Below are 72,089 nucleotides of genomic sequence, written 5' to 3'. Positions count from 1 at the left end.
TAAATTTAGCAACACCAACAGAGGAGGAAAATACAAGAACTGAAATGTACTTTTATCCACACTCAGAGATTTTCGCTAGAGACCATTTAGGAAGGGAAGGTAGAAGGAGGCAAATAGACAGCGTTGAGTACCGGGAAGGGAGGAGAGAAGGTGCATAAACCAGTGGCATCCAGGGAGCAGAGTTTGTTTACAGACTGGACCCAGGGACACCTGTGGCCAGAATGGGGCATCTGTCTAGTGAGTTAACATAGCATGCCTTTATGCTTGGCGTGCGTCTGCTACTCCCAGCCCCACGTCATTCCACCACCATTACCACCACTACTCCTGAAGCCCTCAGTGAGCAAAATAGCCTAGCTGCTCTTGAAGGGCCATTTATGAAGCTGGAAATCTGGAAAGATCATCTTCAAGGCTGTTATCCTTCAAGAAAAAAGGGGAAGAAGCAAGGACATGATTGCACATCAACATTTCTGTTCTTTTTTTCTTTTCCAGTTGAAATATTAAATCCTAGAAATTATCAAGTGAAATAGTCTTCCTTTACAGATTAAAAAAAAAAAAAACCCACAAAAAACTAGATTCAGAGAGCTGTCTTTTTCACATACAGAATTCGGATCCCCAAACTGTTTAGTCCAATGCTGTTCTTATAAAGACAGATAGAATGTCAGCTGCAGATAGGATGTCTGCCACCCATTAATGTTTAAAGATTTAACCATTTCTGTTCACAAATTGAATAGTCAAATGCGGTCTTCTTTTACAGTTCAATCTCATTTTTATCCGATTTCTCTTCAATTACTTTGTTTCCTTCTTTAAAATTATGTCTGTTTTGCCATAGATTTTTGCAACCAAGGGTGCATTTCTCATTTTATGCTATGCATGACATCCTTATCTGAGACAGAGGTCCCCAGTTTTGCACTTTAGCTTGCAAACTTGCCTTTAATAAGTAAGTACAATAGAAGTGAACTTGGTGAAATAATACTGGACCATTTTCTTATTTATTTGTCTAAATGCAACGAGAGGACTATATTTTTCACACTTACCTCCAATATGGTAAATTAAATTAAAATTAATTAAAATTTTAATAAAATAGTAATAAATCTAGCCCTTCTGAAGCCAGTACAATTGCTTCAACGTCATGTAATAACCTTAGACAGTCCTCATTAAGTCCATATTTTGGAATTAACTAACAACCAGAATAATATTTATTGAGTTTTGTTACATTCCGGGTTCTTTTCTGAATATTTCACATGAATATCCCATTCAATTCTCACAAAGACTCTAAGTATCAAAATTAAGAGCACATTTACAAGTAAGGAAACCAAGGCACAGAGAGGTTAGGATACTTGCTCCAAATCACACAGGTGGAGGCAGATTGGAGCCTGGGGAATTTCCCTCCACTATGCTCATTCCCTACAAAAGTACAGCAGGTGTTTCTTAAATACTTCTGTTGCTTTCTCTCCTGTGATGATTTTACGAGTAAGTAACATCGAACGTAATTTACATTTGTATTTCTTAAACATAATGCAGACTAAGCAATTTAATATGTTCTATTTTCTCCTTAATTTCTTATTTGTGATATATCTAAGCTTCAAAAGAAGAAAACAAAAACGACTTTTCTCTTGACCTCATCTTATCTTCTCTATCTTCTTTTGACGTATACACTCCATATTAATTGGTTCTTAATTAATCTTTGTGCTTCGGGATTTGAAATAACGTTAGAGCATTGGTTGCCAGTTTCTACTCTTGCTCATTTTTTTTAAACAATGCTGATTGAAAATTAATTCAATGTAGAAGAAAATGACCATGTACCATGTAGCAAAGTGGCCTGTAGGCGCTCTAATTTAAAAGTTCTGTCAATTAGGGCTGTGATTTCAACTAAAGTTTGTATGTAGACACTAAAAAGGCATCGTCCTAGGGCCTAAAGGCATAATCCTTGTTCAGAAGAATCCCTTTTGTCAATCAATGAAGATATTATTCTTTATTTGGAAAGAGGACAAAAAATATTTGTTACTAACTTTGACTCTCTAGCAATATGAGATTACTGAATATAATTATATCCTGCATGAGGTCTTTAAAGTAACATTTGAGACCTAAGAAAATAAATGACTAACTTTCTGAATGTTCCTGTAAAGCCAGCCCCCAGCTACAGAGATCTCAACAACATTTGATTAAGATTTAGATCTTACTTCTTCTTTTCTTACGCCAGTAGGAGTCATTTCATTTTTTGTCTATTCAGAGTGAACAATATCTAGAAAACCAGATTCAGATGGTCCAGAACAATCAGGTGATTGTTATTTTTCTTGTTTGTGGATTTGATTTTGTGCTTTGGTTTTTTTTTTAATTTATATTTATTCATTGTCTCTCTGTACTTGACCTTCTCTTCTATAAATCCAAATATGTTACATGATAGATGAGACTGTTACAATGCAATTGCTTGAACAATGTCAATAAGAATGGAAAAATACAGTCTTCACTTACTTAATGTGAACCACAAACACACAAAAGCTTTTTACAGTTTTTTCTGAGTTTCTAAAATGAATCTTCATGCTGTTCCATTTAACAGAAAGTGGATTGTTAATATCTGAAAGCCAGTCTTATCTTTGTTGAAAAAGTCAAATCGGAACATGCAGAAACTAGATGAATTTTGAAATGTGAAATTGTATTTCTTTTTAAACTACATTCATCATATGTATGTCATTAATGGAGTATTAACCAATCAGTACATGTGGCTATTCCTGGTGCTGAGTAAGGATAAATAAGTAATTTAAAAAGTTACGAGAAAACTTGCATTTATTAACGTTAATCACATATGTCCCCATTGTCAGAGATGCTAGCTGTCCATTCAATAGCCAAGACCTTTTTCTCCTCCGTAACTGAACTATGGACATTGTACATCTTCTTAGAGCCAGATGTAAACAAATGACCAACTCCTGATCCACAACTTAGGTAACTGGTTTTTCTGCAGGTGCTATGAAACTGCTGAAAATTCCCCTTTAAAAAAAGGAGCTGACTTAGTTCATGTTTTTTGTTTAATGTTTGTTTACTTTTGTTGTTTTTTCCCCCGCTTTTTGCTGCAGGTGTCTTCAATGCAGATGGGATAGCCGGATCTCCAGTGGCCACCTTGACCTATGAGGTGGTCTTGAGATCTGAAACGTCATATATGACAATGTAGGAAGCTAGAAAGAGCCTGGGAAGATAGCAAGAGCTATGATGATTTCATAGAAGGTGTTCACTCTGATTTATTTTTTTTTTAAAGAGAGATAAACACATCCTTCTAGTTTTAGTTTTTGGGTTTTTTTTAATTTTCTTGGAGTCTTTTTCTTTTTTTGGTATGCGGTAACACTTAATTCAAATGATATATTTCCCATTGTATGTAATTATGTCATTTTAAAATAAAATGGATATAGTATCTTATATGACTGAAGAAGCAATAGATATGGTGACATTGACACGTTTAATGTTTGTATCTTTCCTTATAGTTTATTAAATGGTGGCCCTGAAAATATTTGAGTATATATTTATGGGGCATAAGGGTTGAAGCTAGATTAGGTTCTCTTCTTTTCATCCCACCTGGCATATTGGACTGTTCAGAGCTGGCCTAGTAGACATGCCCTCTTTACTCTGTGTAGCTCAGATGTGAGCACATTTCTGAAGGCTGAAAATGATTGCCAAAATGTTGACTAAATTTTGAGGGTTCTTTATCTCTTGTATACATACTTAAATTGCAAATTCCCTACCTCTCATTTCTTTTTTTTTTTAATTTTGAATTCCATTTATTATTATTTTTTTATTTTTTTAAATTTTTTATTAAGTTATGTTAGTCACCATAGAGTACATCATTAGTTTTTGATGTAGTGTTCCATGATTAATCGTTTGTGTATAACACCCAGTGCTCCATGCAATACGTGCCCTCCTTAATACTACAAAGCTGTGATCACCAAGATAGCATGGTACTGGCACAAAAACAGACACATAGACTAATGGAACAGAATAGAGACTTCAGAAATGGACCCTCGGCTCTATGGTCAACTAATCTTTGACAAAGCAGGAAGAAACATCCAGTGGAGAAAAAAGACAGTCTCTTCAATAAATGGTGCTGGGAAAATTGGACAGCTATATGCAAAAGAATGAAACTTGACCATTCTCTCACACCATACACAAAGATAAACTCCAAATGGATGAAAGAACCTCAATGTGAGACAGGAATCTGTCAAAATCATAGAGGAGAACATAGGCTGCAACCTCTACCTTTCATTTCTTCCCTTCTTTGTTGTTTTCCCCCCAGAGGAGTCTTCCCCCCCGCCTTTTCCCATGTAGCTTATATCTATTGACGGAGACATTTGCCTCTTTGGGTCACAAAATAGTGATATTCTCAATCTCCCCATTGGAGGATTGCTGTTTCTATGCTCTCCTTAGTCCTCTCACAGCAAACTCAGAATATTCTTTAATGAGCTTCTAACCTATGTAGTCTGGAGTTGCCCGGACCTTGGGTTAAAACGGGGACACTGACCCAATGGTGCAGAAAGAGATCGAGCAAGCCTGGGAATTATTGGTGAAATTTGTAATATTTCTCTAGTCATGATGTGAGAGAAAGAGCAAGAGCTTTCAAGTCATAACTGATCTGAATTCCAATTCAGCATACATGTATGTAAATTATTTAATTTCTCCAAAGCTCGATCTTTTATATATAGAAATAAACACATTATTAGTGGCTTCCAGGGATAAGGAAGGGGGTCTGGGTGAGAGGGAAATGGAGAAGGAAAAAAAGTCTATGAGGGAGTCCTTGTGGTGATGGAAATGTTCTCTATCTTGATTGTATCAATGTCAACACTCTGACTGGAAGATTGTTCTGTTTTATTCTAAGATGTTACCTCTGGGGGAACTGGGTAAAGGGTACATGGGACCTGTATGTGTTACATCTCACACTGCATGGGAATCTACAATTACCTCAAAATTTTAAAGTTGAATTAAAAAATTATATGTGTCAATAATAGCCCCATTATTTTTCTTCAAAGTGTCTAAATCCAAGTGCAATGATTTTTATTTGTTGCCTAAGTAAGAGCTAAATAATGTGATATATTACTTCTAGAATATACTACATCACACTATGAGAGTTTGGAATGGTTTTCAGGGAAAGAAGAAAGAGATGGAGGAAGAAAAAAAAATCAAACCTCAGACCATCACTGCTTTATTATTTTATCTTTGTTAATTTTATAATGAACCATTTAAAAACATCTTCCTGGGCTGTTTCTTTTTAGGTGTAATTTTGTATTTAATTCATAATCCAAGGGTATTTTAAGAAGCATACTAATGCATTCTATTTCATGCTAATGATTAAGAATGGAAATAAATGGCAGTATAAATCTTTTCTACCAGATTTAATAGAATACAACGGCTATTAATATATGGAATTAAGTTTTAATCATGGCAGAATTGACTAAGTCTCACACTTTTCTTTCCGTACTAAAATATAATTGAAACAGTAGAAAAATGGCATTACATTCATTGAATTATGTTCAGTAAGATCAACTGCATTTCAGGACCGAAATACATTATCTATGGAACATACTGGGTTTTGCACATTGCGACAGTCATTGGTAAGCTTTCCAGGGTGCGGTAGGCATTGTTATTCTGGTTTTTATTTTTTTGGTACTTACTACAAAAAGCTAAGTACTTAATAAGTGAGGTCTTGTTTTCGTTAATTTTAATGCAACGTTAATCTACGATTCCCAAAGCGAATAAGTGATCGTGTTTCCATATTCTCTCCGTGGGGTTAGTTGTGAAATTGCTGTAAATTCTCAGGAACTCCACACAAAGATGTTCCAGAGCCAGCAACACCACATAGGGCTAGTTGCACCAATTATCATAAAATATATTGCTCAGGGGGGCACTGTGTTTGTTTTAAGTTTTTCTTTAAATTCCAGTTAGTTAATGTACAGTGCAATATTAGTTTCAGGTGTCCAGTGTAGTGATTGAACACTCTGATACCACACCCATGCTCATCACACGCGCCCCCCTTAATCTGCTCAGGGGGACACTGTCTTAAGACGGCAGGAATACTTGGAAAATCCTATAAATGTCCCTCTTTTGGCTCAGAGAGTTTTGTGAAATGGCTCAAAGTAGCCCATCGAATAGGACTACATGGTCTACCGATCAGGGCTGAGGTTAGGAAAATCATGTAATTTACATCTATTTCCTGCAAAAGAGTCAGTGATAGACTCTGATCATCTGAAGTTAGTAAATGTTCACACATTTAAAAAAAGGGGTGACGGTGGTGAAAGAAAGGGATAATTCTTCCTCTAGCCTCAAGTTCGTCCAGCTGGATTAAGAATTAAATTTACATGAGACAGATAAACGGGAGGAAAAGAGCTTTTACTCTGTGCACATGGAGGCCCAATAATAAAATTGAGACCTAAAGAAATGACCAACGTGGGCAGTTTTGATCTTTCTTAGGCAAAGAGAAAATAAATTTGCGAGGAATGGACAGGATAAAGAAAACAGACGTTCGGGAGCTTTAATTCTTAAGGAATTCTAAGTGGAATTTGGACCAAGTTAATAGATTAGAAAAAAAGTAACAACATTTGTTTCTATAGCTTTCTTGGCTTTAAAGTCCCTGTCTCTGGTGATAAGAATGTCCTTTTACTTCTTAGTATAGTGAGGATATTTTTCGTATGGGAGACTTGTTTCCTGCTTTCAGGAGGACAGAGGAGAATCTGAGTGTCCTTGTTCCTGCTGTTTCTTAAGTAACTCTTTTTAAAATAATTCATATGCCAAAGTGGCACATTTTGTGATAGCCTGACCTTGGCCCCTACAGTAGAAAATATGAAAATAAGAAGAAGAAATAATAAGAAGAAAATAAGAAGAATTAAGAATAAATGTAAAGAAAAGGACAAAGTTAGTCTATCACGATCAATAACAATTGATCTGTATTTTAGCCTATTTAAATGAATAAACATAGTCCTAGGACTTCTGATTTACTTAATTATACTAGAGTTATACATAGCAGTGTTTAAAAAATATTAATTTGTTTTTATGATATGCTTATCCAACCTTTTTAAATAGCTCCTTGGGCTTTTTGCTGAATAAATGGATATTTACTATCTTCTTTATTAGTTTGTGCAAAGTGGCATGTAAATTTATGCCCAGTGTTTAGACTTACCACAGCAATATTAACGATCAACAAATTCATGGATAAATCTATATGCAAATGTTACATATATAAGCCATACACTTAATCTTGTATTCTATTTTTCAGTCATCAAAAAAATTCAGAGAAACCAAAATTAGTCCCTTTACAGAAAGATTTTAGAGATCTTGTTCTAATGAAACATCTCCAGAGGACATCATGTACTTGCGCCTCATAAACTCATTCTGTGTCCTTCTTAGGTGTACTTCTTTTTTTAAGATTTATTTATTTGTTTATTTGAGAGAGAGGGAGAGAGCAGCACATACACTGGAACAAGGGGATGGGCAGAGGGAGGGGCAGAGGAAGGGGCAGAAGAACAAGAGGACTAAACAGACTCCCCACAGAGTGCAGAGCCAGACCCAGGGCTCCATCCCAGGACCTGACATCGTGACTTGAGCCAAAGTCAGATGCTTAACCGACTGAGCCACGCAGGCTCCCCTTAGGCATATTTTTTAAATATCTTATGAAAAGATTCCAAAATCAAGTATGCCTGGATTGCTAAAAGAGACATCAGAATAGGGTCCAGATGATACTGAGGAAGTAAGGCCTATGCAAATCTGTTTCAGTTCTTAGAACACCAGTGAACTTTCCCTTTTGTCAATTGCAACTTGTCAATTGCAACTCTACCTTCCGGAACACATCTTTTGACTTTGGCCTGAAATAGAAAAAACGTAACACCTGTTAGCTAAATGGTCAATAGTGTATGAGGTAGTCGTTTTAAACTCTGCCCACACCCATCAAAATTATCTCAAAATAAGTTATGTAACACTGTGGTTCTTTGTCTTTATAAGCCTGCCCTCCCTGCTGGAAATTTGGAGCACACTTCCAATTTCTGTCAACTCTGTGCTTCCTGGATTGCGATTCCCTAAGACCCCAAATAAACGCTTCAGGTTGCCTCACGGTCTCTCCTTGATCTACACTCTAAAATGAGGGACCCTATCACAGAGATTATTGAGTTTCAAAAAATAGAATGGGATTTATGCTCATTTTCTTATTTTCTCTAACTAAAGAGTTTAGTTGCTAGGGATTTGAGCATTGAGTGGTAGCAAATACCTGTGAAGAGTAATATTAGTTCCCAATATTTGGGAATTGCCATATTCCAGCAATATAAATTAGCAAATTAAATCAATCCTTATGTAATTTTAGAAAGAAAAAAGATCGTCTAAGCATGTAAATGCTTGGATGACAAATTATGAAAAATCATTATTTGCACCTACATCAATCATTTTTTGGGGCATGTGACCAAGATTACAAATTCATAAGGTTACTGTTTCATTCCCAAGCCTGTTTCCAGCCCCGTTTTATCCATTTCTATTAATGCCATGCTGCTCTCACGCTCCCAGGCGTGGAGATGAATGTTTAAATGTCTCTAGCTTCGCCCTCCACCTTCCCTGTAACATGCTTTATCCCCCTGGCTTAACACTTCTGATTCTTGGGATGTGTATCCAGCACTCACCGGCCTGTCCCTACTCAAGTTCTCATTACCTCGCACTTGAATGGTGATGACCTCCTCTGTCCGTCTCCTCACCTCTGCGCCTCTCTTTTTTTCTCTCCATCCATGTCATACACAGTGTAAGATTAATTTTCTTGAAATATATATGTAACCATGATCTTCTCCTGCTCAAAAACCTTCTATAACTTCCCACGGCACTGGAAGGTGTTTACGTTGTTCATCTTGCCATTCAAGGCCCTATGTAATCTGAAGTTTCTCCCACTTCCTCCATTCTCTCCTGTTGGTACACCAGTGAAATAGAGCCACCTATACTCTCCACGGGACCCTTGTGTGTGTATCTTAAGCCTTTACTCGTAGAATGTTCTCCACAGAGAATGCTATCTCCTGTAGATGTGGGAATTATTTCCTGTTTCCTACAGATGTAGATAATTTCTCCCTTCTCTGGCACTCTACCTACATCCCCCAATAGCTGAAAACTTTGTTATTTGTGTATCTGCTTTCTTTGTGTCGAGACACTGATAGACTGATTGTGATTGTGTGCTCTCTGAAAGTAAGTACCATGCCATATTCATCATTGTGGGATCCACAGTGTCTAACAAATGACATGGCAGAAATAAATGATTATTTGGGGTTTTTTAAAGTATTTCTTTTTATTTATTTGAGAGAGAGAGAGAGCATAAGTAGGCGGAGCGGCAAAGGGAGAGGGAGAGGAACAAGCAGACTCCCTGCTGAGCACAGAGCCCAACATGGGGCTTGATCCCAGGACCCTGAGCCAAAGTCAGACGCTTAACTGACTGAGCCACCCAGGCGCCCTTGAATGATCATTTGTTGAATGGATTGATGCATTCTCTTTTAGAAAGAAAAATTTAAAAATTTGGGAATAAAACGATACCTTAGGCTGCCATTATGATTCACTTCTATCTCTTACATCCTATTGGTAAGATAAATGCAAAAGGATGTAATAAGAGAGTTTTAAAACCATCTTCCCTAAATCCGGTGTCATTCATTGTAGTGTCGTGCAGATTAGTAGCTTCCAGTCCTTTTGTAAAGAAAGTTCTGAAAGTGCTTGGTGCTACTTTTTAAAGTGTCTTGCAATCTAAGTGCAACAAAACATAAATTTTGTCAATTAAATGGGGGTGAAGTAATAATAATGAAAGCAATAAACTTTAAAGGATTCTTTTAGTTGCCATTTTAGAAGGTGACGCATGATTTCATTTCTCCGCCCTGTGTGAAAAGAAGGCTTCTTAAAAAATTTCTTTCTCCAAACTGTGGTAAAGGACTTATAAAAGACCTTGAGATAAAGTCATATGGGGCAATCCTCTACTTTGTGAGGACTATATAGAAACCCACCGAGAAACATATTTTCAAAATTGGGAAGGCTGAATGTAAATCTGAACTTGACTTTGTCTCCTTTATGGTACAAGCAAGTGTTTAAACATCTTTTAAAGGTGAAAGTTTCCTTTTGCTATTTAAATACTCTGCACCTCAATTACTTCCACTGAACATTTATAGTCTACGTGAATTATTTCTCTCATCAGTGCTAGTACTAAGAATGCCCTGTTTTAATATAAACCAATCCACGGTTGCACAAACCTACATAACAGTTGAATTACAAAAGAATTCACCACAGTGTGCCTTCAAATAATTAGTTTTCTGAGTGCATTTAAAGTATCTTTCAGTTTATAACTTCCCAGAAACGCATCTGTTATGCACAGTTAGGGACGCCTGTACTTAGGTGTGAGGTTATGTGGAATCTATGGAAGATGAATGGATGAAAATACTTTAAAATCGCTCTACAATTCCAGCAGGTATAGTAAAAGCTGTGGGAGTTAGGATCTATTGAAAGGAAGAAGGAGAGGCAAGGGAACTAATATTTATTGACATGTTAGTCATCACTTTATCAGGGAATCAGTCGACTTCCTTGATTAAAACCGTAGGCACCCTATCCAGATGCCTTAAAAACAAATTCAGACAGCTCGACTTTATATGATTGTAATATTGGGGTAAAGACTTTGACACAATTGTTGATTTTTATCACAATCTTCCATTCTACTGATGTGCTTCTCTTTGCAAATGAACTCACATAGTGAGAACAATTACCTAGGCTTGCTTTCTCTCCCTACTGGAAGACCTTGGAACACCCGTTTGAATTGTCATATGTAAACCTAAATGGTCAACGCACCAAATATCGACAGCATATCTTTTATTCCACCCCCTTCACATCAGAAATTATACTACTGTATCTGTGTGTGGCATTGATTTCTGAAGAAGCAGCCAAGTGGAGGTGTGATCAGTTATACAGACAGGCCCGAAACTTCCCTGGAGGCCCTTACAATTTCTCAATGTCATAGACGCTAATCTTTATGGATCTTTAGTCTAAAATTAGAAAACACAGAATATCATGATTACCTACAATATGAAATATTTACAAGGATAAGTAAAACTCCATCCTCTTTATATATATATATATATATATATATATATATACACACATATATATATGCTTTGTAGTAAAGTGAAAGATCAGCCCCCTTCCTACAGTGACTTGCTTTAAAAAATTAACAAATATGGAAAAAATTGAAATTTTCCACCTAAGCTTTTTGAAGTTACACCTCGCCATATTGAAGCTAGTATTCTTATAAACATAGTTTGTTTTCATTTGAGTTTTTACAGCGCAAACAAGCTCTGAATAGCTCTCAGTATTGTAAGTTTTTAAAATGTCATGTGTTTCTCAAGGGTCCCAAGGCCTAACCATGGGTCCCCACACTCTTGCCAGATATGACATCACTGCCCCCCAGTGGAAAAGGATACCCACCCAGCTAGTTCCCCCAAAGGCTAGGTCTGTCCCACTCTGCCAGGTCCTCAGTCTTGTGGGTTTTACTTCCCTGCCAGCCCACAAATTATTCAAACAAGGCAGTCACATCCACCTGCAGGAAGCAGAGGTCAACTCGCCCACTTGTTACTACAAAACCTACATCCCACAGCCCCTTCTGGTTCACTCTACTCCTGAGTGCAACCCCCATGTGGCTTTTCATGGCATGTAGAGTTCTCCTTCCCTAGACTGTGAATAGATGTGACTAATAAACTGTTAATCGCATCTTTCCAGAGCTGGATGTTGCATGTTTGGTCATCCTTATAATATTTAGGCGAGGAGATTCCTCCTTCACCAAGGGGTGCATAGAAAGTGATCAAAATATTCTTTTATTAAAATTCCAGAGTTAGCTTGACAGATTTAGCTTTATATGTCAAGGGAAGGAGTTTACATTTTACACGCCTGCCAAATGGATGTTCCCGGATGTGGAAGGCAGGGATGATGGGAGGCGGAATGGAACGCTCTGCCGCACGTCCATGTGACCAGGCTGGGTAGAACACAGAAATGACAGGTCAAGGGCAAAGAAAGGCCAAGGAGCACAGTCACATCTCTGACGTGGTTCTGCCACCAATTCAGTCATGGTGGGATAAGCTTTTCTCCTTCCATAGAAAATTATACTGAGAGCCTAATGAACATTCGAAACACTTTAGAATTTCTCCTTTCAGTCTAGGGTAAACTGAAGAAAATTAAACTGAATGTTTATGGAATCTTTTAAGATGGATCACTTATTATTTTAATTCAGGAAATCCCGACAAGGATTCAAGGGCACTTTATTTTAAAGATGGGTAGCCGGATGAGGATGGGTAGGAGTTATGATCGTGTGCTTTATCAAACAATATCCCACTGTAGACATTTGGAGCCTAATCCCACTGGGAGGCTCGGAGAGAGGATATAGAACGTGCCCCTTGGAGCTATCTCAATCAAGGAAGAGGGAACTGCGGCGATTATTCATGAATCCTGAGAGTCATTGTGAGGACGGCACTGATTTTCTACTCCTTCTATTCTCCCCACACAAAGACAACTCTATTTCAAATAGCCCACAGAGCTTCTTAATTCCTACTCTCTCCTGCTGACCCAGCTTTATTTTCTTTATATTTCTTCTCATCACCACAAACAGTATGTATTTTTTTTAATTGTGTGAGTCATCTACAAGGAAGAAAGATCCAGAAGACCAGAGACTGTCTGCTCGCTTGTATATGACCAGTGAACAACTTAGCACATCACCGACTCACAGGAGAGAATGGATATCTGAACAAATCAATCTTACTTCCTTGTCCCCAGATATTTGCATGGCTACTTCTTTCTACCCTCAGGCCTTGGTTGAATACCACTCGGAAGACCTCCCTGACGAGAGACAAGTTTCCCCTTCCAAGTCATCAGAGTGGAAATACTATATCTGTGTGCTTGGGGTGGGAGAGGGTAGGGACAAGTTATAGCTAATTGTTAAGAGGGCTAAGGAGTCAGGCTGCCTGAGCTGAACCATTGTTCTGTCACTTAGTAGCTGGGGGACCTTAGGCGAGGCAGCCTCTCTCTGTCTGCATCTGAAATACAGTCAGAATAATAGTGTCCATCTTATAGGGCCAATGTAAGATTTAAACAATGTAATAATATATATAAAGCAGTCATAATAAATTTTCAATCTATGTTCCCTATTATTATCAAAATATTTATATCCTTTCTATCACTTACCATAATTTGTAACTCGCTTTCTGAATTCTTTTGCCTATGCTTTTTGTTGTTGTTGTTTATACATGGTCTGTTTCTTGCTCTAGACCATAAATTGCGTGAGAGTAGGAATCGTGTTTGTTTTATATTCCTAGTGCCTAGCACACACAATAGATGCTCAGTGAATATCTCTTAAATAAATGAATGGGCCAGTCCATCACTCGTCAGTGTTTTATATAGGCCAGTAGCTTTCAAACTGCTTTCCATAAAGCTCTTGGAAGTGCAAGTAGATTACACTCTCTGCTCTCCATGTAGCAAAGCAAAGGGAAATAAGCTAAAGAAGCAAAGTTTCTGGCTGTGTGGCAGCCATGGGTGTTCCAGGGAGAACATGTTGTCCTCAGTGTCGTTAGCTGGCACACTCCAGTTGCCACACTTTCAGACCTCGCTGCCCTGTCATCTTCAAGAACACACTCACCCAGACTCCTCTCAGCCAATGCTGAGCACAGTGCAGATACTAGAGTAAGTCCATTTCTGCTCTAATGGGAAATCTTTGCTCTGAGACACCCTGTCTTCCTCACGGAGACTTTCTCAGGGCTGCAATGCAGTCTGAGTCTCCTCCTACCCAGCCCTCCACCCTTCCCTCTCTATTTTCTCATGACTGAGACTGCATTGAGGTCTATAACTCTCCCAACTATTCTTGTTTCCTCTCTCCTTCTTCCTTCTTGAGTCTCTGAACTCAAGGTAGACAGTGTGGTAGAGATCAAGGGTCCTTCCATGTTACTTTCTGTGGGCGAATGTGTATTGTTCTATGAATAAAAATATGCATCTATTCCAAAATAATTACAATTAATAGAGTTTTCTTGGGGTACCTGGGTGGCCCAGTTGGTCAAGCATCTGCCTTCAGCTCAGGTCATGATCTCAGGGTCATGAGATGGAGCCCCGCATCGGGCTCCGTGCTCAGGGGGCAGTCTGCTTGAGAATCCTCTCTCTCCCTCTCCCTCTGCCCCTCCTCCAGCTCATGCTCTCCCTCTCTCTCTCTCTCTGTCTCTCTCTCTCAAATAAATAAATATAATCTTTTAAAAATAGAATTTTTTGATTATTCTAATAATATGTGGTCTCAGCCTGGTTTTTCATGTTGCTATTATCTCTCCATCTCTGCGTTGTCATAAGAAATTAGCAGAGAAGAATTAGAGTAGCAGAGAAAAAGTATGGTTGCTTGAAAATTCACTTTTAAACAGAAAATTGTATGTTACCCTAACATTTTCTGTGTTTAAAACATCTAGCTGTCTAAATCAACTGTGACAATGAAAAGTAAAACCTCAAACGTCTCAAAAAAGCAGCGAACACTTAAAGAAAAGATGGCTTTTCCAAAGTATACGGTCTTCCATTTGAAGGTGTGATAGCAAGAGGATAAAAGTCCTCTCAACATTATACTTTTAACCATCATCACCAAATCCAGACCCCCTAGTAGATCTCAGAGGAACACCAAAGTTATGAAATAACTTTAGGAATCTTGTTAATGATATGTGGGGTAGTCCCAAAAGAGCTCCTACATCCTTCCTAAATAAATAAAAAAAACTGACCTAGGCAAGAGAGCAAAGGCAAATTTCTGTTTGACTGCACAGCCATTTTACCTTGGGATGAATACACAGCTGCGTGAGGGTAAGTCTTCCAACACAAGCTGTGACATTTCACGTTGGGGAAAGAGAACAGGTTCCTGCTGAGTGGCACAAAAACGTCAGGGTGAACGTGGGGCCGAAGCAGGGCCCCCATGATCCGAAAACATTAAAAAAGCACTGAAAGGAGCAGTGGGGTGGTAGCTCAGCAGACACTGCTCCGACGTCCCACGTTTGTGCAACTACCTGACTGGGGGGTTGACATGAGTCCTTCTCGTTCATCACAATCAGCATCATCCTCATAAAAATGTTCCTATAGTCACCCCTTACACGTATGTGTCATGGCACATTCCAGACTGTGTGGGTCTTTCCTACATAAGTCTGTTTTCCCCACCTGAATGCAACTTCCTTGTGTCTAATCCCCACATGCGTACTCCAGTAGAGTGATCAATTACAGTTTTTTTCAAAATAAATTAACTCATGATCTATCAGCTATTACTCAACACATGTTTAGTGCTGTGGCTTTAAGAGACAGGATAAATGGGGCACCTGGGTCGTTCAGTCGTTTACGTGTCTGCTTTCAGCTCAGGTCATGATTCCAAGGTCCTGAGATGGAGCCCCACGTGGGGAATCCCTGTGGGAAACCCTGAGGGGAATCCCTTCAAGGGGAAGCCTGCTTCTCCTTCTGCCTCTGCTGCTCCCCTTCTTGTGCTTTCACTCTCTCTCTCTCTCTCATTCAAATAAATAAGGTCTTTAAAAAAAGTCTGTTAAGCATGATAAATGGTCACTCTGATTTATCAAGCATGGGTTTTCATATATCCCTGATGCACATAGGGAAAGGAACCCCTTGTTGCCTTTAGGGCAAGAATATTTTATTCTCTGTGCTATCTTGATCTGGCATTATGTTTTCTAAAACCCAAACTGTTATAGTTCTTTTTTTTTAACCCCCCACCTTAGGTTTTTGTCCTCTTTTCTAGCCTCTCACCTTCTCTGTGTCTTTTAAAGGCTCTTGTTCTACTGTCCCTTAGGTATTAATGTTCCTTGGGTCCTTCCGTGTCCCATCTTCTGTCTGTCCTCCATTACTCTCCTGGATGATCTCATCATTCCCAAGACTATTTACCACCCACTACCTGTTGAAGCCCATGCTTTCCTCCAGATCAGATTTTTCTTACGAGCTTCATATATGCTTATTAACAGGCCAGTTAGAGGGGCGCCTGGGTGGCTCAGTTGGTGAAGCCACTGCTTCAGCTCAGGTCATGATCCCAGAGACCTGGGATCGAGCCCCACATCGGGCTCCCTGCTCAGCAGGGAGTCTGCTTCTCTCTCTGACCCTCTCCCCTCTAATGCTCTCTTCTCTCTCTCTTATTCTCTCTCCTTCAAATACATAAATAAAATCTTTTTTGAAAAAAGGGGGGGTGGTTGGAAATCTCTGCTTCATCTTTTGAGCCCCTCAAACTCAGCAGATGAAAAACAGGGTATATCATTCTTCCTGCTCTTCCAAATGTTTCCTGTTTTTAGAGATATGACCAATACTCTCTCCAGTGTATTCAAGCTGGACGCCCTTCTGTTACTACTGAGTCCTTCCTCCCACTCACTCACTTATTTATGATCAAGCAGCAGGTTCAGTCCTTACCTCCTGATCTTTCTTAAGCCTTTCCATTTCTCTTCATTCCCCCTGCTGCCCTCCTAGTTCAGCTGCCACCGCCATGTGGTACACTGTCTTCCTCTCCTTCTAGTTGGCTAATCAATGTAAGGGCTATGCTCAGCAAGTTCTAAGCAAATAGGCTGAAGATTTATAGATTTAGGTTGATTTTCATACATATTTGTAAAACTGCCTACTGAGGCTTATGAATAATTGACAAACCCTTGGGAAAATACATCTATAAATTCAGATCTCCCCACATTTGAAAACTATATTTCTTTTGCTTTTCACAAGTACTGCAAAGCTGAATATTTTGATGGGTACCACACCATAGTTGGCTGCCAAAACTTTCTAAATATATTTACTGGGAAGGAGGAGATATCTATCGATAGATAGATAGATTGTGGTCAAATTATAATTACTAAGGCTTATTCCTAAGAAAAGGGAGGAAGATGGAATGAGGAGGCTGGTTTTTCCTGAGCATAATGACTCAAAAGCGATAAACCACATATCACATTTCTTCTACTACATTTCCATCCTTAAAACCTAAAAGCTCTCTGTTCTGCAGTTGGTCCCTGGTTGTTTCTATTAGAATCAAGCTTCTGTTTGATGGATGTTTTCATGGCTTGCATAAAATTAGTCTACATTAACAACGGATTTTCCACATCTAGTTTAAAATCAATAATGAAGTATAGTATATATGAGTACCACATAGCACTTTGCTTTTTTCCCCACAGGTCACAAATTAGCAGTGACAATATAACGAGGTCTAGATTCAAATTTCTTTCAGGAAAAGTTCTGGGAAAATCTTCAGAATAGCCTGGATTTTATAGTTCTGATTTTGAGGCCACCTTGGGTAGTTCTAGGGACAACAAAATTGTTGAGAATATCTAAAGCAATTCCTAAGGGGAAAAAAAATCAACTGAAATTCACCTTCTTTTATAAATATATGGTAGGCAGCACTTTTCAGAGACAAAAGTGCTGTGAAAAAATTGAACATTCCTCAACGAACATTGGAATCAGTTACCAGATGTGGGTGCCACAGTCTCCCTTCAGAAGCTTCTCAGTGTCCAAGGACACATGTCCCGAAGGGCCCAGCCCAACTTCACTGGCCAAAGTGATGCCATTCAAAACACAGATCCTAATCCTATGAGGACGGACATGTCCTGTCAAAGAAGCTACTGAGTACACTTGGTTTATGCTTTCCTCATTTGTCTCCACTTCTGAATTGGGATGTTAAATTCTAAAACTTAATTTGATAAACCTGAAATGCCCCATTGTAAATCTGGCTTATTTCTAGGGTGAGGCTTACAACTCACTTTGCCTTTTTCTCTCATTCCAGTTTTAGTCTCTATACTTGCCCTGTTGTCATAAACCTGTTCCCTAAAACCCATCTCGTATAAAACATCTATAATACTTGGAAGTCAACTTTAATCTCTAAAGACACTAAGCATCACTCCAAAAAGGATGGGATTTCCTGGATTATAACATGCCATTAGGCCAAGCTAGAAAACAAAGAGATGATTTCTCATGCTGTTTCCTACCATGAATTCGATATTCCTAGGTCCTGATTACTAAATTTCCCTATAATCATTTACTTTGTCACATTCCTCCTCATCACCCCATCCCACCTGCTACTCTAGACAGTTTGCTTCCCCAACACAAAGAACAAGTTATGTTTTTCTATGTATCTGACCCAGCGGGGCATATAAGATTTTGCAGCTTTTCTCAAATTGCAATTATTGAAAATGAAATGTCATAGCAATGCATCCCCACAAAACTAGAGGAGAGACTGAAGATTAAAGATTAAAATTTGAAATTCTGAAATTGCTCTTTGGGATATCTCAACCAGCTAAAAGAATCTTTTGATGGAAAAATTTTTTGGACAAATATGTATGCTATATAAAAATGAAGGGAAATGAAGAAAAGCTTTATTTTGGAGCATCTAATTTTGGCTAAGCATTAAAAATAATCATAAATCAAGGCAAGCTATTTGATAAGATCTGTGTTATAAAATGATTGTCAAACAAAGTTTTCTGACTGCAGACAAAAAGTAAGTATATGTGTTAAAATATTTGTTTTGCAATATTATACACTTTATTTTTTTTTTAAAGATTTTATTTATTTATTCAACAGAGATAGAGACAGCCAGCGAGAGAGGGAACACAAGCAGGGGGAGTGGGAGAGGAAGAAGCAGGCTCATAGCAGAGGAGCCTGATGTGGGGCTCGATCCCATAACGCCGGGATCACGCCCTGAGCCGAAGGCAGACGCTTAACCGCTGTGCCACCCAGGCGCCCCAACAATATTATACACTTTAATACAAGAACTTAGAATTGATACTGTCCTCTACTTAACAGAATTTTCTCAGACCTTACTAGGCATCTTGATAATTGAAATCTTTTCTCAGTTAAATTTATTGAGGTCTTTACAACTCAACAACAAAGCACAAAGAAGCCAATCTTAAAAAATAAATGGGCAAAGGGCTTAAATCACCATTTCTCCGAAGAGGATATATAAATAGTCAAAAAGCATGTGAAAAGATGCTCAGCATCACTCATCGTCAGGGAAATGCAACTCAAAACCACGATGAGATACCATCCATACACATTAGGATGGTTACTATCAAAATAACAAATATTGTATGATATAACTAAAGTCACCAGAATCATAGAGACAAAGAGTGGAAGGGTGGTGGGCAGGGGGCAGAGAGGGTGGGAGGCCGTAATGGGAGTCATTGTTTAATGGGTACAGAGCTTCACTTCGGAGTGATGAGAGGGTTCTAGAGATGAGCAGAGGTGATGCTTGCACAATATTGGGAATGTACTTAATGCCACTGGGCCCTCCTCAAAAACGGCTAAAATGATACATTTTATATTATGTATATTTCAGCACACTTTAATATTTTTTTAATCTTTAAATTTTGAAGGCTGCAGAGGACAATTATTTTCAAATTTATTAATCATGACACACTAACATTTCTAGACCCAATACAATGTGCCAAGCACTGAGGGCCTTTACACATACTAGCTGATTTATTTCTAACGGCCATCTGGGGCCAGACACTGGTTTATCCACAGTTGGTAGACCATGAAACAGACATGTAGAGGTTAAGAATTTGTCCAAGACTACACCTCTCCTGGGTAGTGAGCCTGGGATTCAAATGTGAGCAGTCAGGGTTAGCAGTGGACACTCGGCCATGTTACCTTTTCCAATGGGAGTCTATAAGATCATTACCCATCATCACACATGTATTGTCCATTTCATTATTTCACTTCTACTTTTTTTTATAATAATATTTTTATTATATTATGTTATTCACCATACAGTACATCCCTGGTTTCTGATGTAAATTTCGATGATTCATTAGTTGCGTATAACACCCAGTGCACCATGCAATACGTGCCCTCCTTACTACCCATCACTTCTACTTTTATTCACCGATCTGTAGTCTTAATGAACAACAAAAAAGAATCTAAGAAAAAAATTGTAGTTTCTTTGACAATGTGACCTATCATATGATGAAGGGGACAGAGTGGTCCCTGTTAAGCCAAACCCTGCTTCCAATAAGCTGACGATCCTAAACAGGTCATGAAATGACAAGACTTCCATTATATATGCAAGGATAGAGCTTTTAGCCATGGAAAGGATTTCCACAATGAAAATATGATTTAGATTTACGTCATGTAAATTATGCATTAGAAGCATCATGTAATAATGTTATTATTATTAATGTGACGAATTATCACTACAGACTCTTCCGCTTGATACATACTCTGAGGTACGGCTTCATCTATTGTCTCTAACTTTATCCTCAGTGCAACCTTGTACAAATGAAGACAAGGGTATTAAGCAATTTGCTTAATGGCAGATCTGGGAATAAGATCCAGATTCTCTGGGGTGTGTTCAATAATTACTTGTTTATAAACTGACCTCTTGGGATTCTCCTAGAGAAAATGCTATGAATCTTAGGCCAGCTCATAGACTCCCTTATGTCAATTTAAGTTAAAACAAAGTTACCCATTTAAAACATTTTTTGATTATGTGATAATTTTATTCATAAAATATCCCCAATTATTGCAACCAAATTAACTACAAAATTCCATCTTGACTCAGCCCTGCGAAGCTCAAATTCTTAATGTGTTACAGTCATTTGTGACACAAACATGCTACCATAAAATATATTATATATAAGGATCAATCTTATTAAAATATAAAAGCAGAGGTGAAATATGAATTAAGCAGAAAAGTAGAAAAAATACTTATTTTTTAAAATAAGAGTCAGATGTAACGATGACTGATAAGAATGAAATAGATATATGATTAAAAAAATTCTCAATACTAATTATGGAATCTGAGAAATGAAAACAAGAGAAATTCCATATTAGGTAAGGTAGAAGGAAGACCATTTATAAAAGCCATGGAAACACCTAAAACCCAGAAAGGATAACTTTTACATATGTAATGACATGGATATTGGAAAGCCAATAAAATCAATGTGTGTATGAATTTTATAAATGATTTTAGAAATTAATATCTAAGCCAGAATCTCAGCAGAAGTAGAATATTGGAGCAGAACTGTAACTATCACAGGTTTTATGTGTACAAATCTGCATAGTTTCAAATCCTATAACGTTTTAATAATTTGAAACAAGAAAAAGCCCTATATACAAATTGATTAGCCCCAAATCATGCAGTTAGATTGAACCTAGGATGCAGGCAGAGATTCACCCTAACATTTTCAGGGCCTGGCAAAGAAGACAAAGAGGCCCACATACCTTATACCACGAATCACAACCCCCTAGTCCTTGTCTTCCCCCTTTTCTTCCCTCTCTGGGCTACTTCCTGCTCCATAAGGGGCGACACATTCCATACACCCCCACAAAAATGCACACACTTACACATGCATTTGTGGACACCTCAGCCTGCAAGTCCAAGGTCTGCCCGAGCACCCTTCTCCAAACCACCATCTCTTGCCCACCCCTCCGACCTAGAAGTGAGCCATTCTGGGTGCAGCTGGAAGGGTGGGGCTGGCGAAGAGGCCAAGGCAGCTCTTGAAAGCTAAAGACTGCTTAGGTAGGGAATTGAGGACCCTGTGTACCCAGATGCAGGTGCAGAAGCTGAGGCTTTGCTTGGGTGGGACTCCTCTTGTACCCAGGGACCCCTCCTTTCTATGGTGAGAAGCATGGCTAGAATAAGCTAAGCAGGTCCTCGAAGCATGTTCACTTAGTTAGGGGCCTTCCTTTCTCAAGTCAGAGTGGTACTTTTCAATAAACCCCTTACATTTATATAGTGTTCATGCTAAACAAAGCAACCTCACAATCCCATTTGATCCTCCCAGCGCCCACCCCGCCCCCATGATGTAGAAAAGGCAGGTGTCATTGAGAAAACAAAGAAGCAGAGAGAGGGATCCAATGTCCCAAAGTTCAAAAGAAGTGGAGCTCAAGTCCCACAACTCCCTCCATTCTGTTCCCACCCCTTCTTGTCAAGAACCACTCCTTAAGCCATTCTTTACTGAGTGGGAGCCACCATGCTGGACTGTAACCAGAATGCAGAGAACCGAGCCTGAGACCTCATCCAAGATACTTGGCTTCAGGGTTTTGGAAATAGCCAGGGTGAGTAAAGTTAAGATTCTGCATACCCTAGCACAGATTACTCATTAACTGCCTCATTCTTCTTGGACTACCATAACAAAATACCACAGACTGGGTGGCTTAAATAACAGAAATGCATATTCTCACAGTTCTAGAGCCTCAAAGTCCCAGATCAAGGTGCCTGCAGATTTGGTTTCTGATGAGAGTTCTCTTGTTGACTTGAAGACAGCTGCTCTCTTGCTGTCCACATGTGGCCTTTCCTCAGTGCATGCATTGAGAACGCTGGCTCCCTGGGGGTCTCTTCTTATAAAGACACTAATCCTCTGGGGTCATAGCCCCACCCTGATGACCTTATCTAACTTGTCACCTCCTGATAGGCTTTATCTCCAAATACTGCATGATATACTTAGAGTAGTCAAATTCTTGGATGGGGGGTTAGGGCTTCAACCTATTAATTTTGGGAACACAAACATCTCATCCACAGCATTAATCCAGATATAAAATATGTTTCTATGAAAAAAGTAATACCCAGTAAGTTGGTCCTTACCTTAGTTTGCAGAGTCTCATTAGAGTTGATGGAATTCCACAAATGTTTGATTGCCTTATGTGGGACAGAACACTTGAAGAGCCTTACATTCTAAATTAATCTACATATAATTGCAAAAGTGTGCTAAGTGTGGTGATAGAAACACACAGCATGCTGTGGAAATCTGTCCCCCTGTTGCAAAATCTAGCTCCAGTCCCCATCACCTCTGTCCACCAGCCAAGCATGGGGCTCTTCCCCCTTGTGCGTCCACCCTAACAAGGGGCTAGAGGAGGCTCACTTGACCAGGCCTTTTCCTCAGTGGTAAACATACTTGAAATGATGCTCTCTACACCATTTTATACCCAGTCACATGTAATATTTATTTACTTATTATAGTCAGCAGATATCTATTGTGCCACTTATTTGCCAGGTGCAAATGGAGAGGGAACCAAGGTGGGGCCTGCCTTCATGAAGCTCAGAGTCTATTGATTATATTGAAAGTATTTTCCTATACCGTGGAAAGCCAACCATGATAAGTTTTATGCCTGCATTGTCAGACTATATGAAATTTTTTCCTAAGGTTGGCTGATTTTTATAATAATGGAGTAGCTATGGTAAATGACATGGTCCACATTTTTTACTCTTTCCTTGTGATAGAATCTAGGATCTTCCCCAATTTTAGATTTTAATATGGATTAATTCTGCCATCAAAGAAGTAATTTTTAACTAACACTGATAATATATTTTAAACTCTTGTGTAATGCAGAATATCTTTCTTTTACTTGCACAAAAGAAAGATAACGTGGCCAGGTCTACAATTGTTGAGACAGGATATTTTCTTCTCAAGTTTCTATGGCTGATTTCCCTCTATCATTAGCCTTAGAGCTTTGCAGAGGAGATGTCTGAAACTTACTTAAAAACAAATCTCCCTACCTTGAAGGGAATGATTTTTATTAACACTGGACTGTGGTTGATTTTTCAGTTCAGGTGCATTATCCTTTTAATCTAATAATTATTAGAGCGTCCTTCCATATCCCAATAATAGGATCACTGCTAGTCTTGTTTACTTGTTTTTTTACTTTTTTGTTTACTTGTTTATTCGTTTTGTTTTGTTTTTTGCTTTGCTATCATCAATTTTGATCTTCCCACATCTTCGTAGGAACTTGGAAAGGTTTATGCCAGGGGTTGCCAGCTGCATGCTATCTTAAACCTGAAAAATATAAAATTTTAATTTGAAAGTCCATTTACATAGATAAATTTCACCTTTGACCATGGCAACTGGACAAAGCCTGGCCACTTTGAGCTACCATATTAAACTAGTACAGGTCGTGGGAACAAAGTCCATGCCAAAAGCCATCCAAATTCAGATCTACACACACGGCATCCTCTGGTTCAATGATCAGGAAATCCCACCAATAGTAGGTACTAACTACTACCTAGTAGCTTAAGATTAAAGTAATAAAAATATTTTTCTTCTTAAGGATTTATCCTTGTGTGCTTTGGAAGAGAAGCCCTGCCTATCACTTCATACCACATGGTAACCACTTCAGAGTTATGCCAGTTGTGAACGGAGACTAAGGATTAATGATGATCTCGTGAACTTCCCCCTCAATTCCCCCCACACATTCATGCACACACAAATACACATACACAAGTGCCTGCACACACGGGCACACACACTGCTGTTTGGAAGAACAAATTATACTCACAAGCTCATCCAACAAGGGCAGTGTTATTAGCACATTTAATGCATTGCAAAACCTACTCCAATTAGCATGCCCCCAAGAAAGAACCCCTTTAGGAAGAATTGTAAATTGCATCAACTTTTGCCATAAGAGAAGTTTGACAACATTATGAGTCACACCAGAAAAGTTTGTCATTATGATTAAGTAGTTCTCCAACTAGTAAAATAAAACATGCCCAAATTAAAAAGTAAACAATAGCATCTATCTTTATATTATGTGAGAAAGCACACCAAAAAGAATACAACACCATAAATAACATTTTTCCATTCACGTTTGCATCTTTATTCCCGAAATCCATTTGGAAAACAATAGGACGGAGCACCAGGAGAATAAAAGATCATTTTCCATTAGACCTTAATGTGTGACTACTTAGTAAAGTAATTGAAAACATGACTGTAGCACAGTGCTGAGGTTCTCTTGCCAGGAGATTATGTCAAAATGATATGGAATGTTTCATTTCTTTTTTTTTTTTATTTTTCAATATGATAAGAAATTCAACATCTGATCGTCAGGTAATATTTGCAAAAATTCATTTTAGTGATTAGTTAAGTAATGACAGTCTCTCGCCTAACGCATAATTTTGTACAAGAATAACATCTCAGATTTAAAAATGGTACTGTTTCTTCAACTTCATTTCTCTTTTATGTATCTACTTTTTTTTTTATTTCCAGAGCTAAAGGTCAGAGTGGTGAGGATCAAACAGGCAAAAGTGAGAGGAATGTCTGGGGCACCTGGGTGGCTCAGTCAGTTGGGCATTGGACTCTTGGTTTCAGCTCAGGTCATCATCTTGGGGTCCTGGGATCAAGCCCCGTGTCCGGCTCTGTGCTAAGTGTGGAGTCTGCTTGTCCTTCTCCCTCTGCTCCTTGCCCTGTGTGCACTCTCTCTCTAAAATAAAGAAATAAAATCTTTTTTTAAAAAGGTGAGAGGAATGTCAAAATAACGGATGCAAAGCTTTCTAAAAGAATAGCCTTTTATTTTGAAACCTTGCATGGGTTTTACACTAACAACGTCAAAGACAGAATAAATAACCTGCCAGTCCTGGTTCTGTGTGTCACAGACCACATTGTAAACAAGTGTCCTGACTTCTTGAAGGGTACCAGTACTTAGCACAGTGCCTGGCACATCAGAGAAACTGAAAAGTTATTAAATGAACATTAATTGGCCAGTTACTTTTCTCATAGAAGGTTCTATTCAACGACAACAACAAAAAAATTGAATTCATTATCCAAAAAGACTTTTATTGGAATTGCTTCTGTAAAATGTGTTTTCTTTCTGGCTACGTCCTCCTGATTTTTCCACTGAGACAAACCAGATTGTCTAACATCATAGATACTTCTAATTTGTATTAGTGTCCTATTGTATACATTAATAAAGGCATATTATCTGCCAGTAGCCCCGCATTTCTGCTGTAGAAAGTATGGCAATCCCATTTAAAGTCTTTTAACCTATTCACTTCGTGGTAGTAGCAGCAGCAGAGCCTTCTGGGCTTTGGAACATAATAGCGCCCCTTTATCACGCTGAATGGTTTATTAGAACCTGCTTGTACCGATGATTTAGTTTAACCATGGTGAGGCCACCACTCCGGGGCTTTCTACTCTGTTTGGGGACTCTTCTGTCATTTTAATGTTTAGGGGTTTGTTTGTTTTGTTGTGAAATGGGCTTTCATTTAATTTTAGCATTATTTACATTATTTATTATCGGGAGACAAATTGAAGACGAGGGGGTTGAGAACAGTGTGCTGTAGTTTAGAATTACTAGGAAATCAGAGGCATACCAACATCACCGAGAATATTCAGTCCCTCTGACCTCATCACACACACTCTTGCTCAAATTTACACCACCGTTTTGAGTTACAGAGACAAATAAAAAAATCGTGTTCAACCTCCTTCAAAATTTGAAATTTGCAAATCCAACCATTCTACCATTCTTTTTTTTTTTTTTAAAGATTTTATTTATTTATTTGACAGAGATAGAGACAGCCAGAGAGAGAGGGAACACAAGCAGGGGGAGTGGGAGAGGAAGAAGCAGGCTCATAGCGGAGGAGCCTGATGTGGGGCTCGATCCCATAACGCCAGGATCACGCCCTGAGCCGAAGGCAGACGCTTAACCACTGTGCCACCCAGGCGCCCCCCGTTCTACCATTCTTGATGGAGTTTCAGACTCTGCTGAATTTCTTTTCCCTTTTTCTTGTCTAGGTGCCAGCAGCTGGCTATGCTAAGGGCCAGACAACATCAGCCAGGACCTGGGGCAATGGTACCCGAACCTGAGTGAGTTTAAGTCCTGCTCCATTTTCTTCATTCTGTCTTCTGACTCCATCTAAGGGCCTGGACTCTGCCTTGAGCTCGATTCTAAGCCTGCCAAATTTCTCCGTCTCATGCTTCTATCTTCCTCTAGAAGGAGAGACCATAGTGAAACCTCAGCCCCCAAGACACCAGTGGGCTCAGCCCCTTCTTAGGGTTAACTCTCTCCAGCCTGTTTCCTGAACCTAGCAACCAAGGTTGCTCAATAAAGCTCACTTTCATGAGACCTGAGGTATCATAACAAATCTCATGATGACAGAAAAAAATTTGAAAAAAAAGCTTAATTTTCCACAGCAATATAATTTGCATAAATTAAACATATCACAGTGAAGAAGTATATCAGTATATCACTGAAATGATGTTACTTCAGGAAAGGAAGAATATCCTATTATATATTCAGTTGGGTAAGATAAATATTGATTAACAGATCTCTACTTCCATTCAACTACAAGCATTGGAAATACCTTTGGTTTTGTTCAAGTCACTTCTGAAATCAGACAGAAGAAAAGCATTTTTTTTAAATAGTCATTTAAGGGTCAGTCATTATAACTAAAAAAAACTGTCGCTTTTAAATCGATCAGCAAAACCAAGGGCTAAAATCATGCCTCTCTTCATTCTTAATATCAGCAGTGAGGTGAAGGATATATTTACCTTTTTAAAGATTTTATTTATTCACATGAGAGAGAGAGCACACGAGTGGGACTAGGGGAGCAGGCCAAGGGAGAAGGACAAACAGACTCCCCCACTGAGCGGGGAGCCCACATGGGGGCTTGATCCAAGGGCCCTGGGATCACGATCTGAGCCGAAGGCAGATGCTTAACCAACGGAGCCACGCAAGCACGCCTGAGAGATTTAATTAGGAGTGAAATGCAATGATCAAGAACACGTAAAAAGAAAAAGTACTATATAATGGTAGAAAAATGAAATACTTATAAAACTATTTCCCTGGTGACTCTGCCATGAATCAAGTTGATCTGGAGTTGTAGACCTCTAACAGCCTTTGAAATGGTGAAATGTTTTGGCTCCCTGGCCTTGTAGACCACTGTATTCCATTGTAGATCCGCAAAGAACAAAGAAAATGAATGGGGCTGAAGATGTCCAAATTTAGGCAGCCTGCAATGCAAAGATACCCTTCCTAGTGACACATCCGAATGAACTCCATCCAAAATCAAACCTTTGCATTTGTAGACCTTTTGTGGGTACAAAAGCTAATGAATAAATTCCATGACTATTTTGTTTCTGGTATGCAAATTTTCTTTGGCAAGTTCCCTATAACAAAAATCTCACTGAATTTAATGAAATTGAGGCAACAGCCAAAAGTTAATACTATTTAGATGCCAGATGCTACAATCACCATTATTGTTTGATTGACTTTAAAAAAATAACCCACAAAATACCCTTGATCTCTTGTTCAGTTTCTGGGAATATCAGAAAAATTCCAGTTAATGGCCCAATAGCATGCATTTACTGTTACTTATTTTTTCAGCGCTGGAAAATACTAGGGTCATTGGCATTTGAACTGTTCCACAAGTGATTTTTCTCCCAATACGGACTGATTACAGTCTGAAGTTCCGTGCATTCTTTTAATAGCTGAGTTGTTTAATAAAACAATAGGGTCAAGACATCTGATTCTCCGAACTCTGTGATCATCTCATTCCAAGCCATAGCCCCACTAAGAGTGAATAGCATCCAGTGTAAGAATCCAATCAGGATGCTGAAACATCTTTCATTCTTTCACTAAATCTTGACCAGAAATAGGAGTTAAAAGTAACCGCCAAAACAGCAAGCATTTTTGCTTTCTCGTGTATACTTTCCAATCTGTCTTTGGCCTGTGCTTAAAAGACAAAATAAACAAAAACTTTGCACTGACTTGTTTTTATTTTTATTTTTCTTTAAAGATTTTATTTATTTATTCGACAGAGATAGAGACAGCCCGCGAGAGAGGGAACACAAGCAGGGGGAGTGGGAGAGGAAGAAGCAGGCTCCTAGTGGAGGAGACTGATGTGGGGCTCGATCCCAGAACGCTGGGATCACGCCCTGAGCCGAAGGCAGACGCTTAACCGCTGTGCCACCCAGGCGCCCCTGATTTGTTTTTAAAGATTTATCTGTTTATTTGTGTGAGAGAGTGTGTGCAAGTGGGAGGAGAAGCAGAGGGAGAATCCACAAGCAGACTCCCCCCCCTTAGGGAGGCAGCAAACATGGACTTGGGGCTTGATCCCACGACCATGAGATCATGACCCTAGCCGAAACCAAGAGTCAGACGCCTAACGACTGAGCCACCGACTGAGCCACCCTGGCACCCTGCACTGGTTTTTAAGACAAATAAAACCAGATCTCACTCCCTAATAAAATAGATCCATCTAGACTCATTCCATAATGTCATGCAAATGGCCTTTTTACTGCTACAGCTATTGTGATGCTAACTACATATTAAAACAAGGGCTTCAGTGGTTTCTCAACAAAGCGGAAGAAATTGCCCCCCATTTCATTGTAGATGACCTAGATTTTAGAGAGACATGTAATTCTAAGTAACAGAAATGTACCAGTCAGTTTCGAATCCTACCTATTCTTAACATCTAGGAGGATGCCTAGCCTGCCATCAGTACTTAGTGAATATCTGATAAATGAATAAACCCATATAATGAATCAATGACTAAATACTTAGATTGTTAAGTATTAAGTGGTGGACAGCTTTTCACAAATTCTCATCTTTGAAAAGACGTCCCTGCCAACGCAGGGAACATGATCTCAAAGTATTTTATGTGAGGGTAAAAAAAAACCCCAAGCAACAGTATTTTACATCAAGAGAACTGGTGTCAAAACTATAGAAAGAGAGACATAACAGTTAAGAATTATAGTTATGAATATAGTTAGGGGTCTGGATGTGAAACATACGTAAGTGTATTGATTTTAGAGACTGACAACCCTTCATTTTACCCTCGTGCTACCACTTTATAATTGTGCGATTTTGGCAAGTTATTTAATCTCTAAGACTTAGTGGGACATACCACCACCTCCATAAGGTTGTTTGGAACGTAACAGTCAGGCGCCTAGTAAATATGAAAGTTGTACACTTCCTGCATACATATGTGTGTCTGTGTATATGCTGCTTTGATTCATTAAAAGGTCATTTTTTTCTAAAATTTGTATTCTTGGATTATTTAGAATTTCAAAACAGAGAAATGTGCCCTAATTAGAATATGCCTGATGAGAAACACAGTCATCTGGTTAAGCGTAGAGGCTATTCATAAAACAAAAGTTTATTTTATATATATCTATACTGATATCAACGTATCTATATTAGACCATAACATAACATTTAAAATATTTTAAATCAAGGATACGGACTTCCCACATTATATTTTATTTTTACCTAGCTTAACACGTTATGATTAATTCTGAGCATCTGTAACAGAATCTTAAACTCTAATGTGACAAGCCAGAAAAATGAAGGACTTTTTTTTTTTTTAACCCAGGCTTTCATAATTTAAAATGTAACCTTTTGGTTTACATGATCCTGCAAGCAGTGACATGGATGTTGACGACATTAATATCACTATTTCTGTCACTAAAATCTATAGCAAATACATTAGCAGCCACAAACGGAGCCAGTTTTTCAGAGAGCTTGCTAATTGCATTGCTGCTGTGAACTTAGTTTTGCAGTACTAATGTATATAGGCCCAGAGCCGAGAAGGAAACACGAATCCTGGGAAGCTATGTAAACAGGTTGGTAGCTACCTTTAAACCTATAAGCTTGTGTTTCCATGACACTTTTCCCGAAGGGTGATCAGAGAGACAAAAGCTGTCTGTCTGAGACAGAACTATTTACCCAAAGTCCTCCAGTTAAAATCAGGACCTCGTGAGTAGAAGAGCAGATGCTCTCAGGTATGGAAAGTAGGCTTAACCGCATCTCATTCCTTTGGAACTTGGCTGGATCTATCTTCAGTCTGCCAACGCCCCACAGGACAAAGAAATCTCCCGTGTTCAGCACGCAAGTTCTTATGATGACGTTAGAGAATTTCATTAAGATGATGGTCTATGGGAGGGGGTGAAGCTGGGATTCAGACCCCAGAGCCCTGCCTTCAAACACCATGCAGCAATGCCTTTTCGTCAAAGGGCAGACTTACCCACCTGACATTCCTGGTTAATTGAGGAAATGTGATTTTTCAATTTTGAACAGTTAATAATAAAAAAAAAATCACTCTTTTCCACTGTAAGAATAAATACAATTAATGATCATATCTCTACTCCCCAATTTTGCTGTTGTTGTTGTTGTTTTTTTAAATAATGCCACTGTGAATTCTAAATGTTTAGACCTGGAAAGAAATTCTTCAACTACTTACTCTCTTCATCTTCTTTAGATGGGGGGAAAAGTTAGGTGGGGAGTTGATAAGCATTATGAGGGCCCCTTTCAAAGTCATTCGTTGGTTGATAGTCCAAGACCCGATTCTTGGACCGCAGCTCCTACCACCACAGGGTGTCCCAAGGATGTACATCTCCTAAAAGCCAGTGTTCCTTGCACACCTTCAGAGAAAAAATAAAGACGGTATTCACTGCATTTCATTGCCTTAGTTATTATCCAAGTTGTAAGAGAATAAAGACATTTTGTTTAAAGCACCGTGCTACACCGTTGAGCAATGGCCATAAATTCAACATTCTTCCAAGAATTAATCTAAGAATAGGAAAGGACAGACATGCTTTTATGTGATAGTACAGCCATATTGTTAAAAGATGAAACTCTCCAAATAAAACAAGTATTGGCAGTAAAATGTGGGGTTTCCCCACCAATTTTAACATCAAATACTATATCAGGAAGCCCCAACTGCCAGTGTCAGGAATACGAAAGGATTCATAAGTGGGACGTTGGAATTTGCTTTTTTCAATGGTTCTTTTTTTTCCCCTTTTATACTCTGTTCTTTGTAGTTGTCTAAGCAACAAAATATAATCTGAATTTCACATATTTGACTTTGTGATTAACTTGATTCATGTGGAAATTAAAGGTTGAAGTATATCACACGACCTATAAGGAATCACTTAGGGTTCCTAAGGTTATTTAAATAATACTAATTCTAAATCCCCACATATTAGGATTTGCCCTAAGGTGGTAACTGAAAAGTTAAGAAAAAAGAAAATGACTCATGAATAATTGCAAGTTTTATATTTAAGATTTAAAGCTGAACAGAACAGTAGAGACTTTGTTCTTACGAACGTTTCGTGTACTTGAAGCAAATGAAATCAGAGTTTGCTAAACTCTGGATCATACTTTAGGCATTTGAGGTTAATACCATTTTGGAAAAGGGATTCACTTGTATTTTGATTTAAAATGCATTATTAAAAAATTGGCATAAAAAATGTAAGAAATCAGGGTGCCTGGGTGGCTCAGTCAGTTAAGCATCTGCCTTCAGCTCAGGTCATGATCCTGGAATCCCAGGATCAAACTCCACATCCGGCTCCATGCTCAATGAGGAGTCTGCTTCTCCCTCTGCCCCTCCCCCCTCTCGTCCTCTCTCTCTGTCTCTCTCGCGCGCTCTCGCTCTCTCTCAAATAAACAAATAAAATCTTTTAAGAAAAAAGAGCAAAGCATAAGAAATCACCAAAAATCATGCAACATAACCTTAGAAGCAATAATGGAGTATCTTGATACATCAGTATTTTTCATGAACACTAATTAGAATATTGTATTGCATTCCATCTTTACTCTTGATGGGCAAACTATATTAGCTCCTTGAAATCTACATTGGATTGTGTTTTACAATACTTGTACCATACAGATCATAAAATCAGACTGTGAGAAAATAAATAGGAGTCAGATGAGTATAACAGAACTTTTGGTCTCACGGCAAGAGCATGAGTTTGGATCTCTCACTGACTCTCAGCAAATGTATGATCGTAGCTAAGTTGCTTCACGGCTTTGAGCCTTGGCTTCCTCTTCTATATAGAGGGGGAGAGTAAAACCTATCGCATGTGCCTATTTTAGTAAGGATTAAAAGACCACAGGGCTGGTATTCAACACTGATATCTTATTATTAGCTAATAATAAGCTAATTTTTTTTTTGAAATGGGAGCATCTCGGTGTCAGGGGAGAGATGTTTAAGCAAAGGTCACAGGCTTTCAGGTCATGCAGACAGGTGACTACACCACCCCCCTAGGATAGTTAGCTTTGTTTGTTTCAAATGTGCTTTTCTACCAGGTTTTATGCTTATGTTTTATGGAGGGGTGGGGAAGGGAGGATCTTTCAAGAGTAAAAACTGATTTGATTCCTACTCTTGATAGCTGAGTACCTGAAAGAGAGGTAGTCGTCTTCCAGGACGAGCAATGACATGAGACCTAAACTATCCGGACACATCACTTCTGCTAATTTCATACGTCACGGCTCAGCTCCAGAAGGCTGTCCACTGCTGTGTTATTAATACGGAGCTTGATCTCCACCACAGGAAAGAAAATGAGAGGGTTGAGGGAGATAGAGTAGAGAACAAAGCAAGAGCCTAATTACAGCCCCACTTGGCTGGGGCAGGAAGACTGTATCTGTAGACCGAGAGGATTGTAGGCAGCCCGCTGAGTCACATGTGGTCCGTGTAAGCCTCTCCCACCTCTCTTCTTCCTCTCTTTCCCTAACATCTTCATTTCTCTTCTTCTGGCTGCCCCGCTGACACCTCAGGGGCATAGAGGTGGGGTTACGCTTCTCCGCGGCCCCATTCTGCCTTCCTTCTTTTTCCAGAGCACTTCTGTCACTTCCTTGCAGCTCCCTGAGATATTACCAGGAAGGCACCTCATTCATTCACATTAAGGTAAATGACTGATTATTCACGTTTAATCTTCTGTGGCACATGTGCTTAGAAATCCAAATAAATCTCTAATGGATCACGTTCTGGGCAACGAGAAGGGGGTAAGTTTTCAAGCAGTGTCTGTTCTCCACTTTGAAAAATGGGGAACACGATGAGTCCAGACAAGCTAACTTCGCACATAAGACATGACGGCCATTGTACCTCTAAATGGGAAGTTATCTGCTAGCCCAGTCTCACGGGAAGGCTGGTCTCTTTATTTACAAAACTCCTAAGGCTCATGGGATTTGCTTTCTTTTAGCTCATTAAAGCTTCGATTTCATAAAAAAAAAAAAAAAAAAAAAAATGCCTTCCAGCATTCGTTTCTCTGCTGGTAGCTCTTTAAAGATTTCACTCTCTCTTCTGAGTTCTGTTCGTTCCACATGGATTTCCAGAGTCTCCTTGATTCACCCACCACCCTGGCTCCCTTCCCGACAGCTGGCCTGCACTTTGCTGTAAGGGTTCCCCAAGTCAGAGCTGGCTCACTTCACTGTTCTTAATTTATAGCGCCACAGGTGTATTTCTGAACAATTCCATTGGTGTAATGGAATCCACTAATACACCAAACAAGTTGTTCCCCCAAATTCTATTCATTGGATCGCCTCTATTGGGGACACCCGGGATTACTCTCAGGCTATGAAATTGTTAATGTGGGCATCCCTGCAAAAACAGAAACATCATTTTGACACCCGTGTTTCTCTTCAACTTACTACAGTGATCATTGGCTGAGAGCCAATGACAAAGAATGTTTTTAAAAAGATGTGGTTTTTTTTTAAGGAAGGTTTTCATATGATAAAGGTATACTTAAGATTTCCCTAGTTTCGTTTGGGAAGGTGTTCTCTATCAGATAACATGCCTTATATATATTCAGAAAAGAAGGGCCAGATCATTACATGTGTCTGTTTTAGTAGCACTGCTATGCTTCAGCTCCAGAAAGGTTTGCTTATTTATCTTGTAAAAGCTTTATGGCTATCCAAAGATGCTTCTAACGTAGGTCAACATGCCTTCCCATGAACGTTTCTGAATGCTCATGTGCTGTCTTATTACTCCATCAAAGGGAAATGAAATGTAGTACTGAAAATGTAATGCCCCAATGTATCAAACAGAGGCCAAAGAAGAGTTATGTTCATAGAGAAAAGTTACCACTGAGACAACAACCTGCCTATATTTGTTTAAATGAAAGGAACAGATTGTTCAGATACTGTGATTACTTAGGATGCGTGGTCATTGCGCGCTCCTCTTAGAAACTGTGAAACTTTCAATAAGCCAAAAATGTTAGGAAAGGAAGCTGAATTTATCACACTGGTTTATTAACAGAAGAATTGTCAGAGTTTCCCATTAGTTGATCTATTTTTTAAGTGAAACCTCTACAATTTGCCATTGATCCACAAACTTGGGATTAAGCTGAGAGGCAACTGGAGGTAATGGGAAGAAGTCTCAGTTGGTACCAGGCAGCCCAGTCTCTGGTCCAGCTGCCACTGCTAAGGAGCTCAGCCATCCTGGACCTCCATTGCTTTACGGTCTCCAACAATGAGCTTCCAGACAAGGTGATCTGTAAGGTCTTTTCAGTCGTTACAAGAGTCCAGGGTTAAAGCTACCATCTATGCCATTTGCCAGTGTTAAAGATTCTGGGATGACAAGGAAGGCATTTGTTGCCTTAGGCTGCTCTTAGACTGAACACAAGCTTTGGTCTTTTACACCTGTCTTCGTCCTCTGATTCACACCTTAGCCTTGACTCGGATTTAGGATTTCTAATCCCTGATGGTATGCTTCCCTTTATACCACTGGGGTCTCAAGAGCCACATTCTATATTATTTTATGTTTTAAATTATTAAGCCACTATTATCATACTCGCAGTTTTTAAATGACTGTTATAGATAATAATGGTCATTATTATTCCCCGTTGGTGATTAGCTGTAATACAACAGTCTTCATTAAAGATAAATGAGTACATACACATGATGGCCTGAATACATTTGATTTTCTGACTATCAGAGGAAAAATAGAAATATCCTTACCCTACTTAAATGTTTATGAAAAAAGTTATGGAGTTTTCTTCTATTTGTTTGTTGTTGATGATGTTTGTTTTTTTAAGCCATGATTTAATAAAAGAACATGTTCTCTGACATTCAAAAGAAAAAGATCATTCTTAGGGTGGCAAGGAAGGATTTGGTGAGTTAATTGCTTAAGACTACATGCTAAGTTTGGTTTTTTAACCCACTACATTTGGGACTATATTTTACACACACACACACACACACACACACACACACACACACACACACACCAGGCTCTAAAATACATTGACCAAGCCCTAAATTAAAGGGAAAAGAAAAATAAAAGCACGGAATTCTTCATCTTTTCAAAAGGGGAGTTAAAAGCTGTGACTTTGTTCCACACCTTGACAATTACATAAAGTTTGAAAGTTCTTTTGCTAAAGATGAAAACAGCACTGGAAGAATGAGAAAAAGAGTAGCTACTTTTCGAATTGTTGTGAAAAACAGAAGAGAGAAATTAAGCATTAAAATAAAAGTATAAATCAGGATGACAAAGTAGACCAGGCATAATAGTCAAATAAAAGTAAAGGGTCCAAATTCTCCCTTCCCAAGGCAAGGACCATCAGAAATCATTGAAAATGACAATCCAATATTTTATTCCTAAAAGCAACATTTAAAAAGTGAAATATCACAAGGAAATATCACACACAAGTCTCTAGAGGACAGCTCCTTTTTCCCTCTACACCCCACCCCCCCAAAAAGACTCAGGGTTAAAATACTGACATCAGTATTACTTGCAGTAATGACTACATTCCCTGAAAGTACATTTTGTTTGTAAACCTGTCCTTGGCTTCTGTCACAGTATCTGGAATGTAATCAGAATGCAGTAAATATTTGTTGAGTGAATAAGTTAGTAAATAAATAACTGTTTGATTTGTTAACAAGAAAGACATTAAGAGTAAATTTATATTGATAAAGTTTACAAACAATAGGAAATCTATAATAGCATTAAACTTTTATGCTTCGAATAGTTTCAGAATATCTTAGTAAATAATAGAATTGCAGTCTTGGGTTATTCATCTTCATAATCCTAGGATATTTTATACTGTCTGGTGGATACATGTTGTTCTCAAGTTATAGCAAGAAACTGTGAGTCCTAACAATGGATGTGTGAGAGTGATGCGAGAATGCCACCCAAAAGGATCCTGCCACATACAACCCCATGCTGCAATCTTCTTTCTTGATCTTTTATATACCAGTCTCACTGCCCAGCTAATGTGCCCCATGAATGCAAACCCAGGTTCTCCTAGATTTCAATCTCGGTTTAGATACATTGGTTTGCATTATTAATAAGTGTCATTAATAGCCTTCCTTGCTTTACCAACACCTGAATCCCCTACTTCTTTTATGCGCATAACCCCCATAATCATCACTCTATTTTTCTGAACCCACCTCATAACATAGTTTGTGAAGGATGATTGTTCCCTGCTAAAGAGTTCATAAGGTTGAATAGGGAAGCAGAGAATTCTTTTAAGTAACATCCATCCCCCCAAAGTACTCCACTAAATGGGTAAAGGGGGATCAAAAGGTACAAGTTTCCAATTATAAAACAAGCCACGGGGATGTAATGTACAGTATGGGGATGGTAGTGGGTAGTAGTGTATTTCATATCTGAAAGTTGCTAAGAAAGTAGATCTTAAAAATTCTCATCACAAGAAAAAAATTTATAACTATGTATAGTGATGGATATTAACTAGACTTCTTGTGGTGATCCTTTTGCCAAGTGCACATATAGATTCAGTAGGTTGTATACCTGAAATTAATATAATGTTAATGTCAATTATGCCTCAGTGAAAAATTAAATAAAAAACTAAAATAGTGCCCTAACTGCATTTTTATTTACACAATCATCCCCTTTCTACTCAATCTGGCTCCAGCCACCACTTTGATCTTCCTAAACGGTTTTCTAATCTTATCACTTTCCTATCCTAAAACCTTCAGTCACTCATTATGGATTTCCAATCTACCTTTTTCAAGAAATGAGAAGTCATCCTTCAAGGTCCAACTCAAAAAGCACTTCCTCCAAGATGCCTGCTTTTATTACCTATGAGAAAAGTCATCACTGCCTACTTGGAACCCCCATACGTCCTGTATTACTCATACGGTACTTATAAAAATTAATTAATTTAATTTAATTAAAGTAATCGGCAACCATGGGAACAAGAATAGTGAGAGATTGATGACAAAGAAACCAGTTGGAATAATGCCGTAGTGATCCAGGCAATAAATAAAGAGGGCCTGGACGGGCCCTGAATCCTAGGACCTAGACTAGGAACAAATCGGAGAGGTTGGATTTGAAACAACTCTTGCGGTTTGACATCACATGGTAAATGACAAGGTATGGAGTTAAGGATGACTCCCAAGTTGCTCCCTTGGAAGTCGGTGGATGATGACACTGTAATAGACAGAAGGAATAGCTTTTCAAAGAAAGTACAGTTTTAAGGCCAAATAGAATAGCTCCTTTTCTGGACATCCTAATTTTGATGGACCCATATGGCATTCAGGATAAGAAATCTAGTAGGTAATTGACAGGGATTTGGTTTAAGCAATGTAACTATCCTGGTCACACTTTAGGCTGTTTTGATCTTGTTTTGGGGTGGGTTTGTTGTTTGGTGTGTTTGTGTGTGTGTGTGTGTGTGTGTGTTTGTACTGTTTTGACTGAGTACCAGCCATAGGCAAAAAGTGATGGTTGGAGTAATGAGAAATGACTAGATTTTGTGGTTCATTACATCAGGAAGGAGGAGTAAATAACTCTGTTGTCACACAGAACAGCTGTTACCCTTAGTGTCTGTTTAAGGTTCTCAATGGAAATAGATAGGACACTGTCCTACCGACATAGATGTAATACTAAAAGTTAAGCCGTGCTATAAAGAAAGGAATACCATGCTCCAAATTTTAAAAAATTCTTAGTTATAAGTTATATAAACCAAAATAGCAATGTTAACAACATAAAAGTGAATTTAGCTGAATTATGTTATTAATGACTCAAACTAGCATCTTCCCACTTTTAAATCTCACAAGATTCCTGTTATATGTAAGCAACATTTTCCTCACACCAAGAGCCTTTCAGGAGCCCTCTATCACATCCGTCTGGCACCAGGGTAGCAATGTTATGGATCATCGAAACAGGTTGGCCAGAGAGGTAGCTCACTTTTGTCAAGGAAGAAAATTGAAAGACTCAAAGGATCATAACTCTTATCCTCTACAGTAAAAATGGCATTGTTGATGATTTAAGAACTTTGGATGGCGCTATTCAGCCAAGATAATTATAAAGAATACCCCATTGTGGAATATTATTCCATAGGTCTGTAAATTTTCTGTCACTTTCCCTATTTCAGCTCATCTTACACATCAAAAACTCACACTGTCCGTAAAATGGAAGATATGCCATATAACAGTTATTTCAAAAAAGATCTTTTATGTGAAATCACTTCATAAAGTGTTGTTCGAACATGAGGGATTAGCAGTTACTTCAGCCTATCACAGCACTAGTGCCCAGGACTCCAAGATTTAGAGGCAAACTCTTACACTTTTTTGCTAAGCTTTTGGAAATAGCACCCTGAATTCTAAAACAGATAGAAAACAATAGCCTAGAATTATGATCTCAAGTCACTGGATTTAATATTTACTTTGAATTGGAACAGTAATAAAGCCAACTTTGAAATCAGCACTTCTTTTCTACATATTGTCAACTCCTTTCCAATGTTATCTTTGACCTTGAAGTACAGATTCAATCCCTTTTTCTGAATGTCACATTAGTATGGACTTTTCCCCTTCACCTGTGAGTTTCAGAGCTACCTGAAATATAGTTTTTGTTTCTGGAGACACAATGCTGGCTGTGAAGATGTACAAAACAGGTAACCCAATCGTGAGGATGAATTAAACATAGACGTAATTTTAATTTAGTTCGTTTAATTCTCGATTTTGTTTTGATGGTGCTTTCTCAATCCTTTCAAATTTTTCTTTGTGAGTTACGTAATTCAAGGGGAAAGTGCAGTTTGAACACTTAATTTGTGTTCTTTAAAAAATAACTATGCTTCATTTGCTTGTCTAGGGCGGTGGTGGTTGTTAATGTTTCAAACAAAGAGCTTCTCACCTATACTTCAGGGTGTCTTCCAAAGCATGACACTACCCAGATAGGCAGGTGTTTCTAAGAAGAGGAAACAAAAGGCTTCCGCCGTCCAAAATGAATCACTTGACTTATTTCCTGTTCCATTTGTTTCAACATAGCATTTTCAGGGGCTCAAGGCTAGATTGTTCTACAATTATATGTGAGAGCTCTGGAGTATTTGGAGCTTGTAAGTTGTTGAGCAAAAATGAAGAATGGGTCTCTCCGTTCACTTTTAAAAATTAATCCCCACAGCAAGATAGAAAAGAATCAACTTGATACAGCTCTTTAATCCTATTCTCTGCTTTGTGTTAATTTCCAGGGCTTCGGTTACCTAAACAATTGAATAATGAACAAGCTGATTGATCGTTAGCCAATGAATAAATTCTTTTCCAAACAGTTTAGGCTGTGGGTTAGGTCTGGTGGGTATTTTCTGTAATGTTCTAAGGAAATTATGTGGCCACCGAAAAGGTGAACTATTTGGTAACACATGAACAGGTGGAATGTAATCCCGGGTGTGTTTTGGGGGCACCAAGTGGCTGATTTGCAATATGTCCATTTAGGGAACCTGAAACTGTATTTCCCAAGATTCCCTTCACTGCTGAGTTCTGGGTTGGGAGTAGAGCAGAAGAGACCATTTGTACAAGATTTAGAATAGGAATGTGAAAGAGGGGTCCATGTTCTTTGCACGCTGGGCCAGTCTGCAGGGGACATCAGCGCTGTGGCAGAGCAGACTTCTTATTGTGGCTCAGCTGGTCGGCTGGAGAAGCAACCAGATGCGGCGTCTTACCTCCTTACCCCCAGCCCATCCCACAGCTGGGGCAGGCACATATTTAATTCGTAAAGAATGGTCCCTGCTTTTCCTGCAGGTCACTTCTCTCATCAGAGATGGAGACTGAGAGGTAGTAAGAGAGGTTAAGTGACTTCCAGTTGGTCCTTGTGGAACTCCCTCCAATCCTAGGAGTTCCAATTTATCCAAGCTCCTCCAACTTCCCACCCATCTTTTCTTCCTGCCTGCCCGCCCTGCAGGCTTCAGGCTCCAACACCAGACATGGAAGCAACAGCCTTCTCCACTCAGATCATTACAGCTCCCACACCCCAGCAGTCTGCTTCTCCAAGCCAACCCTGAATGCCATGCAGTGCAATTGCCTTCTTCACGACTTTTCTTCCTTGTGTACTTGGCTCCTTCCCCTACTGTCTGCCTCTCCAAACCGTACCTCATCTTACAGGCACAATGCAAGCCCTAGCCTCTGCATGAAGGCTCCCCGATATTTATGATAAAAATTAACCACTTTCCCCTGCACGTTCCTGAAGTACTTTTGTTGTATCTCTCTTCTCGCTTTGAGCACATAATGCATCCTGCCTTGTGTGGCAGTTCTGTATATCTCTGTCTCCTCTTATAAATTCCTTAAGGGCAGATAAGATGTTTCGCTCGTATGTGTATCCCCAAAAGCAACGATCACGGTGCCTGATGCAGGCTGGAGTTCAATAAATGTCTGTTGACTTGAAGTCTGGTTCAGTTTGCTTTATCCTCTGGCCCTTTTGGGCACTGCCTGGGCTGTCACCATGACTGTATCTAAGAGACAACTTCAGCCTTCTGGGCTCTCTGCTCTTGTTTTTTCTATTTTTATGATGTGTTTCTATATAGTCTCTGGTTTGTGCCAGAAGCCAAGCACTTTGGTGATACGTTTTCAGTCAGGTTAAATGTTTAGCATTTTTTTTTTCACGGGGAAAGGCCCTCCCTGGATGTGTTAAGAGTTTTCTTGTGCAACTCTATCAGGAAATTAATGAGTAAAAGACTACATCCAAATAGGGACCGTGGACGTTAATGCAGCAGAGTCCCCAGCACCCAGCAAATTCTCAGGAAATATGGGCCAAATGACGAAGCAAATACATTGATGGATTTACTAATTATTAAAAACCTAACCAAGGGACAAAGCCATCAGCTAGGTGTATAGCATTGCTATTTTTTAATGACATGATGTGAGAACCTTGCAAAGACTCATAGGTAACTTAGCTACCAGGACGGAGTCATACCAGCAGGCAGGGACTTTCTCTCCTTCGAGTGGCCTTAGTTCATCAACCGTGTTTAGAGTTTGCTATAGTTGCTACTACACTATAATTCATGGTTTATTTTTTTAAAAATTTAACATTTCAATAAATAAAGAAAGGCTCAGAACAACCCGTGAAGTGGGATATCTAAGGATATATTGTCACGTGGATCTGGATCGATTTTGCTGGTCTAACATCTATTAAAAAAGTAATGTCTTAAATAGTTGTCTAATCTTGCTAAATATATGAGAATTTTATAAGAATTCTTTAAGTTCCCATCTGTCCATGGGCCTCTACAGGAAGTTGCTATGTATTTCAGTAGGAAATAGGTACATTTTGTCTTTGAGGTTTTCTGTCTCAAAACATTTTTCCCCCAAAGAAAGCTTTGTGTATGAGTCCCAAGAAACCCAGTAAAAGTCTAACATAGAATAAGAATAATTACCTATTTTCTCAGTAAGTAAACCGTCAAGACAAAAATTCTTTAGGGAAAAGCTAACTCTTTGTGTTTATGAGGGAAAAAAAGAAGGAAGGAAAACAGAATCCAGAACATTTTTAAGTGATTAAAAAAGCAAAACTTTTACTCAAATCCTCTTTGTGAATAAAACTAGGAGAAGAATAGTTTAGCTAAAAGTAGTTTTCTGGTTTAATTTATGTCCACACCTATGCAGTGCCTAGAATGCTAACTTTGAGAGGGGTCTCAGGTAACATTTGACTGCACTTTAAATTTCTTGAATTTATCTTGGTAGCATAGGTATCTTCACAGATATTACTTGTATATTCCAGGGGTTACAGCATTTCTGTTGGCTATTATCTTACACTTTACCCAACCACCTAAAATTAAAGAGCCAGGGTGCCTGGGTGGTTCAGCTGGTTAAGGTTCTGACTCTTGGTTTCAGCTCAGGTCATGATCTCAGGGTCGTAGGATCGAGCCCCACATCAGCTCCATGCTCAGTGCAGAGTCTGCTTCGGATTCTTTCTCCCTCTCCCTCCCGTTCTGTTCCTCCCCGTGTGCTCTCTCTCTCTCTCTCTCTCACTCAAATAAATAAATAAATAAAATCTTTAAAAATAAACAAATAAATAAAATTATAGAGTCAACAAAATTGTATAAGTCATTCATTTGAAGAAAAAAAAACTTTCATTGAGCAGAAACATGGGCTCTGGTTGACAGTTTAGATTCAGGGCACAGGCACACCCATATTAGTATAATGCATGTCACAGGTGTTATACTTGAAAGTCTCCATAGACACCAGGAGTCAGGAAAGACCATAATGAAAGGCTTATGTCTAAATTAAACTTTGAAATATCATCAGTGTTCACTAGACAAAAAAGAGTCTCGAATTGGAAGAAGATCTCTCACACAAAGGAAACAGACTAAACAAACCTTGAGGTATGGTACTCTTCATGCAGTAGAGGGAATATGAGGCATGGATGACGCTAGTTGAGGAGAAGGAAGAAAGTTAGGCATGTGGTGTGGGATGAATTGTGTTTTCATATGTTGGATCCCTAACCCCCAACACCTCCGAATGTGACTTTATTTGGGGAAAGGGGTGATTAAGGTATAATGAGGCTGTTTGGGGGGACCCTCATCCAGTATGACTCAGGTCCTTGTAAGAAGAGATAATGAGGGTCTTATAGGAGCAGGAGTGGGGATAGGTTCAGGTAAGGATAGGACTGATGCGAGATATATATATATATTTATATATATATATATATATATATTATATATATATTTGAGACACTGACTTAGCAGAAACTGGATCCAGAGTTGATGTAACATTTTGGCAATGAGAATGACTTTCAGATCTGCTTTGATATTGGCACCTGCAGTACTGGAACTTGATAAGCATTTATAGAATGAATTAATGTATATATGAATAATGATTGGATGAAAAGAGAAGGCAAGCCAATTGCCCTCTTCATTGGATGTATACCTGAAAATAAATCATACTACTCTAAACATAATAACATTCTTACTACTACCCCCCATAAATTATTATTTGCCATGCACTGAAAACAGACAACTGAGCGTTAACTCTAAATATATAAATAAAATATCCCTACACTCTTGTATGATTTGTACATTGTCTGTTTTCCCATCAGTGTGTTGATTGATTGCTCAAAGCAAGTTGCTTTCTCCTGAGGCCTCTCTCCTTGTCTTGCAGTTGCCTTCTTCTCCCTGTGTCTCAATATGCAGTGCTTTGGTTCAGGAGGGCTGTTATAAGGTAACAGCAAATAGATCTCTGCCCTTAAAGGGCTTTAAAAAAAAAAAAAAAAAAAAAAACTCCAGACTACAAAACCTTTATTTTTTGAAATGTAGGTAGCAAGGCAAAAGGCACTACGAAGTATCAAAGGAGAAGTCGGACTGGTGTGGCCCAGGGGGGCATTGTTCTGAAGAGGTCAGTGTAGAAAGAGGTCCATATGAAATAAACTGTAAAGGGAATCTTAATTGAACTCTAGGACTTACATGGAGCATTGAGGGATGAGTAGATTTACAAATTAAAAAATCTACAAACTTGCTTCTTCTCCAGAATTTTTTCTTTTTCTTTTATTTTTCTTTTAAGATTTATTTATTTAGGGGGAGTGGGGAGGAGCAGAGGGAGAGAATCTTTCAAGCAGACTCTCCACTGACCCAGGACCGGACCTGGGCCTCGATCCCACAACCATGAGATCATGACCTGAGCCGAGACCAAGAGTAGGACATTTTACTGACTGAGCCACCCAGGGGCCCCTCCAGAATTTTTTTAAAAAGCACAAAAGGAAAGTAAAAAATAAAATAAAACCCAATACAGAAGGTCCATCTGCATAGTGTAGGTAGAAATGTAGTCGTCATCTCCTTTATCAATTTCGGTTTAGAGCATAGGTCAGAAAACTGGTCCATTGGCCAAATCCAACCTGCTGAGTCTTTGCACAGCCTGTGAGCAAAAATGGTTTTTATATTTTTAAATGTTGGAAAAAATCAGATTTCTTGACACATGAAAATTATATGAAATCCTCATTTTGGTCATCCTCATTCATGTTTCCGTATTGCCTGGCGCTGCTTCTGTGCCGCGAGGGCAGCCCCGAGTAGGTGTGGCAGAGAACGCATGACCCACAAAGCCAAAAAATATTTACTACATGGCCCGTTACGGGGCCTTTTTCCGACCTCTGGCTGAGAGCAAGGAAAATAAAGATAAAAAACCTAGATTTTTATTGTCTTTTTGAAATACTGAATCCCCTGTGCCCTACAATGTTGCAGAGGTGAGCATCCAGCAAACAGGACCCACGTGTGGCACAAATAAGCATTCACAAAATTAGCATTTTGCAGTGTGTGCTCTATGGGAATTAAGTTCCAAAGAATGATAAAGGCTGTCACATGGGGGAAAGAAAAGTGTTCCTGGATAAATAACTTTTAGAGAGGCTGAATTCAAGGCTTTGATATGCTGATGTGAGTTTTGAATCTGCAAACATTCCTGAAACATGCTCTATCCCTGGCATTTTTTTCTACCCTACCCTACTCTCCAATATGGGGCACCAAATGGGACTCATGCCTTGACATAGAATTTGGCGGATGTTATATCAACTGTGTTGAAGATGGTAATGATGAGTAACATTCATTAACTACTCACTGAATTATTGGAAAATTCAAGCACAAAATCAAGGAATACATGATACTCTACTGAGGCTTTGTAATCTCAAAAGTTGCATTCTTATGTGAACACTGCCAACGCATATCACATACTTCTTGAAGACCTGCAAGAAGCAAATTGTTGGCAAAGAAATCCAGCTTCTGGAGGCAGAGGAAGTCTACAGGCATTAGCGCTGCCCATTTAAAGCAGACCAAAAGGGTTTAATGTAGCAGAAAGCCAAGGTAGCTAGGTTATCAACCACCACAGATTTTACTCAGAGCCTCTAATCAGCAGGACCACTTGGAAAAACAGCCAGCCTGCGAGGGATAATCACTGCTTGGAAGTCAAGTCATGCAAAATATGTTCCCTTTGTGTGAATACCACAAATCTTTGAATCGGCTCCTAGTAGAGACAGCCATTGAGGCTGGTATAATTATCTCACTTACTGATTTCTTCAGTTTGGGATTATTCTGAAAACTTTTAACTTCTTTTCTTGATTTTATATCATGGAGAGAAGTGCTGACACATGAGGGAGCAGGATAATAAAACACCCTGCCAAAAACAAGGAGAGAAACGCTGCCAGTTTGTTAAATGGCTTACCAGTATTTGGTGTTTTGGATTATTTTGCTGCATACTCTACCCACAGTTTTAGTTCACATTCCCAAAGAAAAATGCACATGTCTAGAAAGCATCAGATTCAGGAGTCTCCGGAATGGCTGATTAAATCATATACAGACCTTTTTCCTCCCAGGTGTTTGTCTGCAAACCGCAGGGTGTCCGGGCACTTCTGGGGAATCACTAGGGGTGTTGGGTAAATACCAACAGATTGGAGTTTGGCAGCTGAAGTGACCCTGAAACAGGTCTAGTAATAGCCTTTTGATATATCTTAAGACTTCTCTACAATTCTTCATTTCCTTGTAGAGTGTTATCTCTTTATCAAGAAGAAAAAAGATTTGTAAGCAAAGACTTTCCTTGTGGAAGACAAATGAGGATTAAAAACACTTATTATAAGGCTGTTGTGAGGACTGAGTGAATTTTAAAAATATATATTTGTGGGGCGCCTGGGTGGCTCAGTCGTTAAGCGTCTGCCTTCGGCTCAGGGCGTGATCCTGGCGTTCTGGGATCGAGCCCCACATCAGGCTCCTCTGCTGGGAGCCTGCTTCTTCCTCTCCCACTCCCCCTGCTTGTGTTCCCTCTCTCGCTGGCTGTCTCTATCACTGTCAAATAAATAAATAAATAAATAAAACCTTTAAAAAAATAAGAAAAAATTAAAAAATATATATATATATATTTGTGTGTATGGGGAGGTTATAGCTTTTAAAATTGCCTGGCACAAAGTAGCTGACAGAGGTGTAATCTATCTCTCTATCATCTATCTATCATCATCAGAGAAATTTCCATTAAGAAAAACTTTAATTTAAAATCTCACGACAGTGGCTCAGTCAGTTAAGTGCCTGCCTTCAGTTTAGGTCACGATCTCAGGGTCCTGGGATCAAGCCCCTCGTCAGGCTCCCTGCTCAGCGGGGAGCTTGAGTCTCCCTCTTCCCCCAGCTCATGTTCTCTCTGCCTATCTCTCTCTCTCAAATAAATAAATAAAATCTTAAAAGAATAAAAATAAATAAATAAAATCTTATGTCGTAATAGGTCTAAAATTATCTTTCCATTTCTGATGTTTATGTGTTATGACTAATATTCTTAAAATATGGCAAACCTAGTGTAAAATAGACAAAATGTGTCATCCTAGGTGCCATCATTTTGTTAGTTTTCATATAAAATCAAAGGACTGATTGCTAAAATACCTACAGAAAATTCTAGAAGGAAACAAAGTATGTGGTTTGTCCTCAAAGTGTCCCAGTGACCTTATGGGCACAGACACTGACTTGTGTTGGCCTCTAACTCATCATCAGTTCATATATTCTGAGTGTTGACTCACTGGGGAGCCAATCACTATGTCACATTTTCCTTAGATCTGGACCATGGTGGCAAGTAACCCCAGCTGGTCAAATCTGAGTGAGTCTTAGGTCTTGATGGCACTGCTGGAAAAGTGGCTTTCTCTTTGCTGCCAACTAAAAGGTAGTTAGGCTCCTGCCACTGCAGCAGTCTTGTTACCATGAGGACAACAACTGTCTGAGATTGAGACCAGTCCATGGGGAAGTCAGAGCTGTGAGGTGGGGAAGACTGAGTTCTGCTGCTATCCTTTGAGCTCCTAGACCCAGACTATGGTTAAATAGTCCTACCATATATTTTTTTAATAAATTATTGTTTTCCTTAAGCCACTTTGGATAAATTACAAAGATGAGTTCCTGCTGGAAGAGAAACCAAAAATTACTCGTCAGAGCCTCACTGAGAAGAGTCATGCAGTTTATTGATAAGACTGGAAGAACAGTGCAGATGAATTTTGTATTCTATTGTGAAAAGGAAGCAAAGAAACTACCAGGAGTAAAGAACTTAGTATGAGCCTGGCATTTTACATTTATTAAAACCCCTTACCCATCTGAATTATGATAACAGTACTTGACTCCTATTTCTGGCTTTCAGAGTAACAATTATAGACCTGAACTTCCTGAATTTCGCCTTCATACCCCTTAGGTTAAACATTTACTATCACTTTGAATTTGTGGTCACCTTTTAGGCTAACCCTATCATACTAGTGACACTCAGAAGATACCAATGCTTCCTCCTTGTACTCAGAAAAAAATGAAAGCTCATCTCAGAAGGCAATTTGTAACTGTTCCAGTTGTATCTAGATGTACTCATTTATTTAGTCGAGAAATAGTTAGTGGGAAACCATTCCGTGCCTGGAAGTATTGTCAGCAGTGCAGATACAGCAGTGAGCAAACAGACAAACACACCTTTCCTTGTGGAACTTACATGTTAAGGGAGGGAGATAGAAAATAAACAAAGTGAATTAAATAAAATGTAGGTGTGATAAGTGGTGAATTAGGTGAAAGGGACGTAGGGAAAACTGGGATGGGTAGAGGGATGTGTTAGAAACTCACATAAATGGGATTTGGCGTACCCCACCAAGAAGTTGACATTTAAGTAAAGACCTTAAGGAGGTCAGAGAGAAGAACATTATAAGCAGAAAAGACAAGCATGTGCAACGGTCCTGGGGTGGAGGCATGCTCTAGGAATATGTATGTGTTCTAGGAACAGCAAGGAAGCCTGTATACCAGAATGAGGAGGGGGAAGAGCCATGGAAGGTGAGATCAGAGAGTTAATGATGCTGGGAACTGAATGGAAGAAGGTAGTAGATTCAGTAAAGCCATATAAGATAAATAGACCGGACACTTAATTTTTCTGAATGAGTGGAAACCATAGGAAGTTTTAAGCAGAGTGACTTGATCTGACCCAAATTTTAACAGGATTCTCTGGTAGTGTTAGAATAGATTTAGGGTACAGAGCCAGAAACAGGGACACCAAGCAAGAGATGATGACAATAATCCCAGTAGGAATAATAATGCCTCAGATCAACATGGTTGTGGTAGAGGGTTAAGGATTTCAGATTCTTATAAAGCCAGCAAGAAAATGTCAGAAACCGTAAGGTAGCAAGGAATGAGAGACCTTTCCCCTGGTGTCCTGTCCTCTCACCCTAGCAGATGCTAACACTTAATCCCCAGCAAGATTTAACCTTGAGGCCTTGAGGCCTCCCTTGGGAGTGTGGCTATCAAAACCCTCCTCATACTATTTCCTTTTTTACTTACTTTTTCCCCCACCAAGCTTCAAGCTGTTGGAAATTAGTATCTATGTCTTGGTCATGGTTATATCGCAATGTTTTGAACAGTGTCTGCTATAAAATAAGTAATCATAAATCTGTGTTTAATGAACAAAATCATATTTTTATTTCAGACTTTTAAATTTATCAAATCATGGGGCACCTGGGTGGCTCAATCATTTGGGCATCCGACTTTTGATTTTGGCTCAGATCATAATTTCAGGGTGGTGAGATTGAGCTCCATGAGGGGCTCCCCTCTGAGCATGGAGACTGCTTGGGGTTCTCTCTCTCCTTCTCCCTCTGCCCCTCCCCTGCTCACACAGTCTTGTACTCTCTCTCTCTCAAAAATATAAATAAATAAATAAGCAAATAAATAAATGTATTAAATCATTCTTTCTTTATTTGTAAAATGGAATAATAACTTCCTTACTAATTTTGATGAAGGAAATATATGTGTCCACACAACAGACCCTGGCAAAGAAGAGGCACATAGACACTGTCATAACCTACCAATGTTTAGTTTATACAGTTGAAGAAAGCTTGATGATTTTTGCTGACTTTCTCTAACTTTTGAAAACGAATTTTTCCACTTTTTACTTAAAGTACCCCTTTACCTTTTTGAATATTTGCTTTACCTTTTAAAATATTAGCCGAAGGATAGAGAGACAACTTTGGATTCAGTGCGAAATACACCAAACTTTTTCAAAAGCTTTGCTTATTCAAACAAAAACAGTTCTGCGAATCCCCCCCAAAGGGAGATTGGGTGCTGACCTAATCTTGTTTGTTTTCCTATTCAGTATTCTTCCCTACCAACCTCCCTCAGGGCCTTCAAAGGAATTACCAACTACACAAAAAAATGCCTTGATGGTCATGCTTACTTGGTATTTCTGGTCTAACGGAAGAGTAATACTGAAATAACAGAAAAGCGCATTTTTTTTTCATTTTATTTTGATAGCTTAACATTTTGAGGAAGTTTTTCTTTCTATTCTAAAGAAGAATCACATAGAAATAGCAAATTTAATGCTTAATAGAAAAAAAAATACTGTAATACTCCTTGGAAGAAACCAAAATAGTGATTATTTTAAGTAATGGTAGTTGCAATTACTGGGGACTCACTACATGAGCTAAACGGTGGAATGAGTACATTTTGTCATTTACTTCCCTCAAGAAGTCTGTGAAATGTGTACTAGTATTATCACCATTTTGCATATAATGACTCCGAGGCTCAGGGTGGTTAAGTAGTAATTTGTCTAAGTTTATACAGCCTGTAAATGGGTAAGCCTGTACACTAACAACCACATGATACTCATTTCCCTCTACAAGTGCATGTTAATTTTTATATTCCCATTTTCTGAGTCTTATTTCAGGCTCTCACCATCTTACTCTCCAATCATTGCAGTAGGCCTTCTAGCCAAAGCAAGTAGAATAGAAAGTTCTAGAAATCCCTTTCTTTTTTCTCCTTGTCCATCATGTAAAACATACTCCAGCTTAAAATATTGCTTTGATCTGACATCCTCTCTACGCATAAAACATTGAAGATTCTCATTGCCCACAAAACACAGGTCCAATTTCTGTGCCTGATTTTCAAGGCTCTTCGTCTTCTGCCTTGGCTGACTTATCTGGTCTTTTCTAGTAGCTGGCCTCCACAGCCAAGGCCACAGCATAAAATGCTGCACTGAAAGCCAGCTATGTGCAGTGACCCTGCTTGAAAGGGCCTGACTGGAGGCCTGTCTGTCTGCTCTCCATGTTTGAAATGTCCCTTGGGCTCTTCTGCTCTATTCCCATTTCATTTCCTTCCAGTGCCTCCCACCACCATTTGTCTATCCAGATCTTGTCATATGCAAATGACTGCTCAGTTATTCATCTTTGATCATGTCTTTCCTGATCACCTTGGTCAGAAACAATTTCCCTTTTTCAGCATTCAGATAAAATTTATTTTGAACCATATATAGGGTGTTATCTCATATTGCTTTGGATAGTAATCTGTCTAATCTCCTTTACTACATTTCAATCATCTTGAATATAAGGAATTGCAAGAGTCAGGATAGGTTAGATTATAGTGCTTTAGGAAAAAAAGAAAGAAAAGAAAACATTCAGGGGACACAGCTACGAATGTATGATCTATTTCATGCTACATATCCATCAGCTCTGAACTTGGCTTCCATGGCACCATCCTCCACCACGAGGCCAGTCACAATAGCAAGAGGAACATGAAGGTAAAGTGAACACTAGTACTCAGGGCTTCAGCCCAGAAGTGATGCATAATATACGTTACATCTGTTCACAACTTATTGTGCAAACCAAGCAATGGGTCAAAGATAACTTCAAGAAGAGTAGGGACTTTCTATTGCACCATGGTCCTGAAAAGAGGGAAAATAAAACATATATACACTTCTCCAGGTACCACCACAACCATATCAGTACCTGTGGGCTCTACAAGAATCAGGACCATAACCTAATTCTGCATTTCATACCTGACTCAAAACTATCTACTTGTACTTCTCTACCTCAGTCGATATAGAAAGATGGGACTGAGAAGGCAAGCCCATCCCCTGCTCTAGCTCCAGGTGTCTCATAACCAGAAAGCATAAAGCCAGAAAGACCAAAGCCATTATGCCAAGACAGCGCTAGTTGCCCTATGACTGTTTCACACACAGCCAACATTGTCTCACTGATAATTAAAAGGAAGGGTCTGGCTGATATCTCAGCTGTGGACTGATCCCAAATCCCAGTGGCATACAAAAATAAGCACGTATTTCTCACTCATACATCTGCAGGCCAGCTGGAGTTAGTTGATGCAGGCTGGCGTCAGCTAAGTTCGGGTCTATACTTCAGGTTGGGTCCAGCTCTTGGAAGAGCTCCTCAAAACATATGCATATTCCTCTTGCGATGAAAGGTAGGGCACAAGATTGTAAGCCCAATTTAGCAAGCACAGTTTATGCTTCTGCTCGAATTACATCTGATAACATCCATCTGATCAAAGTAAAACACACGGCCAAACCCCAAATCGGGGGTGGGAAGGAACACTCCATCCGCCATGAGACAAAACAAGTCACAGGGCCCAAGGGAGAGAAACTACACTCTTCCCATGGATGAAGTGAGGAGACAATGAACATATGTGAGCAATGATCTGATCTACCCCACCCAATGTAAAAGAAGAAGAAATAAAATGTGGATTTTATGGTAACGTCTTTGATGTTCAAGCAATACTTCCTGCAGGATCTCTCCAAGCCACAAGGATAGATGTGCCCTTGGCCATGGAGCTATATGTTCAAGCTGTGTCCTTTGACTTCCCAGACTATAGTTTTGAAAGTGAATTGATTGATGTCCTTCCACTGCCAATGACACAAAGAAAGTGTTGGACCCTTAGGAGTTTGAAAGCTTCTGTGATTTGTGAGAATCTGGGGAGCTGTGTGGCACTCCAAGCCTAAATTATTTGAAGCCTATGTGTTGGGTGTGTAGTAACTGTCATTGGCAGTAGCACCAATATTACACACTAGCAAAAGACTTGTAATGCAGGGGACATGGGCTATAACAGGATTTTTGAACGGGGGCAGACTCTTCGTGCATTTACCAGCAGACCAAGGAGAGGGGCTTCAGCATTTCCTGTCTGACAATGCACTGGAGTCATATAGGGTGGCACTTGCTTACATACATAAACATGGTTTGCAGGATACTAAGTTTATAATGACCCCCAAATAGCCAATATATTTAGAATAATAGGGGCTGAGGAGAGAGAAAAGAAGGCTGACACAAGGAAGTTTTAATGAAAATGAGATGGTAGGGCAGAATCCTAGGAAAAGGGAATGGTGTGTAAATTGTTTTAAATAACCCATATGGACAACTCTTACTTATGAGGGAGGTCAAGGAAAATTAAGACATCCAAATGTTTCTAGACACAGAATTTAACTCAAGGGAAAACCACAGTGTCATATGCAGGAGCAGTGGAACTGCAGTCTCTACTCGATCATGCTGGTGTGAAATGAGCAGATCCTGATGATCTGAGCCAAGCAGGTTAGAACAAGGAACTGGGCTTGAAAATTCTATAGCATTCATTGCAGTACTAAGTTCTATAATTTACCAATAGGGGCAACATTTATAGCCCCGAAGTGTGTGCTCTGTGGTGAGGTCAATTTTCACTCTCTAGTCTAAACAAATGGCTACAAGTGTTCTGATGTGAATCCTGCCCCCACGAAAAGAAGATGTGAACTAGTCATGTCTGACTGTTTCCTGCTGTCCTGCTAGTTCCCACCATTTGCATTCAGCACCCATGCAGTCCAAGAGAGGTCCTTGTGATGGTGGGAATGTTCTAGATCTATGCCACTGATAAAGTAGCCACTAACCACATGTGGCTATCGAGCACTGGACATATGGTTAATGTGATTACAAAATGAACTTCTGATTTTATTTCATTTTAGTTAACTGAAATTTAAATGGCTACACGGGGCAAGCGGCTACCATATCGGATAGCACAATTCTAGAATCATAAAGTCCTCTGAGCCTCTCTACTCTTTTGAGTACTCAGAAACAGCTCGAACGGCCCCATTCTGCAAACTCACACTCTCACTGCCAACAACTGAATTCCAAGGAGCAAACAGCAGCATCTTAGCAGCTCTCTCGGTTGTCAAAAGAAAAAAAATTCTGCTTCTGGGCAGACATCTGACTGCGTAACCGTTGCAGAGAGACAATTTAGTTCAAAATTATGTGCCACCCTGACTCTACCTGGCAGGTGCCTTCTGTGCTGGCTTTTCTATCTGCAAACTTGAGCAAGATGACAGGGTTTTAAATGATTAACTCCTCTGGGCCACATTACTTAATTATACAGTACATCCAGGGATAGGCACATGGGTCTTTTATGGTAAATGATATGACGGTCTTAAAAACTCATTAATATGTCATTAACCAAGCAGACATTTACTAATTAAACAATTAGCCCCTCTGTTCTTTTCCTTTGTTCCTCCTAGAGATGCTTGGTTGCCCAGATCCCCAATTTAGCAGAAGGTCCCCCCTTCTTTTCCCAGAGAAAATCGCTCATAAAGCAAACTCTGAGACTAAATGATTCACCAGATTTTTTTTTCCAAGTTGGCTACAAAAAGAAATCAAAGCTGATTTCCATAGCATAAATTAATATGGGTGTTTGTCTAGTTTAAATAAATCATTCTCATCTGTAAATCAATTTTATATATATTTGCAATAGCATCCACCATAACTGGCATAAACACTGAAATAGCAGAACTACATATCCCAGTTAAATAAATACAAACAGACAAGATTAAGTACTTGAAATGCGTTACTATGATTCATCACGTAATATCAATAGCAAAGAAATGTGCTATGCTCTTAACTTTTGCTCTCAGATGGTTTTTAACATCCATTATGCTCTTTGCTAATTTTAGCTTAATCATATTTTTGTGCTGAAACTATGCTAAACTGCAGTACAACGGGGAATATCTACCATATGAAAATAAAAAATAGCAAATGTCTTTTGAAACAGCGTTTTGTGTATTAAAAGTAAACTTAAAATGTTTTAAATTCAGAATAGGAATTTCTGAGACCATTCCGAAGCACTGTAACACACGCCTATTGTTTTGATCATACATTTTTGGCAATATTTTGGTGACATGTTTTATGGTTTAACTCTATAGTTTCGGTGACTTTTATAAATATCCTGCTGACCTAGGTGTTGAATGTTAGCAAAGGAGCAAAAACTGGGTCATAATTGGGATGATCTAAGTAATGATAAAAGAATACAGTAGAAAAGTAGAGCTCAGATGAGAGAGTTCTAAAGCTGGCATATTTGCTAGAGTTGGTTGACTGTCTCTTGCCTTCCTAGGTTTCCCATTGGCTTCTCTTTCTGCCTTCCAAATACGCAGTGAAGCTGAGCGAGCATTGACATAATACCCTTCATGATATGAACCGTAGACTATGTTTAGATAACAATCTCAGGAGGTCTAATCTTGCTGAGGACGAGCACACTGATTACCCCCTCCATGAAATGGGTTTGGAATGGGTCTTAGGGACCCTTAGACCATCACCCAAGCCCCTAATAGCCCACTTTATAGATTTATAGATTCTGAAACTGTACCTCAGATGAGATGCAGCTTTAAAATGAAGTTAATGAATATTAAGCTTCAGGACCACTTGCTGGCACAGGATCTTGAAAGTACTAGGAGTAAATTCTAGGCTGCAAGTGGGAAGCATTCTTTATAAATATTTCTGATAAATTTCCTAAAGGGATCTCAGAAGATAGAGGCATAAATTTCCAGTGCTCCCATTACTTGTTGGGATTTCTTCTCCCATCCTAAATAAATATCAACTTTCACATGAATTTGCATTTGTAACTTTGGATACTTTTCTTAAAGAGAACTCAAATTATGTAAACTTCTGGGCCTGTTCTTGAGCTAACCGACATATTCACTGCTAAAATTAAATAGTAGACTTCCCTTGCTAGAGTCTATTATAAGATACTATCTGATTTAGCAGGCAGTTGAGCATTTGAGTGTTTAAGGAAATTCTGCAAAGATTGTAGAGATTTTTGTAGCCTTTCATCAATAGAACCAGACTGGAAAATTCTGGTTCTGTGTAAAAAAAAAAATACTGCACTGGGGGACCAGAAGACCTGACTCTCCTCACACCCTTGCCACTAAGTACCTGCGTGGCCTTGAGAAACTCAGTATCTCTGGCCTTGTCATGCTCATCTGTAAATAGATGGAGAAGTGGAGCGGGAACAAGACCCTTGGTACTAAAAGTGTGGTTCCAGGAAGCATTTTTAAAATAACAGAATCCCAAACCCCTACCCAGACCTCCTAAATTTAAGAATCTGCATTTGAACAAGATCCCTGGGAGATTCATATTCACATTAATGTTGGGGGAGCACAAGCACTGAAATGGTCACCTTTAACCCCCTTCCAGGTCTGAAATTTTAATACTGAACTGCATAGAAGGGTACATGAAATTCACTGAAGCTTTTAGGGAAAAGATGCAAAATTAAATTTTCCCCCAATTTTATCTTCTCATCATGCTTTCTCATGCGTAGCCACTCTTAAATTTCCCTTTAATCCTCAAGCCCAGTCTCATTGTGCCTATCACCCATATTGTCTGATTCATCTGATTTTTTAGGATAAATTCACAGGTGAATTCCAGTTTCGCTCAACGGTTGCAATCTTTTATAGCTGCAGTTAAAAAACTTTGAACACTCAAGGAAAAAAATCAAATGAAAATGATATACGGTCTTTAATTCACAGGGGTTTTCTGTACAAACCAAAGTACAGATGATAATTCAGCTCATAGACGTTTCCCCATGTCCTTTAAAATTCTTCTCCCACTCTCTTTTTTTTAACAATCATATCTCCATACTCTGTGGGAAATTTACATCAAAATGCTCTCATACTAAACCAAGAGGTAGAACATTTCAAGGTATGACCCAAGTTTTCTGAAAATGACCTAAAGTTGCCCAGTGACAAGCCCCTTTTAAATGCTAAATTCACAAGGCCGCCGGGATGTATTTGGGTTAAATAATTCTGTTAAGCATAGGAACTACAAATTTATAAGAAGGTTTTAAAAAGAAAATGTAAGCCTGCAAAAGATTATGTTTCTTGTTTGTGCAACTAACAGGTACTTACCTGCATAGGTAGCGACTCTTGCATTACATGCAAATAGGCTTAGAGATCATTTAAGAGCTCTAATCAGTATATACATTGGAAAACTTTGATCCCTAAGGAGGAAAATGGACATCATCAATAAACTTGGTTCTGACTTGCATTAGTCATGGATTCAGAGAATCGTGAGCTCAGATTCCAGTAAATACCTGTAAAACAGAAGAAAGCCATTTGACATTTCAACACTGGAAAACATTTGCGTGAGAAACTTTTTCATAAAGAGAAGATCAATCCCCCTTCTACTGACTTAAGACAAAATTAATTACCACAGTTGGCAGGAGATAAATGGTTCCAAGGTACAGAATTGTGTAATTATAGCAGCTGCAGAGCTGGAAACCAGCTCCTAACTTTGAACCTCAACCCCGACTTGACATTTCTCCCCACCACCTTCAGTTCTGCCACGAAAAGCATGTTGAAAGTCCCCCCATCTCTCCTCCATAATTACATGTTGGGGTTCAGAAGTAATCACCGGCTCCATTGCCTATATGAAATCTTATCATCCTCTGGTTTGCAAAAGGTATGCTGTATCTTCTTTTGAAGTGTTGAAATCTCTAGAGAGAAAAATTTATTAGGGGAAAGTTGCTGTTATGGCAACAAAATTAATTCTGCCACAACATGTCAAATTAATCACCCTCCTAAGGAGGGGAGTCAGAGCCAAGGTCAGAAATGGACAAATATTCGGTATCAGTTTCCTTTTTTCTTCTTTTTTTTTATTTTAAAGATCTTATTTATTTACTTGAGAGACCAAGCACAAGCAGAAGGAGGGGCAGAGGGAAAGGGAGAAGCAGGCTCCCCCCTGAGCAGGGAGTCCTACACTGAGCTCCATCCCAGGACCCTGGGATCATGACCTGAGCCCAAGACACTTCACCAACTGAGTCACCCAGGCTCCCCTCAGTATCAATTTCTTCAATGTTACTTTAGGTTTGAGTAAAGCTAAGGTAAACATCACAATTTATCTCAACATTCGAATGAGTCCTCCAGAACAATGCTGGCTGGACAGCAAGAGGTTAAGAAGGAAAGAAATATGTCAAGAGAATCTTTTCTTCCCTCCCCCTTCTTCAAAAGGCAAAGGAGCTTGTCAGTTAGGCTCTGTGGAGATTTTGGTTCTCCCTTTGAAGCCAAGAGGAACGTTTTTAATCTCATCTTTAATTTTAATCCTTTAAAATATGTAAGTGATTTAGAAATGTACACGTTAAATTTGGCAGAAGACCCTACTGGTAGAAGTAAAGCCATTTCTTTCAACTTCACAATAATGAAGGAGTTCAAAGCTGGCCACCTAAACTATCTAGATACCTCAGCCACAAGCTGCGATCTACTGATTTTAAAAGGTCCCCTTATCAAAAACGTTTGGAAGAGCAAAGCACATGGTACAAGCAAGGGAACTGAGAAGTCCCCATCAAAGACAATCTATTGCTTGAAAATCTATTTGCAATTTAACAATTTTTACGAAAGTTTTTCTTATTCAAAGGGAATTGCATCTGTTCGGAGTCAAACATTTAAAAGAGGATACATCTGAGGGCTCAAATCATTCATTTTTGTTTTTAAAGATTATTTCTTTATTTGAGAGACAGGGAGAAAGAGCATGCACACGCGAGCAGGGGGAGGGGTGGAGGGCGAGGAAGACAAGCAGACTCTCCTCGGGGTGGGGAGCCCCACGCAGGGCTGGATCCCAAGACCCGGAGATCATGACCTGAGCTGAAATCAAGAGCACACCTAACTGAGTCACCCAAGTGCCCCTCAAATCATCCGTTTCTGATATATAGCTGCATACTTGGGATTCTCATGTGATTTCTATTCATTAAGGGAAGATAGGTTTTGATCAACTGTGGCATACTTGTGCCTGATAATGGTGGGTTCAGATACTATTTCTACACAAAGAACAAATAGCTAAATCACTGCACACTTCGTGCTATAAAACCACCACCACCGTATTGTGCTCTTGAATTCTGCGAGTCAGAATTAAGAAAGGGCACCATGGGGGTGCCTTGCCTCTCCTCTGCGACATCTGGGCACTCAGCTGAGGAGCCTCAAGACTGCAGGTAACTGACCAAATGGAGACTGGAGTCATATGGAAGTCCATTCATACATGGGGCTCGTGGTTGATGCTGGCTGTCAGCCGGCCCCTCAGCTGGGGCTGTTGATCAGAACACCTACATGTGGCCATTCCATTGGCTTCGTAGGCAGCATCCCAACAGGTGGCTGGATTTTAGGTCACAGTGCCAAGAGACAGGAAGTGGAAGCTGCCAGTTTCTTAAGGCCTGGGCCTAGAAACTGGCATGGCCTATTCATGCGATTGATCAAGCCGTCAGAGTCCTGACTCCAGGTGATATAAACCACACCTCTCAACTGGAGTCATGTCAAGAATTTGTGGACCACAGTAGCACACTCATTCCCTCATCAAAGATATAATTGGCATTTACTTCACTCTTCCTGTGCTCAGTCCAATTAATTTTGTCTGTCCAATTCCTATTCAGTTTCTCATGGCCTACAACTTTCCATAAAGCTATGGCTCTTGCAGTGTCCTCACCACTGTTCTGCTTCCTCACTATCCACCTAGTTCACAATTTGATAACAAATCCTCAAATCTTTGCCCTAACTTAGTGGATGTCAGTCATTAGGTGGGGAGGAGATGGTGTTTGTTGGACGAGAAGAAAAAAGAACGTGGGCTACACTAAGCAGGAACCGGAAAAGGAACAGCTAAGGGACTGGATACAGGGACCTCCCGTAGTTGCTAAGATCCAACACACAGAAATCATTCCAGACACTTTTGGAAAGAAACCAATACAAATCTAGTTCCTCTCCACATGTTAATTTCTTATAAACTTGAGTGCTAATTGGCCCAAATAAGTTATCATTGCACATTTTTATATAGTAAAAATACTTTAGATGTTTTATGGCAATAATATAGAAATAGAAACAAAATTTTTAAGATGTGACTTTCAAATGGAATTTTTCACCCAATAGAAAATGACAAAAAGTGTTTAACATAACTTAACATGTATTTTTTTCAAGTGGACTTGTATAATATTTGCTTACTATATCACTAATCAATGAGAACAATGAGACTGCATTTTGGAAACAACATTTTTAATGGAAAGTTATGAATGACTACAGTAGCCACATCAACATTATCTATTGTATTTCATTGGTTTTTATACTTGTTTGTTTCACTTTTGTTGTTCTTCTGGGAAGTTTAGTTATTCTTCTTGTTGCACAATTATCAAGAAAATACTTCACTTGCTACCTTTGGGAAAATCAGTTGCAGGATTTTTAAGCTGATCTACTCTGCACTAGGTAATATAATCATGATTTAAAATATGTTCCGTGATCTAGATTTAAATTTCCAGACTGGTGCTTCTTTTGAATATGATAATGTGTAAGTGATTATAGAAGCAGCTCAACTTTGCATGGGCCATATTTTGGGGCTATAACTTAATATGTTGGATTTAAGGAGAAATTCTTAATAACACATGAGATTCTATGGTCATCTGTCTATTAGATTTGCCATACACAAGAAAGTGAATCAACATACCAAGGGTTGTGATAATTTTTGGAAAAGTAGAGGGAGACTGGAGAAACTATGTCACAGGACTAGCTAAGCCAGAAAGCCAAATATCCACAATGCAATAAGAATTCACTAAATTGAGAAAGTTTAACAAATTGTAAATTAGAAATAATCAGTTTTAACGTACATTCTATAGAAAACCAGTATCTTCAGAAATTAATGTTCTTTCTGGAGGGGAAGAGAAGCTTGGACTAATTGAAGGTCCATGTACTGTTCCACCAGCAAACACTAGATCCACAGGAGATTTGGTGGCCATTGTGGTTTAAAATTTTTTGTAGAGTCTAGAATGAAGTCATTGCAGAGATGAATGAAAAATAAATTGATCTTTCAGTTAAAGTACGCCACTGTAATATCTTAAGGGTGGAAAGCTTTGGAAGTAGACAGATACCAGAGTGATTGGACCTATAGGGTCGAGCATTAGAAACTGTGCATGAACACAAAGGCTGAGGCCTCCATTCTGTAGCAGATTGCCCCACTGTCTTAGAGACAGCACAAGATAGGGTAGAGAATCCCTAGGATGGGTAGGTCAATGAGATGATTCTGCTGTTGGCCATCCTGGAGAAGAAGAGGAAGTTAGTACCAGAGGATCAGGTTCATAGAGATATATCGAGACACGTTAGACTTCCTCACAAAGCAGGGTCAGGGCTGCATTATGTCATTAAAGCTAAATACAGGAAAATGAGAGAGAGGATAAAGCAAGCTATCTGGTCTGGTCAGCAAGAACCTGCTCAGGTCCTTTTGCCCTACCCTCATCATTTCCTTGCCCCTGGATGTTGAACATCTACTGGCTCCTTCAGATACAGTCTCTCAGAAGGTCCCTATGGTCATTCAGAAGAGGTCTTCAGATTTCTATTTATTAATACTTAGTACCTAGTTGATGTTACTTAGTCCAATGGTTTTATATGATGAGGACCCTGGATTTTAGACCACCAGGGCACACTTTCTAAGCTCTTATCTCACGTTTTCAGCTGCCTAATCAAATCTACACTGGATGCCCAACAGGCATCTTGAAATCAACATTTCCAGAAGCAATGCAGTGGCTAACTCCTTGTCCTAAGGTCAGAGCTCCAAAAGACAAAGTCCTACTGGGGGCAGATTAGTAGATTCTTCACCTTCAATCAAAAACTTCTAGGCCAATCCAGAGTTTGGAAACTGAGCTCACTAGATTGCTTCCAGGCATCAGACCACTCACAAGTAGAGTCACTGAGATTGCCTCCTTACCTTGAGACTTCACCTAACGTGTGAAGGACAGACTGAACTTCAGACTGCCCTGGATTAGAGAAGGGAGAAGGTATTCCCACACTTCCTTCATATGTGATTAAGAGGGCAAGTATGTTGATCACAGCCACCACGGATATGGATAATTCAAGTGATAACATATGAAATAACACAGTCATAATAAATACTGTGGCAATGAATTCCCATAAGTATGCCTATGTGTGACCACGTGTTAACGTACTTGCTGAAGCAATAGTTAATGGCCAGTAAAACTGAGAAATACCCCAGCTGCTGCTGGAGAAACATGGAAAATTGCCACTAGATGTAGTAATTCTTAAAATGTTTATAGAACCACAAACCCTTCAGATAAAGGGATGGAAAATACTGGATACTCTTTCCGGAATAATGCACACATACACATAGGTTTGGAAATTTCTCATATATGTTCAGGGTTTTATAAAACTCTTGAAGTTCTAAGGTCCAAGTGTTTGTGAGTTTAATTAACATGTGCATCCAAGAGAAAAAGGCAGAAAACAAAGATGTCTGCCTCTGTACTTGGAGATCACAAAATCTTAACAAAAATACCTACCGAAAGCATGAGGCAAATAAACACTTTTTCACCAAAAAGAGAGAAAAATGGGAACCATCATGATGCTATAGAAACAGGCAACAAACAACTAGACTTCACATGACAATCAAGCCACCAGAGTTGAAGGGGGAGCTATATTGCTTCCAACATGAGCTCTGACTATGCATGGGTGGTCAAATTAGAAAATATTTAAATCAGTCCATTGTGTGGCATTAACTTTTCTCTCTCAGTCTTAAGAGGATGATTGCCTGCATGGCCTCTATTTTTAACACTGTTACTGTCTGCCTGTATAGAAAGGTTTTGCTTGAGCCTCGCATCTCACTCTACCTTGTCCATTACATCACCTTATACAGAGTTAGTGCTGATAAACAGTTGTTAAATCTGTTAAAAATACAAGACAGTTGAGGTGCCTGGGTGGCTCAGTTGGTTAAGTGACCCGCTCCTGATTTCGGCTCAGGTCATGATCTCAACAGTCTTGAGATGGAGCCCCATGTTGGGCTCTGCACTGAGCGAGGAGCCTGTTTGATATTCTCTCTCTCTCTCTGTCTCCCTCTGCCCCTCCACTTCTGCTTGCTCACTCTCTAAAAAGATAATAAATAAAATAAAATAAAAAGTCATCTCGATTCATATAAGCCACCAGAGACAGAGCTAGAACTCAACACACGATTGTCTTGGGACAGACCAGTTTTCTGTACACCACGTATGTGCCAATGCAGTAAAGTGAACCAACGTGTGATGTTCCCACTTTATTTTCTGGAACTCAAAACCATCTTCAAAATTTACTCACTGTAAGTATAAAATGGAGCACATATTTTTTTTAATAATAATATTTTTTATTATATTATGTTAGTCACCATAGAGTACATCCCTAGTTTTTGATGTAAAGTTCCATGATTAATTACTTGCGTATAACACCCAGTGCACCATGCAATATGTGCCCTCCTTACTACCCATCACCAGCCTATCCCATCCCCCCCCCCAAAGCCCACATCTAAGCTGAATAACCCTTTTTATGACAGTATTCTGTAATTGGTCCTGCTTCTCTGCTTTCAATTCTCTTCAGTTTCAAATATCTAATGGCAACAGTCAGGGTTTGGGGCTATAGACCTCAACACATAACAGTATTGGGAGGAGCTGGTTATATATGTTTCTTTCCTGATGTTTGTATTCCTTTATTATAAAAGACTTCAGTAAAATTGGGGGCAATGAATTTGAATCAATGGAGCACAGGAACAAAATAGGTCACAAAAGGCTAAAGCCAGCTGACGGTGGTGATGATTTCGCATGTGGGAACTGTAAGAAGAGGTGGGATATTCATAATTCATTCATCATCCAGCAATTTGAACAATGGAAGAAAAAGAAAAAGAAGAAGAAAAAGAGAGAAGGAGAGAGGGAGGAAGAGGGAAGGAAGGAAGCAAAGGAAGGAAGGAAGGAAGGAAGGAAGGAAGGAAGGAAGGAAGGACGAGTATGGAGGGAAGGGCGAAAGAATCAAGAAATATTGTGTTCAATGATTCCTAACACGTTTCTGCCGGGGCTGAGCACTGGATTTTGAACAACGTCAGGGGACAGTGAAGTACTTACAGTCCCTATCCTCAAGCACGTGATCTAAATGAGTCACTTAAGTTTGCAATACATAAAATTATTAATACAAGAGAGGATGAGGTCAATTGCTGAGAAGTGTTACCTAATTATAAAAAAAAGAAGAAGAACCCAAATTAGTTAGGTTGAAAACTAAAGAAGTTATTTGGCTGAGGTGGAATTTGAGCCAAGCTTCAAATACTAATATCAAACACAAAAGCAGCATCAACAGGCTTGAGAAACTATATTTAAACTAGTCTGACTAAAGCGGGGGAGTTATGTTGGGGAGTTAAGGAAAAACGTTACATGTGGAGGATGGAGAAAGATTCTTGGAAAATTTATTTAAAATGCACTCAATGTGTCACAATGTTAGTAACTCCAGCAGACTGTGGAGCACAAAAATAAGTTGCAAAGCAGTGTGACAAGAGAAATGTGGTTTTAAAAGCACCAAATTCTGAGTCATGGGACTTGAATTCTATTTCTAATTCAGCCACTTACTGGTAGGTGGTGGTTATGGGTCTGACCACTTGTAAGTCTCAGTTTCTCAGTAAAGATGATAATAAAGTATCCTTTGCATAGATTTATGAAGATTAAATGGTACAATTAATATATTAATGAACACTATAGAACTTCTATATAAATTTACATAACAACTCTCTATAAATTTAAATAAGTATTTTTTTTGCTAGTGGCATCTACATAACGTTTTATTAATGTAATTTTTTATTGAGATATAATTGACCTACACCATTGTGTAAGTTTAAGGTGTACAATGTATTGATTGGAGACATCTGTATATGGCAATAGGATTACCTCTGTAGCATTAGCTAACCTCCACCTGTATTCCTAACATGACTGCAGAACTCTGGAAGTAAGGTTAGCCTGGCAGTAGTAATGACTTGGTGTAGGGAGACGCTGAAGTCAGATTAGTCAAGAAATAAAAGCAGAAACCCAGATAGGAAAAGCCGAGGGAGTGAAACAAGACAAATGCAAGAACTGACTACAGCTGCCTGGAGAAAGTTGACACCACTGACCTAAAAAGTAATATCTGAGGGAAGAGAAACCAGCGACCCAGGTGTTTCTGTTCTTCTCCTTCACCAGACGGCTTCAGCATCTCTAGGTAGTACACGGGGAAGGGCAAAGGGGGAAGAGGCATGTGAGTTAAGAAAAAGCCAACACTTCTCTGGAAGACACACCCTTTAAAATTTCACTTCGACTTTATTATCCAGAATTGCCTCACTGGGCCAGCCCTGGCTGGAATGTGACTAGAGAGAAAAGCACTGTGGGTAAATTTGGGGTAAGCAACCAATTGGTTTTGCCCAGAGCCTGTCTTTGAGGGACTTTTGAGAATATTAAATAAAATATCTAGGGACACCTGGGTGGCTCAGTCGGTTAAGCACCTGCCTTCGGCTCAGGTCATGACCCCAGAGTCCTGGAATCAAGCATGGCGTCAGGCTCCTTGCTCGACGGGGAGCCTGCTTCTCCCTCTGCCTGCCACTCCCCCTGCTCATGCACTCTCTCCCCCAACCCCGCTGACAAATACATAAATAAAATCATTTTAAAAATGAAGTATCTAAAGTACCTATCCCACTGTCTCTAGGAAGCTGTAGTCGCTGCTCAATAAAGTGCATTCCTAATACTATTAAGTGAAAATATACGAGCCCTTACCAAGTAGCAGGCAGCGGCTACCTCCTGGAAAGAAATAATTGAATAAAGTATGACTTCTGAACGGTTTCAATTCTAGACTTTAAAGAAATGGCGGCTTGAAAACCAGGTGAAAATATGTCACAGGCAACTGGAGAGTCAGGGAAGGAAATCATTCACTTTAAAAGTGAATATCACAGAGTTTAGAGCTGAACTATGAGAAAACTATTTTTTGAGGTAATTTTATAAAAATAGAACAGGAGCTCCCAGGATTCATGTTTAAAACATATTAAAGGATAAACAAAAAAGAATGGCCAAAGTTGGGAAGAGCAAACTTTACTAATGTTATGAAAGCCAAGAAAAGAACATGTTTTAGGTGAGAAGTTGCAGCTTACTAGTATCAAATTCTACAGAGACGTCAGCAACCATAAGGACAAAAGAAAGATCTAGCAAAAATAACCGTGTGGATGACTGCACTTCAGTAAAATCCTGGGTGCGCAAGTCACATTTCCAGGAATCAAAGAAGGAAAGATTGTTGGAGGTTGGATACAGTGAGTTAAGAGCATTTATTTAAGACTGTAACACAACAGGCAGTTAAACCACAATGAAAGAAAATCATGGCTAGACGAGGCAGGCTGTCAAGTGAAGAACTTTTTAAGAAAGGAAAGCCCAAGTGTGCTGGAGGGCAAGGAGGGAGGAATCACTGTAATAAGAAAGCCTTAAATTGTGGTAAAGGAAACAAATAAGCTCCACAGTGGAAATGTCTCAAAATAAAAACTGGACAAAAGCGAGCATCTATGTGGGGAGCGAGTGCCACCATGGACAGGACTCAGGATGAGAGCCTAGCACAGAGCCAGGGATGGCTGGGAGAAGGTTACAGTGGATTTCCACTGAGATGAAGGTTGGTTTATGAGAAACAAGGAAGTGAGAGCAGGTTTGGACGAAGGCCTCAGGAGAAAGCATAAAGGACTCAGAGGGGATAAGTAGAAGAACTTCCAAGAAGTAACAAGTGCCAAACTGTAGCTGGAATCAGTGTCTGCCAGTCAACTCCACATCTTCTTCTTCGAGACAGAATTTAAAGCCAGAGGATATCCTGGGAACCTTTTCTTTTTTTTTTTTTTTTTTTTTTTTTTTTTTTTTTTTTTTTTTTTTTTTTTTCTAGTAATCTAAAGAGAGGCATGGATAGAGTCATTTCTGGAATTGTTTTAGATTGGCGGTTGATATTGAAGGCTTGTTTAAAACAAAGAGACTTCAGGAATCTAGGCTGATCCAGACTGATGCGTAAGAAGCATCAAAGCAAAGAGTGTGTAGGTGGGAGAAGGTGATATTGTCCAAGGAAGTGAAGAGATAGAGGTAAAATGGGAGGGGATGTGGATCAGGAGGATGAGAGACACGGAGAAGCAGGTTCAATGGAGATGAACAGAGGCGGAATGGCAGGTGAAGATGTTGTGCTTGCGAGGAGCCCAGCAGCTCTGCAATGTTAGGGGTAGAAAGGTGGCCTATTATGTGCAGTTGTAGAGTATGGCACCGTACATTGGAAGTGGAATGCCAGAATGTTCACACGATGAATTCATAACCCCTACCTGATGAACTGATGATAGGAAGGCCAGTGTTGCTGAGAGTGATGGTGAGTTGGAAGCATAGGAACCAAGCATGCTCATAATGACTGAGAGCATGAGTTCTGGACGGGACCCAACTTTGCCTCCCAGCCATACCACTGAACAGCTGTTTGTCTTTGGACAAGTCACTCAACCACAGTACACTTCATTCTCCTCCAACACAGCATGGAAATAATCATAGCAGACATCTAAAGTATGGTGGGGAAGAAGGGAAGGCAGACAGGCAGCGTGCTTAGTATCATCGCAGGACAGAACAATTGCTGGGTAAATGTTAGGAATATCTGTAGGGATATAAAAGCCAAACACAGGGAACCCTACAGGGCAGCAGTGATGATCTGGAGTCGGTAAAGAGACACTCAAGGGACACTGAAACGTAAGGAAATGTGGCAGGAAAGGGCGATATTATGGCAGGACCTTCGAAAAAGCTGGGACTCCATTGAAAATGGTGGAGGGAGGGGCAAGTGTCTGTGAAGACACGAAGACAAAGGAAGAAATCACAATGACACATAGGCTAAAGATTAATGGAATGTCCCTGATATCTAGAAGGGACTTAAGTCACAATCAAAAAAGAAAAAAAAAAAGGAAGAAAAAAGAAAAGCAAAGGCAAGTGGAGGGTGCACAAAGATGAGACAAGCATGAAAGTTTTGGCCGTCACAAGCCCTGGAAAGGATTAGAAGTTTCTGTCTCCTCTCACCATCAAGACCTGTCAAATGTATCCACTTTTTAAAAAGGGAGGGAAGCATCTGTTTCTCGAAAATCCCAGGGCTTGAGTGTTTGTGTTCTGTTTTCCCAAGAGCCAAGAACATAAAGTCAGAGAGAAAGACCACGTAGGACATCACCACATATGTGCTCACTAAGGCCAATTGAGCTTTCACAGATCTTGGTCCTTGTAACTAGAAAAACACTACGTAGAGCATTTTATGTGGAGTTGTTTTTTTTTTTCTGGCATTATTTTTCCATTACCATACTCAGGCCTCAAATATGTTTAAATCGTCATGGTTTAACATGAATGAGATATTTGATCTTGACCTAATGGCATAGGTTGTTTTCCACACAAAAATATTGCGTACTGTATTACATAAGTATTAATATTCTGCTGAAATACGGACAGGTGAAAATATCCACCTACGGACTTCACAAAAATAGGAAGAACCCATCTTAACCATACCCAATATTAACATCCACCAGCTTCAGCTCCAGATTCATCTATTTCCATTTTCTCTGAGAGGTCTTCCACTATCCTTGTATCTCCTGCTTCCCTTTTACATTTTACTGGGTTACAGAACTTGACTTTTTCTATTCATTCACTGCTATCCAAAACCCAAAGTTGCCATATGGCGTACATTGCATTACAATGGTGTTTGTGAGATTTTGCTGGAAGATGGGGGGGGGGTCTACCTTGAGGCCATATCATTTGCATATGAGGACCTAATACCATTTCAATAAGTGAAAATCACAGCCTTCCAACACAAAACCAGTTATTAAAAAATTTTTGCCATAAGCAAAATATCAAGGCTTAAACTGACTGCATAAGATGGAAGAGAATGGAAGGTCAGGTCACTAAAACACTATGGCTCCAATCGTTCCCATGAACCTTTGTATTCCTGGATTTCTCCATATTCCTCTTTGTACATTTTATAAAAAATCACTTCCAGGTTTATGGAAAATGTAGCATAAAGTGAGCGTTTTTGGTTTTTTTTAATGTGTTACATGGAAGAAAGAACAGCAACTAAGATTTTCGTGATTACTTTGATAGACTTCCAGTAGGAAGTATTTAGTTTATCTGCACATAGAAAATGAATATTAAAATATTCATACCCCAAGGCTACCAGGAAAAGTAGATAACAGCTGTTGGTCTAAGATGTGCTTTCATTATGCAGAGATTGGAATAAGCTTGTAATTATGAATTAGAGCGAGCAGTTGAAAAAAAATGGTGAGTAGGTTTCTAACCCCAACATTTAAAATCAGTTTGCTATTAAGAAATAAAGCAAGTGTTCACACCATTTCCCTCAATAAGCTTTCAAGTGGTATCAGCAACAGCAGACTTGCTTTTACTCACCTCAAAGAGAAATGTGCAATAAATCCTTCACATAAATTTCTGAATGATTTTTTTTTTCTAAAGCAAGTTCAAATATCTTATACCAAGGCCATATTCCAAACTAACAAAACCCGACTTTAATATTTCTTTTAGACCTGAGGGTGTAGCAAATACAAGGAAATAAGGTTTTAAAACATTATTTTGGTTAATAACACAGATTACAAGTTTCTTACCGATATGTGTTACTCTTCTTGGACATGATACCATGACGGTGATGGAAACATTGTTTCACTCAGTTGCAATGTTAGATGAACAAAATAAAGTTTTATAATGTTCTTATTGCAAAATGGAAAAAAATAAGATAATCTCTTTTCTAATTGTTCGAATAATAATTCACTGAGAATTGTAACTTTAGTTTGAAGCATTTATTTTAAGAAATTTAACCTCCCTACACACCCGTGTAACACATAAAGTGCATTATTTCGAACATCGTAAAGTACAAATTATATTTCCCTCTTTCCTCATCTCACTGTTCCTCCATGATGAGCTGTTAAGAAACTGAATAATTACTGAAAAAAGATAAAATATGATTGAACAATATGAATAGTAACTAAGAGAAGATTTTGCACTGATGTGACACATTTCATTAAGAATTACGAAGCATTTTTTAAATATTTTCTGAGATTAAGCATTATTATCTTTTCTTAAAGATGAAGAAAATGAGAAATGGAAATTATGTACTAGACCCAAGATGGACAACAGTTAAGTATTACAGAAAAAAAATTTTAAAATGGGAAACTTCGTGCCTGTTATTTGCTGTGACATGAACTTTTGGCTAACTTATGTGTATTTTGGTACAATGAACCGCATTCCCTGGCTATTTCTCCCCTTTTTTTTGAGAGAGAGAGAGAGATTTATTTATTTATTTTAGAGAGAGAGTGCGAGTGGGGGGAGGAAAAGAGGGAGTGGGAAAGAGAATCTCTAGCAGACTCCTCACTGAAGATAGAGCCTGAATGATGTGGGGCTCAATCTCAGGACCCTGAGATCACGACCTGAGCCGAAACCAAGAGTCAGAGATTTAACCAAGGGAGCCACCCAGGCACCCCACTATTCTTTCTTTTAATAGTAACACTCTTCCTTTCTAACTCTAAGATGTGTTTAGAAAACCAAGGGAAGACAAACACCCAGACTCCGTCCTCCAGCCTCCACCTCCTGTGTCAGATGGGGATCAGATGGGGATCAGAAAGGAAAGCAGACGGGGTTGGGGGATGGGTGACACAGGTGAAGGGGATGAAAAGTACACTCCACCTGATGAACACTGAGCAATATAGAGAAATGTTGAATCATTATATTATACTCTTGAAAGTAATATAACACTGTATGTGAACCATACTGGAATTAAAATTAAAGACTTAATAAAATTTAGAAAGAAAGACCAGCAGACGGTACCCAGAAACTTGGTAACACTTCCTTGAACACTAACCAGCATTTTTATATTCCAGCCGCATGTACAAATAAATGACAGAACAGGGGCACCTGCGTAGCTCAGTCAGTTAAGCATCTGCCTTTGGCTCAGGTCGTGATCCCACGGTCCTGGGATCGAGTCCTGCATTGGGCTCCCTGCTCAGCGGGGAGCCTGCTTCTCCTTCTACTTCCACTGCTCATAGTCTCTCTCTCGCTCTCTCTCTCTCTGTCAAATATATAAATAAAATCTTTTTTAAAAAAGGACAGAACAGAAACAATTATCCGAATAATATTTTTTTAATTGAGTCATTATTTTAAAATAATATTAATAGTATGGCTGACACGGAAAAGTAAAAGAGAAAAAGTTCATCTTCATTTTTGACACCTTTGAAACTAGCGCAGTGAAGTACACTTACTCTGTTCCTGTGAGGACAAGGGTCAGAAGACAAAAGACAAACTACACAATAGCAAAACTCCCCCACTCCCCGCCGAGCTCCCTTAATACGCTGCATGGTTTAGCGTACACACACAGGCCTTTGGGTCCCTTCCCTAAACAAATGGCAAACAAGAAAACAAGTTCACCTGCCATATTGAAAGTAGCTTGTTACCAACATACTGGTAGACAAAAAAAAAACTTGCTCATAATAAAGATAACTTTCTTGCTTTTCTTAACAGGAAGAAGGAAAAATTCTCAAAAGTGAGATCAATTGAGAATCTGCTCTCACATTCATTCTAATAAAGATGATGTAACACAAAAATTAGAATCTAAATTTTTCTTAGATCTAAAAATTCTTCTAAATGACTTACAAGCAACCATAAAACACAAAAAGGGTATATCCCTTTCTCCCAAAGCAAACAGTAAATAGTTAATCGAAGCACATAAGTTAACATTTTTGACTGTTTAAATGAGACCGTCTCTCTGATGTTTTAATTAAAAGTTTACAGCTGTATTAAATAGCAATATAAGTATTTTTTTAAAATTCCTAGTTACATTTGCTGCTATTTTTTTCTAAGACAGCATAAAGGTAGTAGAAACCATTAGATAAATATGGAAAATTTGAAAAAAATGATTTATGTCTCCTCCTGAAGGTCAACACATAATTTTACGACAAAATGGAACTCCATTCTCTCCTATGGTTTTCTTTAATTTTTGTTGGAAAACAGCAATAAAAATATCTTGAGAAATAATAAACAGTATCAAACCCGTAGAGAGCCTAAATAAGATTTAATGTCTTTGAAAACACTGTACAAATATTAATTAATCCACATAAAGAAAACAAGGTAGGGAAGCACCATCACTGCCTTCTGATGAAGAAACAGACAGTGCGGTCGAGGTTCCAGCCTCGGGACTTAGACCGAAATCATTTGTCTTCCATAGCACAGCGTTTCTTAACTCCACGAAGAATCAAGAGAAAGAAGACGCACCTCAGGTTCCAGTTGTTTCAAAACTTTTGAGAGAGTTCCTCTGAGAGAGTTTGATTTCTGTTTATCCTCTGAATCTCACCCATTTATATTAATTGAACACCTTTCTTCCAAGATAGCACTCCACGGCTCAGACATCCGCACTGTTTTAATTGAGCCCCTTTGGGGGAAAGTATCGTTTAAATATAACAATATATTCAGAACCCTAAAATAATTTGATCTATAATAAATTCTTAAGCAAGGGAGGAAGACCAGCCTGGGGACCCAGGGAGGGGAAGATTGCCAGGTACGAAGTCAGAGATTCACAAGGAAGTTGTAGAAGCTCCTTCCCTGGAGACTTTTAAA

This window comes from Ursus maritimus, unplaced genomic scaffold (genome assembly GCF_017311325.1).
Source record: "Ursus maritimus isolate PB19 unplaced genomic scaffold, ASM1731132v1 scaffold_30, whole genome shotgun sequence".
Taxonomy (NCBI): domain Eukaryota; kingdom Metazoa; phylum Chordata; class Mammalia; order Carnivora; family Ursidae; genus Ursus; species Ursus maritimus.
This window is presented reverse-complemented; position numbering follows the sequence as displayed.